The sequence below is a fragment of the Protomyctophum bolini genome (genome assembly GCF_963924005.1).
Source record: "Protomyctophum bolini genome assembly, chromosome: 9".
Lineage (NCBI taxonomy): Eukaryota > Metazoa > Chordata > Actinopteri > Myctophiformes > Myctophidae > Protomyctophum > Protomyctophum bolini.
In genome coordinates, this window is record NC_137870.1 from 44,779,431 (window position 1) to 44,851,519 (window position 72,089).

A 72,089-nucleotide genomic window follows, 5' to 3' on the forward strand; every position below is an offset into this window, starting at 1 on the left:
TACCATGTTGTCCTTACAGTCCTTCTTTATCATTGTAAAAAGGGGGTAAAGCACCGCATCACCCCTCTTCTCAGACCCGGTTAGACAGACAAGCGCTTTTTCCGCTTTTTCAACTTCAAGGTTGATGCTTTGCCACAATGCGTCTGTCAATGATAAAAATGACAAAAAATGTGAGAATTTGTTGAAATCATGTCCGGCAACAACACTAATAATAAAGTGGGACAACACTAGTCTGGTTGCAACCACACTAATAACTCCCTCCGTCATAAAATACCCGGTACAATCATTACTCACACAGTTCTTCTGGGCTGATTGCGTTCGGCTCCCTCCGATCGTGTTCGGCTTCTTTTTCTTCTTTTTCTGCCTTGGCTATGAAAGAGTTGAATGCGGTCGTCGCATTCGTCAAGAGCGCCAATACTTCATTTTTCGTCAAGTATATATTTTGAGGGTGAACATAATTGATGATCCCCTTTGCAGAATTGATGTGGTCGACAACACGCTGCATCTCTACCAATTGGGTCCTGACCCATGGGTCCATGTCTCCTGAACGAACAAATCAAAAGAACTAGTTATTTTTGGTAAATTTGATGACTTTAATATTTCCTGTGTTTTGTCCATTATTGTTAAATTTAGTGTTTTGTCAAGGAACGAATCATTTCATTCTCAAATAAGGGACTATTCTGTATTTTAAAGGGTGATGCATATCTATCAAAAAAACCCTAGGATGTCCAGTTAAAAAAAAACATTTAGAAAAAAAAAAGTATTTAGGCACAGTTGCAGTCCAAAGTATAGTTAGCCAGTAGATGGCGCCATTTCACCATGTCGATGACGTAAGAAATAGCGCCTTTGCTATGGACAAGATCAAGTCAAGATTGATTGACATTGTTATTCACAGAAACTATACTCTGAGCGGTAAAAAACAGTAAAAGCACTAAGACTACATCAGGGTTCTCCATTTTCATTTTTGTATTAATTATTCTGCTCGGAATTATCTAATTCTGAGCAAGGCCGTGTCGCCGCCGGGCACCTCCAGTCCGTCGATTGACTCCGAGCCAATAATCGAAATTATTCTTTTTTCCACCTCTGTGAGGTCTGGATTAAGGTCTGGATCAGTCTGGTCAGAGGATCACAATGGAAATAAATTAAGCTCTCGATGTTTAAGCAATTACATTTAATCAACACGTTAATTTTGTCTCAAGTAAACAATAAACAATGTCATATAACATACCTGACCACCACCAGTCAGCAGCTGAGTCTGACGGAGCTGGGATGCTTTCTTTTTAGTATGCATTTTCAGATCCGACCACTTCTTCTTGACCTAATGAACGGTATAAATTAGCGCTTTTCCAAAGCTAGGATATCACATGTATATTTATTATTCAAATCTATATAATATTCAAGTATATTCAAGTATATTCAAGCATGTCAAACAAACCTCGGCTCTTGTTCGCTCAACCTGGGAGACACTGTTCACCCGGGTGGTGATACGACTCCACACCTTGGTTTTAACATCGTTGCCGACACCACTGTTGGCCCCGGCAAATAGAATTTTCCGGTTTGTATCGACCTCAGTGGTGAGGACATCTATCTCTGCGTCTGAATAGTTCCTCTTCTTTGCCGTCTTCCGTTCGGCCATTGCTGCAAAACCGAGGGCGCGGCTTTATTTTATAGGGCGTGCCAGATTGATTTCAGCCGTCACTTTTATTAACCTCAGGACGAAATTAAGGAAGGATCAGCTGTTTGCGATCACTTTATAAATGCCGTGGCGACGTGGGTGTACTACGAAACCTGCACTCGAATCTGTGGCAGATTTTACACTCAATTGATAAATGAGGGCCATAGAGTCTACCAAATTAGAGGTGTGAATGCGACCTTAGTCTTAGGCGAAATAATTTTAAGATGAGCCCATGTTATTCTCCATAGAGAAATTACTTCCGTGAACCAGGGGAATCGAGGGGACGAGCGAGTGATGTCAGGATTTGGGCGCTCTATTAAACAAGCATATATATATATATATATATACACACACAAAACAGAACAATTAGTTAAGGCTTAATGGTACGTGATCTTACCATGTTGTCCTTACAGTCCTCCTTTATTATTGTAAAAAGGGGGTAAAGCACCACATCACCCCTCTCCTCAGACCCCTCTCCACAGACAAGCATGCTTTCCGCAGTTTCAACTTCAAGGTTGATGCGTTGCCACAATGCATGTCTGGAGTCTGTCAATGATAAAAATGACAAAAAATGTGAGAATTTGTTGAAATCATGTCCGGCAACAACACTAATAATAAAGTGGGACAACACTAGTCTGGTTGCAACCACACTAATAACTCCCTCCGTCATAAAATACCCGGTACAATCATTACTCACACAGTTCTTCTGGGCTGATTGCGTTCGGCTTGTCATCTCGTACTGCCTTGGCTATGGCAGAGTTGAGTGCGGTCGTCGCATTCTTCAAGAGCTCCAATACTTTCTCTTTCGTCAAGTATATATTTTGAGGTTCAGCAAAATAGATGATCCCCTTTGCAGAATTGATGTGGTCGACAACACGCTGCATGTCTACCAATTGGGTCATGTCTCCTGAACGAACAAATCAAAAGAACTAGTTATTTTTGGTAAATTTGATGACTTTAATATTTCCTGTGTTTTGTCCATTATTGTTAAATTTAGTGTTTTGTCAAGGAACGAATCATTTCATTCTCAAATAAGGGACTATTCTGTATTTTAAAGGGTGATGCATATCTATCAAAAAAACCCTAGGATGTCCAGTTAAAAAAAAACATTTAGAAAGAAATAAGTATTTAGGCACAGTTGCAGTCCAAAGTATAGTTAGCCAGTAGATGGCGCCATTTCACCATGTCGATGACGTAAGAAATAGCGCCTTTGCTATGGACAAGATCAAGTCAAGATTGATTGACATTGTTATTCACAGAAACTATACTCTGAGCGGTAAAAAACAGTAAAAGCACTAAGACTACATCAGGGTTCTCCATTTTCATTTTTGTATTAATTATTCTGCTCGGAATTATCTAATTCTGAGCCTACTATAATCATCCCTTAAGATAGCATTTCTGTAGACTTAGATAGCATTTGATACAGACTTATAGCATGTTACGTAGACAGCACTAGAATTGCATTGTATATAGTCATAGCACGCCATAGTACATATGTATAGCATAGTAGTATATATGTATAGTTTCATTGTATAGATATTCCACTGTTAATTTCTTAGCTTACGCATGTTTCATGATAAATGCTTTCATGTGATGTATTCCCTTCCCATGCTTTTGTTCTTGCTTAATGTAAATCGCTCTGGATTAAGAGAGTCTGCTAAATGCCAAAATTGTAAATTGTACAAACAGCTGCTTCTGCCTCGGAAGTGTATCAACTATCAAGCTTGTTTACGCATATAAATTGATGCGTAATAATAATAATAATAATAAACTTTATTTGTATAGCACCTTTCATACATAAATGTAGCGCAAAGTGCTTCACAGGGCAAAAATAGAATACAATAAAAATAAGTAGTTAAAATGATAAAACAATGGCAAAGAACAAAATTGAATATAAGAACATAAAATAAATAAAAACAAATAAAAACAAATAAAATAATAATAAAAATACCACATGCAGCAAATCAGTCAGGGCAGGGTGGGAACGTGCAAATTAAAACTCAATTAAAAGCAATGTTGTAGAAGTGGGTCTTGAGCTGAGCTTTAAAAATGTCTACAGAGGCTGCCTGACGAAGGTACAGTGGGAGTTTGTTCCATGCCGACGGCCCATAGAAGCAAAAAGCTGCTTCCCCGTATTTTTTAGTTGCCATTTTTTTCGGCAGCGCGAGCAGGCCAGCAGTGGAAGACCTTAGGGGGCGGTTTGGGACATATTTAGGCAGGCAGTCATTTAGGTAGGAAGGTGCGAGGCCATTGAGAGCTTTATAGACAAGTAAAAGAATTTTAAAATCAATCCTAAAAACAACCGGAAGCCAGTGCAGTGATGCCAAAACTGGAGTAATATGTTCTCTCATCTTAGTTCTAGTTAAAACTCTGGCTGCTGCATTTTGGACGAGTTGTAATCTGTCAGTTGTTTTCTTAGGCAGTCCTGAATAAAGTGCATTGCAGTAGTCAAGCCGAGAGAAAACGAAGGCGTGGATTAGCGTTTTTGCATCGTCCAAGGACAAATAGGCTCTGATTCGTGCAATATTTCTAAGGTGAAAAAAGGCAATCTTGGTAACATGATTAATGTGAGAATTAAAATTCAATTCAGAATCAATAATAACCCCCAGGTTATTTACTGTACTGTTACTTTCTACAGTCAGGTTGCCAAGTCTGCTTATTATTGATTGTTTCTGCTCACTAGAACCGATTATGAGAACTTCTGTCTTATCCTCATTTAGCTTGAGAAAGTTCTCACTCATCCAACATTTAATGCTAGACAAACAGGTCAACAGCGGGTCTAAAGCACAGGGATCATCTGGAGCAACAGAAAGATAAAGTTGGGTATCATCAGCATAGAAATGAAAATTGACTCCGTGATTGGTAATGAGTTCGCCCAATGGCAGTATGTACAAGGAAAAAAGCAAGGGGCCAAGAATCGAGCCCTGTGGAATACCAGAGCTGATGTCGTGGTTGTCTGAGTCAAACTCGGCTAGATTGACAAAGTAACTTCTGTTTGATAGGTAGGAGGAAAACCAGGACAGGGCCGTACCAGACAGGCCTATCCAGTGCTCCAGACGCTGTATTAAAATTGAATGATCAATCGTGTCAAATGCAGCCGTTAGATCTAGAAGTAAGAGAACAGATACATGTTTCTTGTCGGCAGACACCCTAAGATCGTTCATTACTTTTACAAGTGCTGTTTCTGTGCTATGGCCTTTCCTAAAGCCAGATTGGAATTTGTTGTGCACATTATTATTCTGTAGAAATACATCCAATTGATGAAAGATGCATTTTTCCAAAACCTTGCCCAGAAAGGGTAGATTTGAAATGGGTCGATAGTTACCCAAAACGGAGGGATCAAGATTGTGTTTCTTGAGTAGGGGCCTAACTACAGCAGTCTTCAGTGAGTCTGGGAAGACACCTGATTGTAGAGAGCTGTTTACAATTTTTAGTATATCTCCAATCACACTGTCCAAGACCTCTTTGAGAAAGGTGGTGGGAATTGTATCCAATGAACAGGAGGATGATGTCATCTGTGATATGGTTTTGCGGAGTTCGTCTTCATCAATTTCGCAGAACGTTAATAGGCTCCCCCTGGGGAGATCTACCCTGGGACCATTAGCTGCTGTTTGAAGGTTTGTGCTAGCAGCAGCACCATTCATAATATCGGCTCTAATGTTAAATATTTTGTTATCAAAAAAGCATGCAAACTCATTACACTTAGCTTTAGAGGCCGGGAATGACTGCTTGTAGGACTGGGGGGGGTTTATAAGTCGTTCAATGGTAGAGAAAAGGACTCTGGCATTTTTCTTGTTCTCATTTATAATGCCAGAGAAATATGCCTGCCTTGCTAGACGCAGGGCTTTGTTATAGGCGGCTGTTGATTTTTTAAGAATTTCTAGTTTGCTGGTGAGTTTGTTTTTTCTCCAGGCTCGCTCGGCTCTACGACACTCTTGCTTCAGTGAGCGGGTATGCTCATTTATCCAAGGTGTTATTCTGGTGTTATGTTTCTTTTTTGTTTTTAAAAGGAGCCACTATATCAAGAGCTGACTCTAGTTTAAGATTGAAAATTTGAACCATATCATTCACTGGGGGGGTATCGGGCAGGGGGGGGCCCAGATGACGAGAGAACTCGTCGGCTGCAGAAGGGCTAAAAAAACGCTTTTTTATAGTATATTCAGTGATGTTTTTCTCTAGTTCAGTGACAGTCATATTAAAACACAACAAATAGTGGTCTGATAGCTCAGGCCTTTCAATAGTCCTTTCCACAATGATGTTCAGCCCTTTAGAAATTACCAGGTCCAGAGTGTGCCCATGTTTATGAGTAGGCCCAACAACATGTTGGATAAACTCAAAGGAGTGCAATAACTCTAGGAAGCCCATAGCCACAGTATCTGTAACATCATCCAGATGAAGATTAAGATCGCCAGAGATAAGAGTTCTATCATAGTTAGTGGAGCAGATAGATAAAAGTTCTGATATTTCTGTTAGAAATATTGCTTTACTGCATTTTGGCGGGCGATAAATGCTAATCATTGGCATAGAGGATTGACCAAGTAGTATAGTGGCCTGGTATTCAAATGATGTATAGCTGCCAAGGGTCAGAGCCTTGAATTTTAGCGTGTCTGAAAAAAATATTGCCAGTCCACCTCCTTTCTTAGCCTTGCGAACAGAGTGAATGAAACTGTAATCTAAGGGGCAAGCTGCTGCTAATAGTATAGCTCCGTCGGAGCCAAGCCATGTCTCTGTTAGAAAGATGATATCAAGTTTTTCTTTTATAATGATATCATTAACTGAGGAGAGCTTGTTAGTTATTGATCTTATGTTAAATAGGGCAAGGTTTAGCTGGACTGGTGGTGACAGATTAACTGTGGTGGGGGCCATTGGGATGGATAATAAGTTTGAGTTTATAGATCTGGGGGGCCCATGGTTTGGGGGTGGGTGCAGCTGGTGGGATGAAATGAGTGGTGTGATATTGCTGAGGCTTGCTCCTACAGGCTTGCTGTTAACTGGTGATGCATCTATGACTGGTGTTAATCTATGGGAAATAATAACAGGAATGGAAAATGTGTGGGCTATGTGACTAGGTGCAGGGTTTAACTGATGTCATACAGAGAGGTGCTGCGTGATGTTTTTTGCCAGGATTTTAATACCTTTGTGATTCGGGTGTATTTGGTCACGATATAGTGATGGGGATTTCCAAAAGTCATCAAAGTTATTGATATAGCCAAGCCCGCAGGCATGGCAGAAATTACGCAGCCAATTGTCTGCGCCCATGATGCGGCTAAAGTTTTCGGGACCACGGAGGAGGGTGGGAATTAGTCCTTTGCAAATGTTTTGTTTCTAGGCTAAGGGTATATTTTTTCCCCATATGAACTCTGCTCGCAGGGGAGCCATCTTTGGGAGAGCTTTTGTTCCGTTTTGTCCTGTATTGTACAATGTATCTGTGTTGAGGAGTCCTCAACATTCATTCAAACATATTTATTTTAGAGGGGGTCCTCTAAAATGGACAAGGGGCTTATCCTTTCAATAAAGGTATATATAATAGCTGCGGCTGTGTATTACAGAGCACACAATGAACGATGAACTGACAGACCGTTGCGAATAAGGCTGCGTGCTGCACGGCGTAAAGTTTTTATTTCTATAACTCTCATTCCATTAAAAAGGAATATAATATATCTATATATATATATATATATATAGGCTAATAGTCTACGCCTCTACCACTATTAATCAGTGGTAATCAGAGTCACTCAGTGGGAAGAAAGGACTCAATTCAGCGGTGTAAAAGTATACAATCGAAAGTATACAATACATTACACTACAGATTACACGATATACATACATAGACATATCGGAAGGCTTTCCCATTTGTACAGTGGAAGAACATTTTTTTCAGAAAAGCACCCAATTTATAAATTACTTTTTGTTTTTCAGATTTTAGTAATGCAATGAATTTAAACATAGAAGTGTGGGTAAAATAATTAATTGGCATGTATTTTTGCCTGAAATTCATAATGCCAGTATTCTTACATTCCAACAAAACATGATATTCATCTCCAATTCTGGCTTCATTACATAGATTACAAATCCTCTGACTTCTTTCTAAACCTTTATATCTACCGATGAACTTTTGGATTCTTGTGTTGTTTAGCCTAATGTTGCAAATAGCCTGTCCTTTGCTGTCCTCAGTGTCAAACACATAATGTTTTCAGTCATTTCTGATCAAAAAGATTTTGTCCCCCAAACCAAAATCATATTGGGAAATTTCAACAGGCAATTGTTTGGACACCCATTGGGATAGAGAGGTACTTCTTCAGTTCTTCAATTCATAGACACAGTGACGTCGAGTCTGTGGCCACGGCCCCCATGAAGACTCTCAGGGCCCCTTTGGGCCCCCGTGAAGATTTTCGTGGACATTTTACATTTACATTACATAAAGTCACGTATGTTCTGAGGGGCGTGGCTACCGTTACAGTCTATGATCGGGATTCCCCACCCACTCGAGTCAAAATAAAAAACAACTAAGAAGAAGGGGGGGGGGGGAAGTCCCGCCTGGCCAGCCAATGGGCCAGCTGTACAATTCAAGGACTGACAGGCTTCATTTTACGTCCATGTTAGACCCGGGGAACGCTTCGTCCATATGTCTGTCTACGCAGGTGACACACACATTTCCAAGAAAGTTGTATCAGGGCACACTACTTGTCTAACAATTTGGATTATAGTTTGCTCACTTTTCTGCTGGTCAATGAGAAAAAAGGTAAGGACTGGACTGGAGGCGCTCTCTCCCTTTCTCTCCGTCTCCCTCCCGCGCTGGGGTGAAGACGTGCTCTCTCTCTATCTCTCTCTCTCTCTCTCGCTCCCCCCTCTCTCTCTGGGGTGTGTGCTATACTTCTCCATTAAGCGGTGCAGAACCGAGAAAGGGGAAACGGGCCCCCTTGAGGATTGATCAAAGAATTCGTCTCTGCATAGACATGACATGAATAATAACAACCCCAATGCAATATCATGATGCTGCATAGAGCCCTGCACTGTTGTTATTGCGGTGCTGTTTTTCTTTGCTGCGTCTATTGTACATGAACTCTCAGCAGACTGTAAGTAAGGGAAGAGAAATGACTCATTCCTCAAACACTTTTGACATCCAGGATCCATTGTGGAAAAACACCAGCAATTAAATTAGATTCCATGGAATTGCAATAGTTTAATTGTTGCAGCCCTGCACTTAAAAGTTCCTCCAACAATCCCCTCAATATAAAAATCTAAGAGTGCATTAATACACAACTGAATGACCAGACATAGACGTCTGCAATGATAAGTTCAGGACATGTAGTCAGTGTTCTGCGCTGGCTTTTCAGACGCCTATGTAAACATTACATTTATCTGCGTTACAAAATAAACAGTCAAACTATAAAGACTGACAAACTATAAACTGACACAATAACTGATACAAAACGACCAATCCACACAATTAGCGACCACTGACCACTGTGACAGTGTGCATTTCAACAGATCTTACGTTAGTTTTAGGCTACTATAAACAAAACAAAAATAGTATAACTTACTTTATCAGAGAAACAGCAACGAGGGACTTAGCTTAGCTACTATAGCACAACTGTTGTTGTTGTTGTGACTGGAGCAGTGTGAGAGAAATAAGACGTTTGAGTGAATTAAGCCCTGGTTGCTCAAAGCTCTGGGTTGTCCTCTGTGTGTCTTCAGGTTGAAAAGGACAGACAGTCCCTCAAAACGACCAACTGGTTCAAGTTTGTTCAAGTTTAGCTACAAAACGTCTGTTCACTTGGACACTTGGACACAAATCCAGAATCTCCAAGAAAGGGGTTATTGTATGTGGGCTCAGTGATAATTTTATGATTTTCTGTACCCGCAAAATACAGAAACTAAAATTTGACTGTCACAAAACAGTCATATCTAGGGACCTCAAAACCTACTCTAGTGAGGCCTTTAACCTAGAACTGGAGAGACTGGATTGGTCCGATGTGCTCAGGAGCTCACTAGTCGAAGAAGCATGGCTTGGCTTTAAAACCAAATTTACAACAGTACTAAACAACATGGCTCCTCTGAGAACCATCAGGGTCAAAACCCGCTCGGAGCCATGGATGAATTCGGACATACTGACTGCAATGAAAGCCAGAGACAACAAATGCTCTGAACTTCTTAAATGCAAGTCCAAGCTAGCCAAGCGCTTCGACAGTGATCTCCAAACCAAACTGTGCATCCTTAAAACCCAATGTAACAAGCTAAGAAACGGTGTAATTGCCATGACCAAATCAGCCAAAAGTAACTTTATCAATGATAAAGCCGAGGAAATCAAAAACAATCCTCGGGAGCTCTGGAAGCTACTAAACAACCAACTAGGCTGTGGTCAGAAACTTAAAACCAGGTTTACTAACATAAACATCAAATCAAATAACACCCTCATCACTGACAAGGTTGATGTAGCCAATCACTTGAACATCTTCTTTACAAACATTGCAACAATGCTGGTTAACAAACTGCCCTCCCACTCTGGGCGTTTTGGTGTAGAGCTTCTACAAAAACCTAGGTGTTTGTAAAGATGATTTTAAAATGACAATGGTAACAACTGAGGAGGTACTTAAGAAGCTGAGTGCCCTCCAACCCCACAAGGCCACTGGCCATGACAATATTCCCTCCAAATTTCTCAGAGACTCAGCCATTTCCATAGCTCCAGTCATCACCCACATAGTTAACCTCTCCATCAAACAAGGACAGGTCCCCAGAGATTTTAAACTGGCCAAAGTAACCCCCCTGTACAAAAAAGGGAGTAAATTAGAACCCGGCAACTACCGCCCTATTTCTATTCTAAGCTCCATCTCGAAAGTGATGGAAAAAATAGTCTATGAACAGGTTGAAAAGTATCTTGCCACTAATAAATTGTTGTACGAGTTCCAATCTGGTTTCAGAACATCCCACTCCACTGACACATGCCTTCTCTATTTGAGCGACCACATCAAACACGAGGTGGATGCTGGAAAATACTGCGGCATGGTCATGCTGGACCTCCAAAAGGCTTTTGACACCGTGAACCACTCCATACTGGTTAACAAGCTTAAAGCTATTGGTTTTGATAGCACATCAGTGAGCTGGATGCAATCCTACCTGGAGGGGAGAGAACAGATGGTGGAAGTGAACGGAACACTGTCCCCCCCCCTCCCAGTGAGCTGTGGCGTCCCACAAGGAAGCATACTAGGGCCTTTACTGTTCCTAATATATGTAAACGACATGACTTCAGCTTGTGACTGCAACTTGTTCCTGTTCGCAGACGACTCAGCACTGCTGGTCTCGGACAGGAACAAACTGCAGGTTGAAAAGACCCTCAGCTCTGAACTCGGTAGAATCTGCACCTGGCTCGCTGATAACAAACTATCCTTACACCTGGGAAAAACTGAATCCATTCTCTTCGGATCAAATAGTAATCTCAAAAAGGCAGATGGCTTCTTGGTTAGAGTTGGTGATGATATTATCACACGGAAGGATCAAATTACCTACCTAGGTTCCATCCTGGAGGCCAATCTTTCCGGTGATAAGATGGCCACCAACGTAATCAAAAAAGTCAATCAAAGAACAAGATTCCTCTACAGGATCTCCTCACTGGTCGACAAAAACACCTTGAAGACCTTAACAGGAGCCCTCGTACAAGGTTTCTTTGACTATGCATCCACCTCCTGGTACCACAGCACCTCAAAGGCCCTTAAAACAAGGCTCCAGACCTCCCAAAACAAACTGGTCAGGCTCCTACTTGGCCTCACCCCCCGAACCCACCTCACCCCTGCCCACTTTGACAGGCTTAGTGTCGACGACAGAGTACAGCATCTTGCAATGGGTCTGGTCCACAAGATTAGATACACCACCAAGATACCCATGTACCTGTCTAAATACTTCCTTAATGTAAACGAAGTCCACACCCACAACACCAGAGGGAGTGCAACAAACCATGTACAACCCAGATTCGGCACAAACAAGGGGCTAAATTATTTTCGCTCCTATGCGACCAAAATGTGGAACGCCCTACCAACAGTCATTAAGACATGTGAATCCCTTGGCTCCTTCAAAACTGCTCTCTGCGGATGGCTGCAATTCGAAACTGGCCTCTGTAAAAGCTGAATTTTTATCTGGATTGTACTATGTTTTTGTATGGACGTGGTGTTGGGTGCCTGCACATATGCACACATGGCATAAACGCATGGTGTTGTGTGCAGGCGCCCTACACTCTGTCTTTGTACTATGGATTGTACTATGTTTTTGTATGGACTTGGTGTTGGGTGCCTGCACATATGCACACATGGCGTCAACGCATGGTGTTGTGTGCAGGCGCCCTACACTCTGTCTTTCGTTTTCTTTTATCCCCCTGTTCCCCTCACTGTATATATATTTTTTTCCCTTTTCGCTTCCTATATGATGAATTCCTGTTCTGTTCTTAACTACATAGAAGTGTCTATTTGTTTGTCTCTAAATGTTTTGATGAATTGAACAATGTGGACCCTGTTGGAAACAAGTGTAAGGCTTAGGGTCGATTCATACTCCTATTTTAGAGCCGAATAAAAGTCGGTTCGGCGCTGTAGAGCCTACAATTTGACGTCATTTGAGGTTCGGGGGGGCGGGTACCGTCCTAAAGTCGGCTCTTCGGTGCTACTGAAATTTTCTGACGAGCCGAAATCATTTCGGCACTACAGCGCCGAAACAGGAGTATGAATCGGCCCTTAATTGGGTCGTCCACTCACAGTTAACAGTCTTTGTATTGAGTTTGTGCTTGAAATGTACTGTAATTCTGCAAACTGTTAATAAAGATTTCAATCAAAATTCAATCAATCAAAACATTGGAATGGACGGACCCGGCGAACACACATAGTTTTTGTGCACATGCGCATTAGCACTGGAGCCAGTGTTGCCAACTCTCGTGAGAGAAATAAGCCAGCCCACCTCCAAAAACAAGCCAAAACAAACCCAATAACATCCCCATATAAATATAATCCTAATAAAAAATGATTTGATGCATTTCTCATTATACATATTATGTATGTCTATGGTAATTAATGTTTTAGTAATTTATTATACTAATAATTAAACCATAAAAAAAAGAAAAGGATCTCTGGGAAAAAAAATATGCCAAAAGTCGCGGGAAATAAGCAGACTTGGCAACCCTGGCTGGAGCGTGCACGTAGCATAAACGGTCGCTAGGGGGAGCCATGGTACAGCGTAATACTATGCAGCATAGGAATTATACTATAGCAAATACATATCCGTTACACCAGTGGTTTTCAACCAGTGGTCTTAAGGGGTTTCTACTGTAGGTGGTCCCCATGCATCAACATGATGGAGAGTTGGTAACTGGAGAGTGTAAAATGAAACCAAATGGACCCTTGGTTTCATTCTACACTCTCAACTATAACACTATAGAAACACTATAACACTATAGAATGATGACCAATGCTATAGCATTATGACAATGCTATAAAATGATGACCAATGCTATAGCATTATGACAATGCTATAGAATGATGACCAATGCTATAGAATGATGACCAATGTGTTGGCAGAGCTGCCATTACAGCAGTACCTATAAGGTAGATATGCCTGGAGCTAGTCGGGCTAAACACTCATAATGGAGGAACGTAAATAAGTACTCAGGAGGCAGCAATACAGATTCAGCTCGTAACCATGATAATACGAGTGTTTTTATTAGTCATTATATACTCGTGAGTTGATAGGCATCCGGTATAGTCCTTCAGTATAAAAGTATTGCATAAATATACACATACAATAAAGATCATCTCAACACCCCCACTTCATCGTGAATTGGTAAACAAAAAACAAAACAAAACAAAAACAAACAAACAAAAACCTTTGGACTGTGTGTTACTTTCCAAACATAAATTTTTCAAACTTCTTCAGTTGAAACTGTTTAGCTGTCATAACATCGGCAACCATTTGTTCAGTTGGACAATACTCGAGAATAATTTTACCATCATTAACAGTTGATCTTACAAAATGGTATTTGATGTCAATATGTTTTGACCTATATAATGACTAATAAAGACACTCGTATTATAATGGTTACGAGCTGAATGTATTGCTGGAGGTGAACGGAACACTGTCCCCCCCCCTCCCAGTGAGCTGTGGTGTCCCACAAGGAAGCATACTAGGGCCTTTACTGTTCCTAATATATGTAAACGACATGACATCAGGCAGCTTGTGACTGCAACTTGTTCCTGTTCGCAGATGACTCAGCACTGCTGGTCTCGGACAGGAACAAACTGCAGGTTGAAAAGACCCTCAGCTCTGAACTCGGTAGAATCTGCACCTGGCTCGCTGATAACAAACTATATCCTTACACCTGGGAAAAACTGAATCCATTCTCTTCGGATAAAATAGTAATCTCAGTGTAACCCCTAGAGGGTAGTAGAGTCCTAAGTGAGACGTATATTTAAGGATGTTCTGGACAGGCAGATGACAGGACGTCAGTTGTGGGTCTCACAAACGCCGTAACGTGCATGCGTTGTGAGAGGTACACTCGGCTGCAGACTTGTCATTTGGTAAGCCTATATGCTCCTTTTGTAAGCCTATATGCTCGTTAAATATGTTTTGTATGATCTATTCTAAAAATGAGAGTATTGTCATTGTCAGGTCTACACCACACTTCTGCAGTGCGCTGTAGTGTAGCCTGGGAGGTTCACAGACAAATGTTTGGGGTGTGGCTTCTCCATTCGGTGTAGGACATTAACGTGAGGAATGTGATAGCCTACTGCCGTATGTGTGTTTGTGCAGGGCAGAGCGATGGAATAATGTGCGGCATTCTGTTGACTGGTCTAACGCATGTGTATCATTGTAACAGCTACAGCTGGAGATGTTGGCCTGTATGACGCCAGTGAAAGACAGTGCATGTGTTTAGAGTTACGAGACCTGGTAAGGCGATACTTTTGGTTGTGTTGCCTAGTATTATGATTTCTGTTCTGTATTATTATTGTTATTATCATATATTATGCTGCATGAAATGGTGACTGTTGGGCATTATATGGGATATATTGTAATCAGTAGAGTTCAGCTGTTTGGTCAATGCATAATGGATGTAGCTATTCTGTGCACATTACTGACTCTGGTTTGTCCATAGGTTCAAGTTGAAACGGCCCTGTAAAGGACTGTTGTCCCTTTTCCTTGTTTGTTATTTTATTAATGATGTATTATGTGAAACAACCATTCTTCCACATTTTATAAGTCCACTCAAGCACTACTTTTTAATACTTTTTGATATACAAATAAAATCCTTTTGTACCATATTTATAAATAAAACTATTATGCTTGTACCATACTGTATCCTGTCCGATCTATTTATTTAGCGGGGTTACATCAGCAAGGCAGATGGCTTCTTGGTTAGAGTGGGTGACAATATTATCACACGAAAAGATGAAATTACCTACCTAGGTTCCATCCTGGAGGCCAATCTTTCCGGTGATAAAATGGCCACCAACGTAATCAAAAAAGTCAATCAAAGAACAAGATTCCTTTACAGGATCTCCTCACTGGTCAACAAAAACACTTTGAAGACCTTAACAGGAGCCCTCTTACAAGGTTTCGACTATGCATCCACCTCTTGGTACCACAGCACCTCAAAGGCCCTTAAAACAAGGCTCCAGGACCTCCCAAAACAAACTGGTCAGGCACCTACTTGGCCTCACCCCCCGAACCCACCTTACCCCTGCCGGTAGCAAGACCACTCGCCCTTGGCGAGCAGTCTGGGCGATTGGTCTTGGCGACTCGCCAAAAGGGGAAGTCCATTCGCCCCGAGGGGAAGACCACTGGGCCCGGGGCGAAATGTCTTCACCTTTTGGCGACTGGTCTTCACTTTTTGGCTAGTGTTTTCTTCACTTTCAGCAACTGCAGCCTTTGCTAGCTACTGTGCTAAATCCGTCTTTTATATAATTTGATCAATCCATGACATCCATGCGCGTCGCGGTGAAATCCGTCGTTTCTATAATTTGATCAATCCATGACATTGTTGTTAGAAGAACAGCTCAAATATTTGACATTGTTGTTAGAAGAACAGCTCAAATATTGAATGTGAAGACATAGTGTAGTACAAATCCTGGTGTGATCTTCTTAAAAGTGGAAGGATCATAACACAGGTCTAAGGTATTTTTTCCCCTGACTTTCTGTTGGTAAGGTTTTGACTCTTTCACATCAGTGCACGGCTGATTCAAGCCATGCATTTAGGGGTAAAAAGGTACCTAAGGTAATGTAAACATACAGCATTTTTTTATTTAGCAATTAAAAGCATGGGTCTAAAACTACAAGTAACTTCATGGAATAAATTATAGCCTACTTGCAGTGTTAGCTGCAAGCAGTTTTACGCCACATGTATTTATTTGAAAACACAATTAGCCTATAGTTACTTTTTAGATTGTATCATTGCCAAAGATAAAAACTAACATTTTACATCTGTAGCCTAGCTGTGAGATGGTCTGCGTTAGCTGCTGATACTTCAGCACTTTGGTTAGAAAGGCTTCTTCACACACACACACACACACACACACACACACTAGGGCTGTCAGAACGAATTTCATAATATGAAAGAAATTCGAATATTAAAAAATATATATATATTCGAAAGCTAAAATTGCCATTCGAATGGAGCTTTTATAATTTATTAATTCTATTTAATATTTTTATTTTGTTTTATGTTATTTTATCCGCTCACTAAATGTATTGAGTAACGCATCTACCGCTGTGAAATCTCCCCGGCCGCTTCCACTGCATGTGAAAAGGTGCACGCCGGTCACGTCGCAGAAGAGGTCATTGATTGGCTAAAGTAGGGCCAGATTTCAGGGTAAGCCAATCAGAGACAGTCTACAGGGTGGGCGGGCTTACTGGCTGTAGCACATTTAATCACAGACACACAAACCCTTGTAACACATACATAGATACTAGTATACTACGCAGACAGAAATCGCCGGTAGAACGAAAATCATAATACAGTCTCACGACGCAACTTTATTGCACATCTGTGCTTGCCTTTCATCCACGCTTCTATAGCCTTTTAAATCTCATTTCCCATCCACGGGCACAAGCAAAGTGATATCAGCATCTTCCACCCGATCTGTGATGTTGTTTCTGACGAGGGTAGCAACTAGTTAGCATGGGAGCTAACATTAGTTTAACTCTGGTCCATATAGTTAGAAGCCAAGGAGTCCTCCTTAATAACACACTCGATGCTGCGTTTACACGGGCAGACACAGACGAATGCTAATATCATTTGGAGCAGGCCGAGCAGCTACTGTACACGTCTGTTTGCATCAACATGTTGCTGGCTTCACAATGAATGATAGATTTTATCGTTGCCTCTGCCCGTGTTTAATGGTCAGGATTTCACTGTCCACAGAAGGCAGACCTGTCAAAACTATGCACTTCCCAAAACTCACAAGACATGCCAGCCACGTGTATTATTATAGGCTAAATATGAGCTAAAATAAACAATGTAAATATTCGAATATTTTCGAAAATTACAAATAATTAAGCAATGAAATTCGAATTGGATTATAGAGGTGAACTGACAGCCCTAACACACACACACACACACACACACACACACACACGAAGCAGTAAAACATCGCATTTATCAACTTTTCGCTGCGCGCCTCACAAGGCTATTGGATTTATTTGTGCTTCGTCTTTGCACAATGCACGTATAGGCATACATTGTGACATTCCACCGCCCAGGACATGTCCTGACATGCACAGTCAATCCAGGACATGTCCTGACATGCACAGTCAATCCAGGACTACTGAGGACAATGGCATTGACATTCCACCGCCCCTCCCCACTCACACCTCAGCCACGGAAATTCCACCGCCCATCCACATTCACACCTCAGACTATTTCAACACCGACGAAATTAACACAATCGTCGAAACCAACGGCCTTCATCTGTTTCATTTGAATGTGAATAGCCTCAGTCGCAAACTGGCAGAGATCAGACATCTATTTCAAAACGGTAAGGCAAACATCCTGTGTTTTTCTGAAACTAAGCTTGACGAGTCCACTAAGGACCCAGAGATAGAAATAGAAAACTATACTGTCATTAGGAACGACAGAAACAGGCATGGTGGTGGCGTGTGCATGTATATTCACAAAGACACTGAATATGTTACTCGTACTGAATTACAGCATGATGAAATTGAAACTGTGTGGGTTGAATTAATTTTCAAAAATGCTAAATCAGTACTAGTTGGCACCGTCTATAGACCGCCTGATCAGCACGGGTTCTATGATATTCTTGAGGGGTGCTTAGCTGGGGAGGAATCTGTAGAGAAAATCCTGATTGGCGACTGGAATACGGACATGCATCGTAAGGAAGTGCCTGTGTTTAAATCGTTTAGTCGGCTCTGTGATCTGCATGGTTTCAGCCAGCTAATTACCCAACCCACAAGAGTGTGTGATTCTACTCAAACTGTCATTGATCTCATTCTGACCTCGGACAAATCCAGAATCTCCAAGAAAGGGGTTATTGTATGTGGGCTCAGTGATCATTTTATGATTTTCTGTACCCGCAAAATACAGAAACTAAAATTTGACTGTCACAAAACAGTCATATCTAGGGACCTCAAAACCTACTCTAGTGAGGCCTTTAACCTAGAACTGGAGAGACTGGATTGGTCCGATGTGCTCAGGAGCTCACTAGTCGAAGAAGCATGGCTTGGCTTTAAAACCAAATTTACAACAGTACTAAACAACATGGCTCCTCTGAGAACCATCAGGGTCAAAACCCGCTCGGAGCCATGGATGAATTCGGACATACTGACTGCAATGAAAGCCAGAGACAACAAATGCTCTGAACTTCTTAAATGCAAGTCCAAACTAGCTAAGCGCTTCGACAGTGATCTCCAAACCAAACTGTGCATCCTTAAAACCCAATGTAACAAGCTAAGAAACGGTGTAATTGCCATGACCAAATCAGCCAAAAGTAACTTTATCAATGATAAAGCCGAGGAAATCAAAAACAATCCTCGGGAGCTCTGGAAGCTACTAAACAACCAACTAGGCTGTGGTCAGAAACTTAAAACCAGGTTTACTAACATAAACATCAAATCAAATAACACCCTCATCACTGACAAGGTTGATGTAGCCAATCACTTGAACATCTTCTTTACAAACATTGCAACAATGCTGGTTAACAAACTGCCCTCCCACTCTGGGCGTTTTGGTGTAGAGCACATCAAAGGCTTCTACAAAAACCTAGGTGTTTGTAAAGATGATTTTAAAATGACAATGGTAACAACTGAGGAGGTACTTAAGAAACTGAGTGCCCTCCAACCCCACAAGGCCACTGGCCATGACAATATTCCCTCCAAATTTCTCAGAGACTCAGCCATTTCCATAGCTCCAGTCATCACCCACATAGTTAACCTCTCCATCAAACAAGGACAGGTCCCCAGAGATTTTAAACTGGCCAAAGTAACCCCCCTGTACAAAAAAGGGAGCAAATTAGAACCCGGCAACTACCGCCCTATTTCTATTCTAAGCTCCATCTCGAAAGTGATGGAAAAAATAGTCTATGAACAGGTTGAAAAGTATCTTGCCACTAATAAATTGTTGTACGAGTTCCAATCTGGTTTCAGAACATCCCACTCCACTGACTCATGCCTTCTCTATTTGAGCGACCACATCAAACACGAGGTGGATGCTGGAAAATACTGCGGCATGGTCATGCTGGACCTCCAAAAGGCTTTTGACACCGTGAACCACTCCATACTGGTTAACAAGCTTAAAGCTATTGGTTTTGATAGCACATCAGTGAGCTGGATGCAATCCTACCTGGAGGGGAGAGAACAGATGGTGGAAGTGAACGGAACACTGTCCCCCCCCCTCCCAGTGAGCTGTGGCGTCCCACAAGGAAGCATACTAGGGCCTTTACTGTTCCTAATATATGTAAACGACATGACTTCAGCTTGTGACTGCAACTTGTTCCTGTTCGCAGACGACTCAGCACTGCTGGTCTCGGACAGGAACAAACTGCAGGTTGAAAAGACCCTCAGCTCTGAACTCAGTAGAATCTGCACCTGGCTCGCTGATAACAAACTATCCTTACACCTGGGAAAAACTGAATCCATTCTCTTCGGATCAAATAGTAATCTCAAAAAGGCAGATGGCTTCTTGGTTAGAGTTGGTGATGATATTATCACACGGAAGGATCAAATTACCTACCTAGGTTCCATCCTGGAGGCCAATCTTTCCGGTGATAAGATGGCCACCAACGTAATCAAAAAAGTCAATCAAAGAACAAGATTCCTCTACAGGATCTCCTCACTGGTCGACAAAAACACCTTGAAGACCTTAACAGGAGCCCTTGTACAAGGTTTCTTTGACTATGCATCCACCTCCTGGTACCACAGCACCTCAAAGGCCCTTAAAACAAGGCTCCAGACCTCCCAAAACAAACTGGTCAGGCTCCTACTTGGCCTCACCCCCCGAACCCACCTCACCCCTGCCCACTTTGACAGGCTGGGATGGCTTAGGGTCGACGACAGAGTACAGCATCTTGCAATGGGTCTGGTCCACAAGATTAGATACACCACCAAGATACCCATGTACCTGTCTAAATACTTCCTTAATGTAAACGAAGTCCACACCCACAACACCAGAGGGAGTGCAACAAACCATGTACAACCCAGATTCGGCACAAACAAGGGACTAAATTCTTTTCGCTCCTATGCGACCAAAATGTGGAACGCCCTACCAACAGTCATTAAGACATGTGAATCCCTTGGCTCCTTCAAAACTGCTCTCAAAGGGCACCTACGGATGGCTGCAATTCGAAACTGGCCTCTGTAAAAGCTGATTTTGTATCTGGATTGTACTATGTTTTTGTATGGACGTGGTGTTGGGTGCCTGCACATATGCACACATGGCATCAACGCATGGTGTTGTGTGCAGGCGCCCTACACTCTGTCTTTGTACTATGGATTGTACTATGTTTTTGTATGGACGTGGTGTTGGGTGCCTGCACATATGCACACATGGCATCAACGCATGGTGTTGTGTGCAGGCGCCCTACACTCTGTCTTTCGTTTTCTTTTCTTTTATCCCCCTGTTCCCCTCACTGTATATATACTTTTTTTTTTCCCTTTTCGCTTCCTATATGATGAATTCCTGTTCTGTTCTTTAACTACATAGAAGTGTCTATTTGTTTGTCTCTAAATGTTTTGATGAATTGAACAATGTGGACCCTGTTGTAAACAAGTGTAAGGCTTAATTGGGTCGTCCACTCACAGTTAACAGTCTTTGTATTGAGTTTGTGCTTGAAATGTACTGTAATTCTGCAAACTGTTAATAAAGATTTCAATCAATCAATCAATCAGCTGTGTGTGTGTGTGTGTGTGTGTGTGTGTGTGTGTGTGTGTGTGTGTGTGCGCGTGCGTGCGCTGACGGCATTGCGTCCTCTCTCCACTGTCTTTCTGTGAGTCCCCGATTTCGGAGCTGCAAAATGCAAGAAATGTGCAAACTCCTCGGTGCGCCTTGGAATTGGAGCGCAATGGAAATGACTAAATGAGCATGCTCAGGGTCGAGTGGTCTTCCCCTTTTGCCGAGAAGGCTTCACTTTCTGGGGCGATTGGTCTTGGCGACTCGCCTCGGAAAGTAAAGTCTTCTCGGCAAAAGGGGATGGTCACTCGCCAAAGGTGAAGTCCACTCGCCGAGGCGAGAAGTCCGGTATTCCCCCTGCCCACTTTGACAGGCTGGCATGGCTTAGGGTCGACGACAGAGTACAGCATCTTGCAATGGGTCTGGTCCACAAGATTCGATACACCACCAAGATACCCATGTACCTGTCTAAATACTTCCTTAATGTAAACGAAGTCCACACCCACAACACCAGAGGGAGTGCAACAAACCATGTAGGCTACAACCCAGATTTGGCACAAACAAGGGACTAAATTATTTTCGCTCCTATGCCACCAAAATGTGGAACGCCCTACCAACAGTCATTAAGACATGTGAATCCCTTGACTCCTTTAAAACCACTCTCAAAGGGCACCTATACGGATGGCTGCAATTCGAAACTGGCCTCTGTAAAATCTGATAGATAGATAGATAGATAGATAGATAGATAGAAAATACAACTTCATGATTTTTAGCAATATAAACAAAACATTTCCCAAATAAAATCCTAGAATTGTAATCATTGGCTCTGAAATTTGCCAGGTTCCACATACTAAATTCTTGGGTGTCATTATAGACGAACATTTAAATTGGAAACAGCATATTGATACTGTATGTATGAAGTCTATGAAGATGCTTGGTATTGAGAAAAAATCTGCCCTTTTGTACTTCCTTCATGTAATTTAACACTCTATTATAGCTTAATTTTCCCTCATATTAATTACTGTAATATTGTCTGGGCTGCTACATATTCAACACATCTCACTAAATTACTGGTCATTCAAAAAAGGTTTCTGAGAATGATTTCACATTAAAATTGGTCTGCCCTGCTCTTTATTAAATATTCACTATTACCCATTGACAAAGTAAACGTTTTTCAGACCCGTTTATGTTTAAATTAAAAAAATGCATACAAGACATTCCGTCTTCTTTTCACAATTTCTCCTGTGTTACTTCTGACATTCACTCCTACCCCACAAGGCAAAGAGATCATTTTGAATTACCCTATTGTCGCACTTCCAAACATCAATCTTTCATCAAATTTAGAGGCCCTCATCTATGGAATTTCCTAGATGCTTCACTTAAATCCTCATTATCCTTGCCAATATTAAAAAAACATCTAAAGAAATATCTTATTTATTCCTCTCTGTAGATTACATGTTTTACTTTGATGCGTTATATTTTCTTTTGTGTGTTTGTTTATTTCCGTTCCGTTCATAGACCGTTCCGTCCCGTTCATAGACTGTAACGGTAGCCACGCCCCTCAGAACATGCGCGACTTTATGGTAATTCTTTTTATAAATGGGACCATAATTTTTCCAAAAAGAATATTATGACATTAGAAATGAGACTTTAAACTAGTGACTGGAAGCAAAAAGTATTCATGACCATGTTTATTAAGGTAATACAGTCTAGGTGAAGTTGGGCCCAAATACAAGGACTTCTATGGGGCTATGGGTTTTTTTGAGCCCAATGACAGCGCCACAACAGGCCATTATATGAACTTTCATTTCCTTAGTGGCTTCACAAAATATCTGTCTGACTGCCCCCCTGGTTTAAACCAATGACCTCTTCCATACAGGAAATTATTCCAAATAAGCCTTCTTCCCTTCCTTGCATTGTATTTGTGTTCTTTGATATGTTATTGTCTATTTGGTGTAGGCCTACTACGTGCTAACTAAATAAACCTAAACCATAGATAGATAGATAGATAGATAGATAGATAGATAGTAATTAAGGCCTATATTTTATTTTATTTGACATAAATTCTTGTTAATGCTTGTTTAGAGCCTAATTATAATCATTATATCGAGTAAAAGATGTGGGAGGGAAGTAGCTGGGATGAGGGTGTGGCAGAGAAAATAATTTGCATACACAGCGCCTCCACCACATCAGGACGGTAACAAGATGACTCACCCCTTTTACCCTTTTTGGTGAGTTGTCCGAAAGTGCAGACAACTCACCCCGGGGTGAGATCTCTGGACTTTCTGGTGAGTTGTCTGCATTTTCCGGGGTGAGTTGTCTTCACTTTCGGGGTGAGTTGTCTTACTAAATATGTACTTTTGGAGCTCTTTTATACTTTACTGAATATTTCACCAGAATACTTTACTGAATATTTCACAAGAATATAACACAAGAGTCAAATGTACGGTCAAATGTAATGTATTTTATTTAAATATAGAAACAACAGTTTTTACAAAAAATATGGAAAAAAGGTAAAACTTGTGTTACCTTTTTTCTATATTTTTTAATATTGCCTGATTGCCTAATTTGTTTACTTAGATGGCTGAATTGTCATTTCTCACATGCTAATATGTAATTAGCAGTAGCCATCATCATCATCATCGTTGTTGGGGGGGGGGGGTGTCAATAGCTTTGCTATTCAGATGTAATTCAGTCAGTAAGTAGGTCTATTAGAACTGTGATTGATTGATCATGTTATTTCACACTAGGGAAATCATTTGCATTTTCAGAACTTTACAACAACAATGTCTACAATAAGTTATAATTAAGTCTAGGCATGATAGCACAATCACAATATAGGCTACAGATGTAAATATATTTATGACACAATAAAATGTCGAAAATTAGTGCTATTCCCCACACACACACACACACACACACACACACACAAGACAAGGCTGTTGACAAGACAAGGCTGTTGTTTGCATCGTTAGCAGGCAGCAGCTAGCTTGGCTAACGTAGTTCTACCACTGCTCTCTGTGACTGTAGTTGTTTCACCATGTTTGCGCATTTATGAGTTAAAAAACACTAATCTGGGAATTATTTCGCGTACCCCCTGGCTATGCGTCGCGTACCCCTAGGGGTCTGCGGACCCCACTTTGGGAACCGCGAGTGAGAGAGAGACGCTCTTCTCCTTACAACAGTGTTTCACCGGATTTTACTGTTAAATAAATAAATGATCTCAGCGAAAAGTTCAGACAACCCACTTCGCTGTCTCAGAAAGTGAAGACAACTCACCCCTGGTGAGATGTCTTCACTTTTGGTGAGTTTTCTGGACTTTCGGGGTGAGATGTCTTCACTTTCCGGGGTGAGTTCTCCGAGGGAAGACAACTCACCAAAAGTGAAGACAACTCACCGGGGTGAGTCATCCGGTATTCACCAGGACATAGTGGTACTGAAGCTAAAACTGCTTTAGAAGCCAGACAGAAATGACATGGACTGGTTATTATCAAGACTCAAGTGATGATTTACACTCAGACAAATATTTTTGAGTGACATAAAATGCATGTTGTAGTTCCTTTTGTTTAGGGCAGTTATGATGATTTCTTTGAGGGGGCGCTAGCCCCTCCTATATAGAGCTTTTTGTCCCGTCACGTCTCACATTTGCCATTGACAAAGGAGAATTTACGTCATATGTGCCTGAAATATGATGTAAATTTGTGGCAACACACACATTAAATGCCATTGACAATGAAAGGAGAATGTAGACGAGCAAATCGGCGAACCATTTAGTGCCCCCATTTAGTCATAGGTTTTACTCTAGGGAGTATGCATACAAGCTTTTACACAGATGGGTGTCTGAGGCTGTCTCACAGGAGAGGCTAGAGAGGACAGCAGGGAACTCACAAGGACACTGGATGCTTTGAGGAAAGAGCATAATTATACTGTATGCATATGTTCACTGCATTTTACTGGATTTTGATACTTGACATTCTCTTTACAATATGATAATTTTGTTGCACACTAAGTGCACTGAATGTTTGTATGTAGATCCTTTTAACATGAATTTAAAAAAAGTTTTTTTTTTTTTTTTTTTTTTACATTATTCAAGAATGAGTCTCCTCAGTTCAAAATAGCAAGATTTATTGGACATAATAACGTAGGGCAATATCAATATCAACTGTTTTCAGGAACTCAACCGACAACAAATAATACACTTCCGGAAAATTCACCTGGCTGTCGCCCGCTGTTAAAATGTACTGTTATGCTCTCTGTTGTAAACATTGAACACTTTACAGACCTTTACAAATGTAATTTCCAACAGTGATCAAAGACCGGGTCAAAGTTTAGGCTGTATTTTAATTTGTATTTGTTATTTTTATTCTAATTCACGTTTCTATAGGCGACACTGATGTTGCTTTGCTGTAATCCAGTGGTCCTTGAGGGGGTTCCAGGTGGTCCCCAGATAAATAGATGAGTTGGTAACCATCTGGACCCCTTAAAATGAAACCAACCAAACTATCAATAATGCAATAATAATGCAGCTTCCGCCTATATCTTTTCGATCATGTCAAATGAGTTGACTACATGATTCTTCTTGTAATGGTCCAATGACATAAGATCGAAATAAACCATTCAAACAAATATAGAAATACTCAACCTTGGTCACATTTTTTTCAGTGGCAGCAAAAACAAGTCAATGTAGTGCAAGTCTAGCCCCTCTCGGAAACCCCTGGGTCAGCCCTAGCTGTTCCATAGCTCTAATGTGTTGCATTAGAGCTATGTTCCTATCAACTTCCGCCGCTCGCATGAATGCAGACCAGAATCTACTCTTTAGTGTAAATAAAAAGAACGTTTTTGCTACTCACCAAAACAAAGGCTTCCTTAGTGGAAGCACTCTGAGCCCCCCACCACACGTATAAACTGTACTTTTTGGCCAAAAAGGGATTTTGTTTCTACCGGAAAAAAAACATTTTTAGTTACTCCGCTGCGCCCTCTACTGATATTGCCCAGAGAACTGCCTCATAGAGAATATTTTTCCCTTTTTGGCCAAAAAGTACCGTTTATACGTGTGGTGCTCAGAGTGCTTCCACTAAGAAAGTAGTCTTTCTATTGACACAACCCGCCTTTGTTTTGGTGAGTAGCAAAAACGTTTTTTATTTACGCCAAAGAGGAGAGGCTGGTCTGATTTTGATTTGAGATTTAAAATTGTAAGTCCCATAGCCTTGTACTGCGCAGGGCAGAATCGTAGAAGCAGTAGAAGGCTATGGATCAGTTTTCGTATGGAAATGATAGAACGCAGACATAAATACCGTCGGATACGTCGTTTCTGTGCCGTTTGAGGGCTTCTGTTCGTTTGAGTGATTCTGATTTTAGGAACTATAGTTTACAACGGATATCGCTGCGAATTGTCCTGTGCCGCAGAAGCGGTTAAGTATTTTTGTACTTTGTTTGACCGATTTGGTCGCTTTGATTCATCTCTTCCTTCCTTGTTTATTGACCGTTTATTGTACCGCCTCCCGCTGCGGGGTTGGCTTGTGCGTGGCTACGTTCCTGCCTCTGATCTGCTCTGTCATAGCTATAGCCACTAGCTAGCCGGATAGGCGGTACAATGAGGTGTCAATAAACAAGGAAGGAAGAGAAGTATCAAAGCGACCAAATCGGTCAAACAAAGTACAAAAATACTTAACCGCTTCTGCGGCACAGGACAAAAATACTTAACGACACAGGAGAATTCGCAGCGGTATCCGTTGTAAACTATAGTTCTCAAAATCAGAATCACTCAAACAAACAGAAGCCCTTAAACTATCTAGTCTTAGCCAACTAAATATGAAACATAATTGCTCAGACACTTTAACAACTGATGGCAAAAACAAACTTTTTTATTCTATATTTATACATACAATTGTATAGTACAAAACACTGAAGTCCTTAAACCAGAAACCTAACACTAACCCTAAACCCTAAGTTAAGTGGGGAACATAGAACCTGGGGAACATAGGGATGACCCCGATGGGGTCTGTTCAGATTACTTGAATGCCAGAAACTCTTGTCACAATGTTTACACTGAAAAGGTTTTTCTCCGGTGTGGACTAGGGATGGAGCTCGTTCATTTTGTATTGATAACGAGCAGTTTATCGATTAGCCTTATCGAGCCCACTATCAAGCATATTCTAGCAGCTATAGATCAGTTAATTCGTTATTTTCAGAGTGTTTGTGCCAGGCGTGGATGATTACATGTATTTATTGATTACCTCCTGTCTTGATTGTTTAATGTTGCTTAATGTAAATCCCTCTGGATAAATGCTAAATGCCTAAATTGTAAACATTATGTCATGGGCCGCTATGCTCCATAACAGGCTTGATAAGCCCAAAGCTTATTGATAACGGGTAATCAATAAGCTTGTTATCAGATTTTGTCGGGTATCGGTTATCAAGCTCAATCCCTAGTGTGGACATGCTGGTGTGTCTTGAGATAATTTGACCGCCTGAAACTCTTGTCACAATGTTTACACTGAAAAGGTTTTTCTCCAGTGTGGACACGCTGGTGTGTCTTCAGATTACATGACTGTCTGAAACTCTTGTCACAATGTTTACAATGAAAAGGTTTTTGTCTAGTGTGGATACGCTGGTGTGTCTTCAGATTACATGACTCACTGAAACTCTTGTCACAATGTTTACAATGAAAAGGTTTTTCTCCAGTGTGGATACGCTGGTGTGTCTTCAGATCACCTGACAGAGTGAAACTCTTGTCACAGTGTTTACACTGAAAAGGCTTTTCTCCAGTGTGGATATGCTGGTGTCTTTCCAGATTACCTGACTGACTGAAACTCTTGTCACAATATTTACACTGAAAACGTTTTTCTCCAGTGTGGATATGCTGGTGTGTCTTCAGACTACTTGACTGAGTGAAACTCTTGTCACAGTGTTTACAATGGAAAGGCTTTTCTCCAGTGTGGATACGCTGGTGTATTTTCAGAGTACTTGACTGAGTGAAACTCTTGTCACAATATTTACACTGAAAAGTTTTGTCTCCAGTGTGGATACGCTGGTGTCTGTTCAGATTACTTGACTCAGTGAAACTCTTGTCACAGTGTTTACAATGGAAAGGCTTTTCTCCAGTGTGGAGACGCTGGTGTATTTTCAGAGTACTTGGAACATTGAAACTCTTGTCACAGTGTTTACACTGAAAAGGCTTTTCTCCAGTGTGGATATGCTGGTGTCTTTCCAGATTACCTGACTGACTGAAACTCTTGTCACAATATTTACACTGAAAACGTTTTTCTCCAGTGTGGATATGCTGGTGTGTCTTCAGACTACTTGACTGAGTGAAACTCTTGTCACAGTGTTTACAATGGAAAGGCTTTTCTCCAGTGTGGATACGCTGGTGTATTTTCAGAGTACTTGACTGAGTGAAACTCTTGTCACAATATTTACACTGAAAAGTTTTGTCTCCAGTGTGGATACGCTGGTGTCTGTTCAGATTACTTGACTCAATGAAACTCTTGTCACAGTGTTTACAATGGAAAGGCTTTTCTCCAGTGTGGAGACGCTGGTGTATTTTCAGAGTACTTGGAACATTGAAACTCTTGTCACAATATTTACACTGAAAAGGCTTTTCTTGAGTGTGGATACGCTGGTGTCTTTTCAGGTGATGTGATAGAATGAAACTCTTGTCACAATGGTGACAGTGGAAAGGTTTTTCTCCAGTGTGGCCATGTCCACTTGTCTTCCCCCAATCATCACTGGCTTCAGTAAGTTCAGTGTCAGATTCAAGTTTAACTTCAACTTCAGGGCAGCGTGAAGAGATGTCTTCATCAACTTCACTTTTCACTGCTAGTAATGCCAACATTGACTTAACAGGTTCCTCTGGTCTTTGAAGTAGTTCCTCCTGTTCCTCTTTAACGTGTGGAGGCTCTGGTTCCTCCTGGAGCAGACTGGAGCTCCTCTCCTGTTCAGGAGAAACTTCCTCTTTACACACAACCATGTGTTCAGTTGAGGTGCTGGCCAGAGGCGTTATTCTGTTTTCATCATCTTCATTTTTTACAGCTACTAATGTGAGCATTGACCCATCACCCTCCTTTGGTCTTTGAAATAGCATCTCCTGTTCCTCTTTAATCAGTGGAGCTTCTAGTTTCACCTGGACCAGACTGCGGCTCCTCTCCTGCTGTTCTTCTTTAATCTGTGGATGTTCTAGTTTCACTTGAACCAGACATGGGCTCCTCTCCTGCTGTTCAGGGGAAACCTCCTCGGAATCTGGAAGGAGGAGAGGGGAGGTAACATCAGCAGAGAGAAACACATTGTGTTTTCTGTCACTCTCTTTGATCAGCGTCTCGGTTGCTAGTAGATGAGATACAGCAGCATAATGTGACACATAAATACAACTGAAGCTACTGGACAAATAGAAACAAAAGAAACGGACACAGGTGGACAAAACCACATAGGACAGTATGCATTAGGGGAGACTGTTGTTATGCATTTGCATTATAATCGGATGGCAGTTGACATAAAATAGTCTGTAGCGCTCCATATGCATCCTCGGGGGGAATGTGAGCATTCGGCTGAATGTGCTGCACCTCTGAGGCCAACAACAGAGGTGGCCTTCTTAACACTGTTAATGCCGGGGAATTTTTCAGAATAAAGGGTGCCAGAGTGCCAAACAGATGAGATTTTACTCTGAACCCCCTCCCCCAAGAAATACCCCAGCATATCACTGCATGAAATAGAATGCTACAGAGTACAATAGACAACACACACAAAACACTACTAGTACACAAAACAAGCCCCGCCAAGAGAGCTAGCTCCCTTGGAGGAGCAAGATACGGCGAGGTCTTTTGCAGGGTCCTTACAATATGTTTTAAACTCACAATGTTCAATGATGTTTTTTTCATGATTACATTTACTATTTTCTGGTTATCATATGCATTCTACTCATTACCTTTTTCTATAGCCACATGGTCGGCACCAAACATTTTGAATGCTACGTCCTATGCTAGCTACGTATGTATTCAGCTCTACAGTTCCCTCATCAAAAGGTACTGCTTGCCTTAGACTACGTTTACTGTTTTCCTTTTTCTTGAACCGTATATGTTTGGACAGTGGACACCTTCCTTTCATGAACAAAAACAAATCTAAATGTTTCGTTGTCCATTTCTGTACACTTATCCCTCATCCAAACAAACTCATTTGAAATGACCTACCAACAGTGATGAAGAAGTGTGTGAAAACATGCAAGGTAGGTGATGATACCAATTTGTTCAGTGGCATAGCAGGCACTACCCCCATATGGCCGCCCCTACCCTCTGGAATGCCCTCCCCAAACAGATCCGGGATGTCCCCTCACTCCCCACCTTCAAAACCGCACTGAAAACCCACCTGTTCCGAATAGCATTCCTGAGCTGATGTGTTTTTAACCTGCTACATGTACAGTTCTTATTGGTTTTACTCTTATTTTAATTGTTTTCTAATAAAGTTTTCTTTTCTCATTTCTCTTTCGAATCCAAGGTACAACAGGACAGTCAGAGAGGAACACAAAACGGTACCTACCCATCCTGTACAACTTTACTACGGGTTGCAGCGTTGCATCAAACGGTCCATGTCCCTGGCGGTCCATATCCGGCTGTTCCGCTGACCGTGCTGAATGACTTTTGGAGGCCATCTCTCTCCTGATGGCGTGAGACCTCCTCCTGTGGTGCTCTGTGGAAATCACCAACAGAAAAGAATGTTTAGTTATCATTCAGCAACCTGAATGATCACAGCATCCTGACATGCTGTCTCCATCATGGACATCGGACATAGATGCCACACACACACACACACACACACACACACACACACACACACACACACAGAGAGAGAGTTTATGAATGAATAGTATGGCTGCTTAGGGACAATTTGATGTTTAAACAACGTGTCCACTGGAGCTAAAGTGAAAACATTCACCAACAATAGCAGATCCACAAGCTCACAACGCATCAAGTTGTGACGTGTTGTGGGCTTGTACATCAGCTATTTTAGGTGTGGTAGTCCATATTTTAGGTTTGGTGGTCCAAGTATAAAGGGTTTAAGTGGTTAAACTGAAGAGACATTGATACATTTCAAATATGAAAGTATTCTGCAGCACCACTGGACCAGCTGGGCTAGTCACTGTAGGCTCATCATTATCCCTAACCCACCCACTGGGCTAGTCACTGTAGGCAGTGTTGTACCCGAACGCCTTCAAAGAACCATCGTTCACATTCCTGGTGAACGTGAACGGAACGTATTGTATTACTACTTGATGAACGTCATTGTGAACACGTTCATTTCTGGTGTGTGTGAACGTCACTTTCTCACGTTCAACTTCGCTCAAGAGTGAGTGTTTCCATAGAGCCTTCCAGGCATTACAGCCGTACACACGTACAGGCGGACACACGGTGCATTTATAGATAGATTTCAGACCTCCTTTTCTTTACAATGTTGAGGGTAAAATGCTCTTAGACTTGAGATGTGATTGATTGAATGGCTTATTATATAAATGTCATCATCATCATCATCATCATCATCATTATTTATTTAACTCACGACCATGATCACATGGTTTGGAGCACAGATTCACATATTCATAAAAGTATACAATCGAAAGTATACAATACATTACAGATTACACGATATACATAGACATATCGGAAGGCTTTCCCTATTTGTACAGTGGAAGAACATTTTTTCAGAAAAGCACCCAATTTATAAATTACTTTTTGTTTTTCAGATTTTAGTAATGCAATGAATTTAAACATAGAAGCGTAGGTAAAATAATTAATTGGCATGTATTTTTGACACAGCATTAATGAATGGTCTTGATTGCCTTGCCTATGCGTTCAAGTTATACAGGGTGAAAAACCGTGAAATGCACAGGCTCATCTTACTGGCTGGCTGCCACTGCAGGCAACCAGGGGGGCAGTCAGACAGATATTTTGTGAAGCCACAGAGGAAATGGTGATTTCCTGAAAGTTCATATAATGGCCTGTTTTGGCGCTGTCATTGGGCCCAAAAAAACCCATGTATTTGGGCCCAACTTCACCTAGACTGTATTACCTTAATAAACATGGTCATGAATACTTTCTGCTTCCAGTCACTAATTTCTAATGTCATAATATTCTTTTTGCGTATGTTCTGAGGGGCGTGGCTACCGTTACAGTCTATGATCGGGATTCCCCACCCACTCGAGTCAAAATAAAAAACAACTAAGACCTTCGAAGGGGGGAATTCCCGCCTCGTTGTCTGGGCCAGCCAATGGGCCAGCTGGGCCCAAACGGATCTAGAAAGATGGCGATTTACAATTCAAGGACTGACAGGCTTCATTTTACGTCCATGTTAGACCCGGGGAACGCTTTGTCCATATGTCTGTCTACGCAGGCAACACACACATTTCCAAGAAAGTTGTATCAGGGCACACTACTTGTCTAACAATTTGGATTATAGTTTGCTCACTTTTCTGCTGGTCAATGAGAAAAAAGGTAACTGGAGGCGCTCTCTCCCTTTCTCTCCGTCTCCCTCCCTCGCTGGGGTGAAGGCGTGCGTGCTCTCTCTCTCTATCTCTCTTTTCTCTCTCGCTCCCCCCTCCCTCACTGGGGTGTGTGCTTAGCTCTGATCCATAGCCTTCTACTGCTTCTACGATTCTGCCCTGCGCATTACAAGGCTATGGGACTTACAATTTTAAATCTCAAATCGAAATCAGACCAGCCTCTCCTCTTTGGCGTAAATAAAAAGAACGTTTTTGCTACTCACCAAAACAAAGGCGGGTTGTGTCAATAGAAAGACTACTTTCCTTAGTGGAAGTACTCTGAGCCCCCCCACCACACGTATAAACGGTACTTTTTGGCCAAAAAGGGATTTTGTTTCAGCTGAAGAAAAATATTCTCTGTGAGGCAGTTCTCTGGGCAATATCAGTAGAGGGCGCAGCAAAATCCCTTTTTGGCCAAAAAGTACAGTTTATACGTGTGGTGGGGGGCTCAGAGTGCTTCCACTAAGGAAAGTAGTCTTTCTATTGACACAACCCACCTTTGCTTTGGTGAGTAGCAAAAACGTTATTTTTATTTACACTAAAGAGTAGAGGCTGGTCTGCATTCATGCGAGCGGCATTCATGCGAGAGTTGATAGTAACATAGCTCTAATGCAACGCATTAGAGCTATGGAACAGAGCTAGTGTGTGCTATACTTCTCCATTAAGCGGTGCAGAACCGAGAAAGGGGAAACGGGCCCCCTTGAGGATTGATCAAAGAATTGACATGAATAATAACAACCCCAATGAAATATCATGATGCTGCATAGAGCCCTGCACCTGCTGTTATTGCGGTGCTGTTTTTCTTTGCGGTGTCTATTGTACATGAACTCTCAGCAGACTGCAAGTAAGAGAAGAGAAATGACTCATTCCTCAAACCCTTTTGACATCCAGGATCCATTGTGAAAAACACCAGCAATTAAATTAGATTCCATGGAATTGCAATAGTTTAATTGTTGCAGCCCTACACTTAAAAGTTCCTCCAACAATCCCCTCAATATAAAAATCTAAGAGTGCATTAATGCACAACTGAATGACCAGACATAGACGTCTGCAATGATAAGTTCAGGACATGTAGTCAGTGTTCTGCGCTGGCTTTTCAGACGCCTATGTAAACATTACATTTATCTGCGTTACAAAATAAACAGCCAACCTATAAAGACTGACACAATAACTGATACAAAACGACTAATCCACACAATTAGCGACCACTGTCACGTGATAGTGTGCATTTCAACAGATCTTACGTTAGTTTTAGGCTACTATAAACAAAACAAAAATAGTATAACTTACTTTATCAGAGAAACAGCAACGAGGGACTTAGCTTAGCTACTAGTACAACTGTTGTTGTTGTGACTGGAGCAGTGTGAGAGAAATAAGACGTTTGAGTGAATTAAGCCCTGGTTGCTCAAAGCTCTGGGTTGTCCTCTGTGTGTCTTCAGGTTGAAAAGGACAGACAGTGCCTCAAAACGACCAACTGGTTCAAGTTTGTTCAACAGAACTTTAGCTGCAAAACGTCTGTTCACTTGGAATGGACGGACCCGGCGAACACTTGTTGGTTGTTGTGGCCATGCGCATTAGCGCTGGAGCCAGTGTTGCCAACTATCGTTAGAGAAATAAGCCAACCCACCTCCAAAAACAAGCCAAAACAAACCCAATAACATCCCCATATATAATCCTAATAAAAATGATTTGATGCATTTATCATTATACATACTATGTATGTCTATGGTAATTAATGTTTTAGTAATTTATTATACTAATAATTAACCCATAAATAAAAGAAAAGGATCTCTGGGAAAAAAAGATGCCAAAAGTCGCGGGAAATAAGCAGACTTGGCAACCCTGGCTGGAGCGTGCACGTAGCATAAACGGTCGCTAGGTGGAGCCATGGTTCAGCGTAATACTATGCAGCATAGGAATTATACTATAGCAAATACATATCCGTTACACCAGACCAGTGGTTTTCAACCAGTGGTCTTAAGGGGTTTCTACTGTAGGTGGTCCCCATGCATCAACATGATGGAGAGTTGGTAACCAAATGGACCCCTTTTTTAACCCTTGAGAGTGTAAAATGAAACCAAATGGACCCTTGGTTTCATTCTACACTCTCAAGTATAACACTATAGAAACACTATAACACTATAGAATGATGACCAATGCTATAGCATTATGACAATGCTATAAAATGATGACCAATGCTATAGCATTATGACAATGCTGTAGAATGATGACCAATGCTATAGAATGATGACCAATGTGTTGGCAGAGCTGCCATTACAGCAGTAAGGTAGATATGCCTGGAGCTAGTCGGGCTAAACACTCATAATGGAGGAACGTAAATAAGTACTCAGGAGGCAGCAATACATTCAGCTCGTAACCATGATAATACGAGTGTTTTTATTAGTCCTTATATACTATATAGTTGATAGGCATATCCGGTACTTCCCGTATAGTCCTTCGGTATAAAAGTATTGCATAAATATACACATACAATAAAGATCATCTCAACACCCCCACTTGATCGTGAATTGGTAAACAAAAACAAACAAACAAAAACCTTTGGACTGTATGTTACTATCCAAACATGAATTTCTTCAGTTGAAACTGTTTAGCTGTCATAACATCGGCAACCATTTGTTCAGTTGGACAATACTCGAGAATCATTTTACCATCATTAAAAGTTGATCTTACAAAATGGTATTTGATGTCAATATGTTTTGACCTATATAATGACTAATAAAGACACTCGTATTATCATGGTTACGAGCTGAATGTATTGCTGGAGGTGAACGGAACACTGTCCCCCCCTCCCAGTGAGCTGTGGTGTCCCACAAGGAAGCATACTAGGGACTTTAATGTTCCTAATATATGTTAACGACATGACATCAGCTTGTGACTGCAACTTGTTCCTGTTCGCAGATGACTCAGCACTGCTGGTCTCGGACAGGAACAAACTGCAGGTTGAAAAGACCCTCAGCTCTGAACTAGGTAGAATCTGCACCTGGCTCGCTGATAACAAACTATATCCTTACACCTGGGAAAAACTGAATCCATTCTCTTCGGATCAAATAGTAATCTCAGCAAGGCAGATGGCTTCTTGGTTAGAGTGGGTGACAATATTATCACACGAAAAGATGAAATTACCTACCTACAGGTTCCATCCTGGAGGCCAATCTTTCCGGTGATAAAATGGCCACCAACGTAATCAAAAAAGTCAATCAAAGAACAAGATTCCTTTACAGGATCTCCTCACTGGTCAACAAAAACACCTTGAAGACCTTAAGAGGAGCCCTCGTACAAGGTTTCGACTATGCATCCACCTCTTGGTACCACAGCGCCTCAAAGGCCCTTAAAACAAGGCTCCAGACCTCCCAAAACAAACTGGTCAGACAGGCACCTACTTGGCCTCACCCCCCGAACCCACCTCACCCCTGCCCACTTTGACAGGCTGGCATGGCTTAGGGTCGACGACAGAGTACAGCATCTTGCAATGGGTCTGGTCCACAAGATTCGATACACCACCAAGATACCCATGTACCTGTCTAAATACTTCCTTAATGTAAACGAAGTCCACACCCACAACACCAGAGGGAGTGCAACAAACCATGTACAACCCAGATTTGGCACAAACAAAGGGACTAAATTATTTTCGCTCCTATGCCACAAAAATGTGGAACGCCCTACCAACAGTCATTAAGACATGTGAATCCCTTGACTCCTTTAAAACCGCTCTCAGAGGGCACCTACGGATGGCTGCAATTCGAAACTGGCCTCTGTAAAATCTGATAGATAGATAGATAGATAGATAGATAGATAGATAGATAGATAGATAGATAGATAGATAGATAGATAGATAGATAGATAGATAGAAAATGCAACTTCATGATTTTTAGCAATATAATATATAATTAATTAATTAATATAATTAATTAATATAATACAATATAATATATTTCCCAAAGAAAATCCTAGAATTGTAATCAATGGCTCTGAAATTTGCCAGGTTCCACATACTAAATTCTTGGGTGTCATTATAGACGAACATTTAAATTGGAAACAGCATATTGATACTGTGTATGAAGTCTATGAAGATGCTTGGTATTGAGAAAAATCTGCCCTTTTGTACTTCCTTCATGTAATTTAACACTCTATTATAGCTTAATTTTCCCATTTTTCATATTAATTACTGTAATATTGTCTGGGCTGCTACATATTCAACACATCTCACTAAATTACTGATCATTCAAAAAAGGTTTCTGAGAATGATTTCACATTCAAATCGGTCTGCCCCGCTCTTTATTAAATATTCACTATTACCCATTGACAAAGTAAACGTTTTTCAGACCTGTTTATGTTTAAATTTAAAAAAAATGCATACAAGACATTCCGTCTTCTTTTCACAATTTCTCCTGTGTTTTTTTTTTTTTTTAAACATATGTTTATTGATTTTCTTTACAGTACAAAGAAGTATTTTCAAAACAATTGACATATATTTCCCCCCCCCCCCCCCCACATCCCCATGGCAGCACAAATACAAACAAAATCTTATCACAAAATGTTTTGACAACAATACATACAGAACAAAAATTAATAAATAATAATGACAAAACGAAAAATAAAACGAAAATAAAACACATTACATACATCACAGTTCCCTACCCCCACCCCACAGCTGACTACCCCAGTTAACCACTATACATCCAAAGCCTCTTCAATATCACCTCGCTTAATGAAGTCCAAGAACTTCTCCCATATCTTATAGAATACTGCAGGTTTCTTCCTAATTACATATGTTAGTTTCTCATGTGCCAAACTGGTTGTTAAGTTCCTCAGCCAAAAGCCGATCGTAGGGGCATTGACATTCTTCCAACATAGCGCAATTGAGCGTCTGGCCTGTAACAGGCAGAGGTCGGTCATTCTTTTTTCATTACTATTTAGTGTACAATTTAATGGATAAATACTGAGTATACATAATTTAGGACACAGAGGAACTGGACCTGACGTAATCTGAGAGACATAATGGACCACGGACCTCCAAAATGTTTTAATCTCCTCACATTCCCATAAGCAGTGGAACAGTGTACCTTTATGTTCCCCACATTTATAACATAAATCAGGAATGTTTGGATCAAATTTATTTACTTTCTCCGGGGTTATGTAAGTTCTCATTATCCAATTATACTGAATTAGTCTTAATCTAGTATTGATAGTTTGCGTTTGTGCCTTGGAACATATCAAACCCCAATCAATTTCTGAGATTTCAATTTCTCCTGTGTTACTTCTGACATTCACTCCTACCCCACAAGGCAAAGAGATCATTTTGAATTACCCTATTGTCGCACGTCCAAACATCAATCTTTCATCAAATTTAGAGGCCCTCATCTATGGAATTCCCCAGATGCTTCACTTAAATCCTCATTATCCTTGCCAATATTCAAAAAACATCTAAAGAAATATCTTATTTATTCCTCTCTGTAGATTACATGTTTTACTTTGATGCGTTATATTTTCTTTTTTGTGTTTGTTGTTGTATTGTTTATTTCCGTTTTTTGTGCAGTCTGTGTTTTTATTTCTTTATTGCACAGCAATACATTTGTATGCAATAATTTGCATACACAGCGCCTCCACCACATCAGGACGGTAACAAGATGACTCACCCCTTTTACTCTTTTTGGTGAGTTGTCCGGACAACTCACCAAAAAGTGCAGACAACTCACCCCGGGGTGAGATCTCTGGACTTTCTGGTGAGTTGTCTGCATTTTCCGGGATGAGTTGTCTTCACTTTCAGGGTGAGATGTCTGACTGAATATGTACTTTTGCATCTCTTTTATATACTTTACTGAATATTTCACCAGAATAGTTTACTGAATATTTCACAAGAATATAACACAAGAGTCAAATGTATGGTCAAATGTAATGTATTTTATTTAAATATAGAAACAGTTTTTACAAAAAATATAGAAAAAAGGTAAAACTTATGTTTACCTTTTTTCTATATTTTTTAATATTGCCTGATTGCTTAATTTGTTTACTTAGATGGCTGAATTGTAATTTCTCACATGCTAATATGTAATTAGCAGTCGCCATCATCGTTGTTGGGGGGGGGGGTGTCAATAGCTTTGCTATTCAGATGTAATTCAGTCAGTAAGTAGATCTATTAGAACTGTGATTGATTGATCATGTTATTTCACACTAGGGAAATCATTTGCATTTTCAGAACTTTACAACAACAATGTCTACAATAAGTTATAATTAAGTCTAGGCATGATAGCACAATCACAATATAGGCTACAGATGTAAATTATTTATGACACAGTAAAATGTCAAAAACTAGTGCTTTTCCCCACACACACAAGACAGGCAAGGCTGTTGTTTGCATCGTTAGCAGGCAGCAGCTAGCTTGGCTAACGTAGTTCTACCACTGCTCTCTGTGACTGTAGTTGTTTCACCATGTTTGCGCATTTATGAGAAATAAAAAACACTAATCTGGGAAGTATTTCGGGTACCCCCTGGCTATGCGTCACGTACCCCTAGGGGTCTGCGGACCCCACGTTGGGAACCGCGAGTGAGAGAGAGACGCTCTTCTCCTTACAACAGTGTTTCACCGGATTTTACTGTTAAATAAATAATGTCAGCGAAAAGTTCAGACAACTCACTTCGCCGTCTCATAAAGTGAAGACAACTCACCCCGGGGTGAGATGTCTTCACTTTCCGGGGTGAGTTCTCTCGGAGAACTCACCCCATACATAGGAACATAGGGTCCCTCCTAATCCAGGGCGCTCTCCGTGGTGATGAATGGATCGATATGCTGGCGCTTCATTTCTGCTCCTCATCCGTCTCTCCCGCAAAATATGAACGCTTTTTGGATCATATATCGTATAAATTAAAATGATCGGGGATGTGAGGTCACTTTGTAAAGTCAACCTTTTTAAGAAAGTGTTTCCGGCAGTGGCGGCCGGTGACATTTGTCCTAGGGAGGGCGCTATAACAAAATCAAGAAAACATGCACTAGGTATCATAGATTAAATATCTACTTAGGGAGCCTGTCTAAAGTTTATTAAATATATCTACTAAGGGAGCCTGTCTAAGGTTTATTAAATACATCAAAATGTAACAAAAGGTTCATATAGGGTTAAAGAAACAAACCAGAGACAGAAGGACCAGTGCCATAAAAAAGTGCAATGGCTCAAAGCCACATGACCTTGCTACAGTGGCTTTAACATTAACAAAAAAATAAACAAAACGTCCTTATAAAAGAACCCTCAAAGCCATGACTCTGCCACCTTATGGCTTAATTTTTACTTTTTGTACATACATTTGTGATGATTACATCAGGTTTGTCTGGACACAGCTCTTTAATTCTTATTTTTTCTTGCAGTGTCCTTCTCTCAAATGGTGTTTTCTGCAGTGATTTCACAGAGTTTTATTTTTCCTCTTATTTTTCCATTATGCAAGTGAATTAAACTATTATTATATTGACTTTACCTGGCTCCATTCATCTGTCTCATCCCTCGTTTTTCTAGCGTATGTTGTTGTGGCTGTAAACCCTATGTCAAACTGTGCTGTAATGTGTATGCTGCCCCCAAGTGTTTTGTGGTGTGAATAACGTCATGGATCGCACATATTTCGCGACCCAGTGGCTTCCTATAGTTTGTATTGAAGACATGTGTACCGCAATGCATTACTCTTCAGTGCTGAGAACCAAGGGCTACATATGGACGCACCAACACGTGACACACACTAACCAATCAGAAACGTCATACAACGTAAATAACATTTGACATTTCATGGAGGCATAATACTAACGTGGCAGCATATTACAACTTTTAAACACTGCCTTTGGTTAGTGGCTACTTATATTATATAATATTAACGTTTCTGGATTGCTAATTTTAAATAAATTACAGGCTGTAGATTTCGTTTCTCAGTCATTCTTATTCACGTTTTATTCAGGGGGTGGGCATGGTGGTGCGGCGCACCAGCGCCCCCTATGGACGCACCGCCACTGGTTTCCGGTTCATGGCTTTCAGAGTAAAAGCGATCAGACAACTCTGGCACCCCGGAGCTTCTATTTTGATGCACTTCCGGCACTGATTGTGTTTTAACATGACGTTTTTTTAGTTTTTTACATGATTCAAGAATGAGTCTCCTCAGTTCAAAATAGCAAGATTTATTGGCCATAATAACATAGGGCAATATAAATATCAACTGTCCATTTTCAGGAACTCAACAGACAACAAATAATGCACTTCCGGAAAATTCACCTGGCTGTCGCCCGCTGTTAAAATGTACTGTTATGCTCTCTGTTGTAAACATTGAACACTTTACAAACCTTTACAAATGTAATTTCCAACAGTGATCAAAGACCGGGTCAAAGTTTAGGCTGTATTTTAATTTGTATTTGTTATTTTTATTCTAACTCACGTTTCTATGTTGCTTTGCTGTAATCCAGTGGTCCTTGAGGGGGTTCCAGGTGGTCCCCAGATAAATAGATGAGTTGGTAACCATCTGGACCCCTTAAAATGAAACCAACCAAACTATCAATAATGCAATAATAATGCAGCTTCCGCCTATACCTTTTCGATCATGTCAAATGAGTTGAATACATGATTCTTCTTGTAATGGTCCAATGACATAAGATCAAAATAAACCATTCAAACAAATATAGAAATACTCAACCTTGGTCACATTTTTTTCAGTGGCAGCAAAAACAAGTCAATGTAGTGCAAGTCTAGCCCCTCTCGGAACCCCCTGGGTCAGCCCTAGCTCTGTTCCATAGCTCTAATGCGTTGCACTGTTGGCCAAAAAGGGATTTTGTTTCCACCGGAAAAAAAACATTTTTAGTTACTCCGCTGCGCCCACTACTGATATTGCCCAGAGAACTGCCTCATAGAGAATATTTTTCCTCTTGTGAAAAAAAATCCCTTTTTGGCCAAAAAGTACCGTTTATACGTGTGGTGGGGGGCTCAGAGTGCTTCCACTAAGGAAAGTAGTCTTTCTATTGACACAACCCGCCTTTGTTTTGGTGAGTAGCAAAAACGTACGTTCTTTTTAATTACGCCAAAGAGGAGAGGCTGGTCTGATTTTGATTTGAGATTTAAAATTGTAAGTCCCATAGCCTTGTACTGCGCAGGGTAGAATCGTAGAAGCAGTAGAAGGCTATGGATCAGAGCTAGGTCAGCCCAATCTATCGTGCCGAACCGGGCTGACCCATGGGGTCCCTGTGCGTCGATGAGTTTTCGTATGGAAATGATAGAACGCAGACATAAATACCGTCGGATACGTCGTTTCTGCGCAGTTTGAGGGCTTCTGTTCGTTTGAGTGTTTCTGATTTTGGGAACTATAGCTTACAACGGATATCGCTGCGAATTCTCCTGTGCCGCAGAAGCCGTTAAGTATTTTTGTCCTTTGTTTGACCGATTTGGGCGCTTTGATTCTTCTCTTCCTTCCTTGTTTATTGACCGTTTATTGTACCGCCTACCGCTGCGGGGTTGGCTTGTGCGTGGCTACGTTCCTGCCTCTGATCTGCTCTGTCATAGCTATAGCCACTAGCTAGCCGGATAGGCGGTACAATGAGGTGTCAATAAACAAGGAAGGAAGAGAAGTATCAAAGCGACCAAATCGGTCAAACAAAAAAATACTTAACGGCACAGGAGAATTCGCAGCGGTATCCGTTGTAAACTATAGTTCTCAAAATCAGAATCACTCAAACAAACAGAAGCCCTTAAACTATCTAGTCTTAGCCAACTAAATATGAAACATAATTGCTCAGACACTTTAACAACTGATGGCAAAAACAAACATTTTTTTATTCTGTATTTATACATACAATTGTATAGTACAAAACACTGAAGTCCTTAAACCAGAAACCTAACACTAACCCTAAACCCTAAGTTAAGGAACATAGAACCTGGGGAACATAGGGATGACCCCGCTGGGGTCTGTTCAGATTACTTGAATGCCAGAAACTCTTGTCACAATGTTTACACTAAAAAGGTTTTTCTCATGTGTGGACTAGGGATGGCGCTCGTTCATTTTGTATTGATAACGAGCAGTTTATCGATCAGCCTTATCGAGCCCACTATCAAGCATATTCTAGCAGCTATAGATCAGTTAATTCGTTATTTTCAGAGTGTTTGTGCCAGGCGTGGATGATTACATGTATTTATTGATTACCTCCTGTCTTGATTGTTTAATGTTGCTTAATGTAAATCCCTCTGGATAAATGCTAAATGCTTAAATTGTAAACATGATGCCGCTATGCTCCATAACAGGCTTGATAAGCCCAAAGCTTATTGATAACGGGTAATCAATAAGCTTGTTATCAGATTTTGTCGGGTATCGGTTATCAAGCTCAATCCCTAGTGTGGACATGCTGGTGTGTCTTGAGATAATTTGACTAAGTGAAACTCTTGTCACAATGTTTACAGTTGAAAAGTTTTGTCTCCAGTGTGGATACACTGGTGTGTCTTCAGAATACTTGACCGACTGAAACTCTTGTCACAATGTTTACACTGAAATGGTTTTTCTCCAGTGTGGATATGCTGGTGTCTTTTCAGATCATATGACTTACTGAAACTCTTGTCACAATGTTTACAATGAAAAGGTTTTTCTCCAGTGTGGATACGCTGGTGTATCTTCAGGTGATGTGATAGAATGAAACTCTTGTCACAGTGTTTACAATGGAAAGGTTTTAACCCAGTGTGGACATGTTGGTGTGTCTTCAGCTCACCTGACCGACTGAAACTCTTGTCACAATATTTACACTGAAAAGGTTTTTCTCCAGTGTGGATACGCTCATGTGTCTTCAGATGACATGACTTACTGAAACTCTTGTCACAATGTTTACAATGAAAAGGTTTTTCTCCAGTGTGGATATGCTGGTGTCTTTTCAGATCACATGACTTACTGAAACTCTTGTCACAATGTTTACAATGAAAAGGTTTTTCTCCAGTGTGGATACGCTGGTGTATCTTCAGGTGATGTGATAGAATGAAACTCTTGTCACAGTGTTTACAATGGAAAGGTTTTAACCCAGTGTGGACATGTTGGTGTGTCTTCAGCTCACCTGACCGACTGAAACTCTTGTCACAATATTTACACTGAAAAGGTTTTTCTCCAGTGTGGATACGCTCATGTGTCTTCAGATGACATGAGTGACTGAAACTCTTGTCACAATGTTTACACTGAAAAGGTTTTTCTCCAGTGTGGACACGCTGGTGTGTCTTCAGATTACCTGACCGACTGAAACTCTTGTCACAATGTTTACAATGAAAAGGTTTTTCTCCAGTGTGGACACGCTGGTGTGTCGTGTGTCTTCAAATGACATGACTGACTGAAACTCTTGTCACAATGTTTACAATGGAAAGGTTTTTCTCCAGTGTGGCCATGTCCACTTGTCTTCCCCCAATCGTCACTGGCTTCAGTGAGTTCAGTGTCAGATTCAAGTTTAACTTCAACTTCAGGGCAGTGTGAAGAGATGTCTTCATCAACTTCACTTTTCACTGCTAGTAATGCCAACATTGACTTAACAGGTTCCTCTGGTCTTTGAAGTAGTTCCTCCTGTTCCTCTTTAACGTGTGGAGGCTCTGGTTCCTCCTGGAGCAGACTGGAGCTCCTCTCCTGTTCAGGAGAAACTTCCTCTTTACACACAACCATTTGTTCAGTTGAGGAGCTGGCCAGAGGCGTTATTCTGTTTTCATCATCTTCATTTTTTACAGCTACTAATGCGAACATTGACCCATCACCCTCCTTTGGTCTTTGAAATAGCATATCCTGTTCCTCTTTAATCAGTGGAGCTTCTAGTTTCACTTGGACCAGACTGCGGCTCCTCTCCTGCTGTTCTTCTTTAATCTGTGGATGTTCTAGTTTCACTTGAACCAGACATGGGCTCCTCTCCTGCTGTTCAGGGGAAACCTCCTCGGAATCTGGAAGGAGGAGAGGGGAGGTAACATCAGCAGAGAGAAACACATTGTGTTTTCTGTCACTCTCTGTGATCAGCGTCTCGGTTGCTAGTAGATAAGATACAGCAGCATGATGTTACACATAAATACAACTGAAGCTACTGGACAAACAGAAACAAAAGAAACGGATACAGGTGGACAAAACCACATAGGACAGTATGCATTAGGGGAGACTGTTGTTATGCATTTGCATTAGTCGGATGGCAGCATACCACTGCATGAAATAGAATGCTACCGAGTACAATAGACAACAAACACAAAACACTACTAGTACATACTACACACAATACCTACTACACACATTAAAGGACCTGAGCCTCCTCAGGAGGTAGTCTGCTCTAGGGGTGTAACAATATAGTAACGAAAACAGCAACATTGATTATGTATCGTATCGTTTAGCTATGCAAACAATCGATTGTATCAATACTATATTTTTGTGCACGGTGTTTCGATTTTTTTAAGAAGATGAAAGGGGATTAATTACTTAGTTTAAAATAATGTAAATGTATTTTAAATAGTTACAGTATCGATTTCAAATAATGTAATCGTATCGGATCACCATAATGAACCAATATCGTCCATGTATCGTATCATCAACCGTGTATCGTATCGCTGTTGAAATGTATCGTTACAACACCCCTAGTTTGCCCTGTCCCTTTTTGTAGACGGCCTCTGTGTTGTTTTAAAAACAAGCCCCGCCAAGAGAGCTAGCTCCCTTGGAGGAGCAAGATACGGCCAGGTCTTTTGCAGGGTCCTTACAATATGTTTTAAACTCACATGTTCAATGATGTTTTTTTCATGATTACATTTACTATTTTTTGGTTATCATATGCATTCTACTCATTACCTTTTTCTATAGCCACATGGTCGGCACCAAACATTTTGAACGTTACGTCCTATGCTAGCTACGTATGTATTCAGCTCTACAGTTCCCTCATCAAAAGGTACTGCTTGCTTTAGACTTGTGCTTGAATTAGGCATTTACTGTTTTCCTTTTTCTTGAACCGTATATGTTTGGACAGTGGACACCTTCCTTTCATGAACAAAAACAAATCTAAATGTTTTTTTGTCCATTTCTGTACACCTATCCCTCATCCAAACAAACTCATTTGCAATGACCTACCAACAGTGATGAAGAAGTGTGTGAAAACATGTAAGGTAGGTGATGATACCAATTTGTTCAGTGGCATAGCAGGCACTACCCCCATATGGCCGCCCCTACCCTCTGGAATGCCCTCCCCAAACAGATCCGGGATGTCCCCTCACTCCCCAGATCCGGGATGTCCCCTCACTCCCCACCTTCAAAACCGCACTGAAAACCCACCTGTTCCGAATAGCATTCCTGAGCTGATGTGTTTTTAACCTGCTACATGTACGGTTCTTATTGGTTTTACTCTTATTTTAATTGTTTTCTAATATAGTTGTCTTTACACATGTAAAGCGTCTTTGGGTATTAGAAAAGCGCTAAATAAGTCCCAGGTATTATTATTATTATATGTTTTACAAATCTTTGTTGTATAAACACGTTTGTCATGTCGTCTCTGTTCATTTCATGACAGTCACGCAGTCACAGTAAGTAACCTAAAACTGGCACGTGTGTTACAGCGGAATGTATGGGCCGCTTGTCGAAAATAGCAGATCTACAAGCAGGGGTGTGCTGAAGGCGGCGCGCTAGTTCTGGGAACCCATTGGCTTGAGAGATGAAAGAGTTCTGAAGCTTTTTTTATTTCCACAACAGCTATCATATCACACGCCATGCGCCCCTTAATGCTGACGTCACGTTGCCAGGCTCAGTGGCAAAGATTTCAGCACTTTTTGAATCCAAGGTACAACAGGACAGTCAGAGAGGAGCACATGTTTAACTAGCTGTAAATAAAACGGTACCTACCCATCCTGTACAACTTTACTACGGGTTGCAGCGTTGCATCAAACGGTCCATGTCCCTGGCGGTCCATATCCCGCTGTTCCTCCGACCGTGCTGAATGACTTTTGGAGGCCATCTCTCTCCTGATGGCGTGAGATCTCCTCCTGTGGTGCTCTGTGGAAATCACCAACAGAGAAGAATGTTTAGTTATCATTCAGCAACCTGAATGATCACAGCATCCTGACATGCTGTCTCCATCATGGACATCGGACATAGTTGCCACACACACACACACACACACACACGGAGAGTTTATGAATGAATAGTACGGCTGCTTAGGGACAATTTGATGTTTAAACAACGTGTCCACTGGAGCTAAAGTGAAAACATTCACCAAAAATAGCAGATCCACAAGCTCACAACGCATCAAGTTGTGACGTATTGTGGGCTTGTAGATCAGCTATTTTAGGTGTGGTAGTCCATATTTTACGTTTGGTGGTCCAAGTGTAAAGGGTTTAAGTGGTTAAACTGAAGAGACATTGATACATTCCAAATATGAAAGTATTCTGCAGCACCACTGGACCAGCTGGGCTAGTCACTGTAGGCTCATCATCAACCCTAACCCACCCACTGGGCTAGTCACTGTAGGCAGTGTTGTACCCGAACGCCTTCAAAGAACCATCGTTCACATTCCTGGTGAACGTGAACGGAACGTATTGTATTACTACTTGATGAACGTCATTGTGAACACGTTCATTTCTGGTGTGTGTGAACGTCACTTTCTCACGTTCAACTTCGCTCAAGAGTGAGTGTTTCCATAGAGCCTTCCAGGCATTACAGCCGTACACACGTACAGGCGGACACACGGTGCATTTATAGATAGATTTCAGACCTCCTTTTCTTTACAATGTTGAGGGTAAAATGCTCTTAGACTTGAGATGTGATTGATTGAATGGCTTATTATATAAATGTCATCATCATCATTAGGGCTGACCCAAAAAAATCGATTAATCGACGTTCAATCGATACGCACGGGAATCGATTTTTTAAATTTTGAATCGAATAGTAATTAAAAAAAAAACGCCCCCTTTTGGTCCGCAAGCCATGCTCGCGCCTCGCAGAGCCTCCTCCGTCCTCACGTGTTAACAAGGAAGTCAAGCAGCTATAGTCATGCTGTCGAGCTTCTATCCATCCGATTCCCTGCCACTACAACCCCTTCGGAGCGCATCTTCTCCAAAGCGGGATTTATTGTCTCTTTGCTGCACTAATATAAGTAGCCTATACTGTAACACTATAATATTGCACTCTCAGAGACAGAGCCGCTTTTTTGGTTGTGCGAACGCGCCTGCGAGACGGTGATGTCTTTGAAATGGAACGGCTTTTACGTGTCTCTCTCTCTCTCTGGTATTTAATTACATATTTCCATTTTGCACCAATATTATAGGCCTACTGCCATGTCTTAATACAGTGTTCCTTTTTACAAATAAAATATGCACATTAAGAAGGTTGATCACAAAGTTAGTGTGCTATAGGCTACTTTGATGGGAATGAGATTAAGAACACCTGCCTGCATGGGAGCTGTGCGGACAGTGATTAATTATATAGGCTAGTTTCTTACCTCGTGGCTCGTGCTGGTTTGAAGAAAGAAGAATGAAATAAATCCAATAAATATAATCCAAGGTTTGTTTATCTGGAGAATGGAGATCCAACACTGTCATATTATTAAAGTAAGTAAAGAGCTGGTCTTTGCTGCAGAGTGAGAAGCTGCTCCGCTCTGCCAATTGATCTGACCTGATATATATTTGCGCAACTGACTGGCATGAGGTAGCCTAATTATACTTATTTGGCAGCACGTGCAATTCAGTAACCTATACACATTTCAAACGGCTTTCATATGTTATTAATATTTTTTCTAATAAGGTTTGTCCATATAGATAGACATGTGATGATTTTTGTAGTTTTGGATATTAACAAATCAATTATTAAAGCACAGGGCCTCGCATTTCTCCCAGGCAGCTATATGATTGCGAGCCATGCGTGCGCCTCGCATGCAAGCACTCGTCTTGCTGCTGTCATAAAGCCTCGATTAAATGACGCTTTATTTCAGTTAATGTTTGGCTGGAGGAGAAGAAAAAAAATCAGTTCGTTTACACTTGACAGCGTATGTTGTTTTGAATGGTAGCCAAACTTTTATTACGTTTTCTTTGTTCCATAGAGAGCTAGAGGGGTTGATTGATTTAAGAGTTCATTCATGTTACGGTCGGGTGGTGCTTTTTTTTGGTGTTTTCACATCTGAGTTTCAATCGGAAGAGAAGCTAAATCCCTACTTTTTCTGGATTATATATATTTTTTATTTGAGAGGTAATGCCTGTGTCAGGCAGTTGACTTGTTACGGTAGGATGTTTTATTAAGCCTAATTATTTGTGCGTCACTGCTTTCATGAAGGCTGCAACAGTTGTTGCTTATCCAAGCATGCCTTTCTCTCCGCTATATCGTTGTTGAAGCCAAAGAGTCACTGCTCGCATCGCGCGCCTCGCAAAGAGTCACTGCTCGCATTGCGCATCGCACCCCCCCCCCCCCCCCCCCCCCCCCGTTGGGTTTTGAAGCGTCGACGATCGAGAAAAGCGGGAATCGATCTTGAATCGATCATCAAATACGTAATCGAAGGTCAGCCCTAATCATCATACAGAGTGTGATATATACTTCTCCATTAAGCGGTGCAGAACCGAGAAAGGGGAAACGGGCCCCCTTGAGGATTGATCAAAGAATTCGTCTCTGCATAGACATGACATGAATAATAACAACCCCAATGCAATATCATGATGCTGCATAGAGCCCTGCACTGTTGTTATTGCGGTGCTGTTTTTCTTTGCCGTGTCTATTGTACATGAACTCTCAGCAGACTGTAAGTAAGGGAAGAGAAATGACTCATTCCTCAAACCCTTTTGACATCCAGGATCCATTGTGAAAAACACCAGCAATTAAATTAGATTCCATGGAATTGCAATAGTTTAATTGTTGCAGCCCTACACTTAAAAGTTCCTTCAACAATCCCATCAATATAAAAACCTAAGAGTGCATTAATACACAACTGAATGACCAGACATAGACGTCTGCAATGATAAGTTCAGGACATGTAGGCAGTGACGCCTATGTATACATTGCATTTATCTGCGTTACAAAATAAACAGTCAAACTATAAAGACTGACAAACTATAAAGACTGACACAATAACTGATACAAAACGACCAATCCACACAATTAGCGACCACTGACCACTGTGACAGTGTGCATTTCAACAGATCTTACGTTAGTTTTAGGCTACTATAAACAAAACAAAAGTAGTATAACTTACTTTATCAGAGAAACAGCAACGAGGGACTTAGCTTAGCTACTATAGCACAACTGTTGTTGTTGTGACTGGAGCAGTGTGAGAGAAATAAGACGTTTGAGTAAGCCCTGGTTGCTCAAAGCTCTGGGTTGTCCTCTGTGTGTCTTCAGGTTGAAAAGGACAGACGGTCCCTCAAAACGACCAACTGGTTCAAGTTTGTTCAACTTTAGCTACTACAAAACGTCTGTTCACGTCTGTGGAATGGACGGACCCGGCGAACACACATGGTTGTTGTGCCCATGCGCATTAGCGCTGGAGCCAGTGTTGCCAACTCTCGTTAGAGAAATAAGCCAACCCACCTCCAAAAACAAGCCAAAACAAACCCAATAACATCCCCATATAACCCTAATAAAAAATTATTTGATGCATTTATCATTATACATACTATGTATGTCTATGGTAATTCATGTTTTAGTGATTTATTATACTAATAATTAACCCATAAAGAAAAGAAAATAATCTCTGGAAAAAAGAGATGCCAAAAGTCGCGGGAAATAAGCAGACTTGGCAACCCTGGCTGGAGCGTGCAGTAGCATAAACGGTCGCTAGGGGGAGCCATGGTACAGCGTAATACTATGCAGCGTTACACCAGTGGTTTTCAACCAGTGGTCTTAAGGGGTTTCTACAATTTCTCCTGTGTTACTTCTGACATTCACTCCTACCCCACAAGGCAAAGAGACCTATCATTTTGAATTACCCTATTGTCGCACGTCTAAACATCAATCTTTCATCAAATTTAGAGGCCCTCATCTATCATTATCCTTGCCAATATTAAAAAAAACATCTAAAGAAATATATTATTTATTCCTCTCTGTAGATTACATGTTTTACTTTGATGCGTTATATTTTATTTTGTGTGTTTGTTGTTGTATTGTTTATTTCCGTTATTTGTGCAGTCTGTGTTTTTATTTCTTTATTGTACAGCTGCCCCCCTTTGTCAACTTGTAGACTTTTGTACCGTTCTTTATGAACTTTTAATCTGTTTAAACCAATGACCTCTTCCATACAGGAAAGGATTCCAAATAAGCCAGCTGGCTTCTTCCCTTCCTTGCATTGTATTTGTTCTTTGATATGTTATTGTCTATTTTTTGTAGGCCTACTACGTGACTAACTAACTAAATAAACCTAAACCTAAACCATAGATAGATAGATAGATAGATGTGTGCACACAAGGCAATTAAGGCCTATATTTTATTTTATTTTATTTGACATAAATTCTTGTTAATGCTTGTTTAGAGCCTAATTATAATCATTATATCGAGTAAAATATGTGGGAGGGAAGTAGCTGGGATGAGGGTGTGGCAGAGAAAATAATTTGCATACATAGCGCCTCCACCACATCAGGACAGTAACAAGATGACTCACCCCTTTTGGTGAGTTGTCCGGACAACTCACCAAAAAGTGCAGACAACTCACCCCGGGGTGAGATCTCTGGACTTTCTGGTGAGTTGTCTGCATTTTCCGGGGTGAGTTGTCTTCACTTTCGGGGTGAGTTGTCTGACTGAATATGTACTTTTTGAGCTCTTTTATATACTTTACTGAATATTTCACAAGAATATAACACAAGAGTCAAATGTACGGTCAAATGTAATTTTACGTTTTTTCTATATTTTTTAATATTGCCTGATTGCCTAATTTGTTTACTTAGATGGCTGAATTGTAATTTCTCACATGCTAATATGTAATTAGCAGTCGCCATCATCATCATCGTTGTTGGGGGGGGGGGGTGTCAATAGCTTTGCTATTCAGATGTAATTCAGTCAGTAAGTAGGTCTATTAGAACTGTGATTGATTGATCATGTTATTTCACACTAGGGAAATCATTTGCATTTTCAGAACTTAACAACAATGTCTACAATAAGTTATAAGTCTAGGCATGATAGCACAATCACAATATAGGCTAAAGATGTACACACACACAAGACAGGCAAGGCTGTTGTTTGCATCGTTAGAAGGCAGCAGCTAGCTTGGCTAACGTAGTTCTACCACTGCTCTCTGTGACTGTAGTTGTTTCACCATGTTTGAGCATTTATGAGAAATAAAAAACACTAATCTGGGAATTATTTCGGGTACCCCCTGGCTATGCGTCGCGTACCCCTAGGGGTCTGCGGACCCCACTTTGGGAACCGTGAGTGAGAGAGAGAGAGAGACGCTCTTCTCCTTACAACAGTGTTTCACCGGATTTTACTGTTAAATAAATCATCTCAGCGAAAAGTTCAGACAACTCACTTCGCTGTCTCAGAAAGTGAAGACAACTCACCCCTGGTGAGATGTCTTCACTTTTTTGGTGAGTTTTCTGGACTTTCGGGGTGAGATGTCTTCACTTTCCGGGGGGAGTTCTCCAAGACATCTCACCGGGGTGAGTCACCCGGTATTCATCAGGACATTGTGGTACTGAAGCTAAAACTGCTTTAGAAGCCAGACAGAAATGACATGGACTGGTTATTATCAAGACTCAAGAGTGATGATTTACACTCAGACAAATATTTTTGAGTGACATAAAATGCATGTTGTAGTTCCTTTTGTTTAGGGCAGTTATGATGATTCTTTTTGAGGGGCGCTAGCCCCACCTATATAGAGCTTTTTGTCAAGTCACGTCTCACATTTGCTATTGACAAAGGAGAATTTACGTCATATGTGCCTGAAATATGATGTAAATTTGTGGCAACACACACATTAAATGCCATTGACAATGAAAGGAGAATGTACGTCTTATGTAGACGAGCAAATCGGCTAACCATTTAGTGCCCTCATTTAGTCATAGGTTTTACTCTAGGGAGTATGCATACAAGGTTTTACACAGATGGGTGTCTGAGGCTGTCTCACAGGAGAGGCTAGAGAGGACAGCAGGGAACTCACTAGGACACTGAGGCCCTCATTTATCAATCGAGTGTAAAATCTGCCACAGATTCGAGTGCAGGTTTCGTAGTACACCCACGTCGCCACGGCATTTATAAAGTGATCGCAAACAGCTGATCCTTCCTTAATTTCGTTCTGACGTTAATAAATGTGACGGCTGAAATCTATCTGGCACGCCCTATGAAATCAAGCCTCGCCCTCGTTTTTGCGACTGAACACATGTTTACGACCTGTGGGAACCATGGAAACCATGGAAAAAAGGTTTCTCCCGTGCCTTGCCCGCCTCACGCACCTCTCTCACACACACACACACACACACACGCAGAAGCACACGCAACTTGCAAGCCCACTGGTGTCTTGTTAAATAAAGAACGAACACCTGCATGAATTAAATAAAGTTGTAGGCCTACCCTGTCTGTTTTCCTCTCACCTCGCTTGCTTTGCTGTCATGTCCACGCATGCACGCATATACATGACACATCGACATCGCATCGCCATGAATGGAATTAGTTTGTAGGCTGGCCTATATTTATTTTACCCATTCGTGCGTAGTGCACGGCGAAGGCGTGATACTGCGCACTGCTGTGATATTAAAGTCCTGTGGGTGACATGCCTGCATGAGAGATAGGCTATCATGTCGTCAAGGCAGCTCACAATCAACGTTTATGTAGTGATTTGATCATTGATGAACGAATCATAAACATATGGATGAAGGCTTGCCGCTTGCGCTGGTATGTGTTGGCGACGCACGCCGCGGTCCCGTCCTCCCGACCCCCGAAAATGATCTCGCTTTTATCTGAACTGTCAAAACTGTCTAAGCACTTATAAATGGTGAATGATTAAGCCCCTTACGCCTATAGCCTGCTAGTACTTACTACAAATAGGCAAGCTGTATTGTATGCTTGTCATTGTCACTTGGAAATAAAGGCGTGCAGTCCATTCATGCCTTTAAAAAAATAATAATATCATAATCGCATATGCCGCATCACCGCGTCCGCATGCGCTCCAAAATCATCTCACAAGTGCGCTCGCATAACAAGTGTTTGATTAAGCACAAACTAATACATTGTAAACATGTTATATTGTTTTTAATTGCGCGATTTTAATTACTTGTAAAGTTGGAAATCTCTCTTTTGTTTTTTACATACACATACCGTTTTATATTAACATTTTAGGAGTGAAAACATATGTTTAGATGCCTGTGACAGTGTCAGCAGTTCAGACAATGCTGCTCCGCTTGTGTATAGACAGAAAAAAATGCGTACGCCAGCTGAGGAGCAAACGTGGATTTTGCACGTTGTCACGTTCAATTTCAAGCTTTGGCGGAAATGGTAAATGTCAAAAATGTCGGCAATTTCGGCGTGCACCCATATTTTGGCGTACGCACGGTTGATAAATGAGGGCCTGAATGCTTTGAGGAAAGAGCATAATTATACTATAGGCCACATGCATATGTTCACTGCATTTTACTGGATTTTGATACTTGACATTCTCTTTAAAATATGATGATAATTTTGTTGCACACTAAGTGCACTGAATGATGTTTGTATGTAGATCCTTTTAACATGAAGTTTTTTTTGTTTTTTACATGATTCAAGAATGAGTCTCCTCAGTTCAAAATAGCAAGATTTATTGGCCATAATAACGTAGGGCAATATCAATATCAACTGTCCATTTTCGGGAACTCAACAGACAAATAATGCACTTCCGGAAAATTCACCTGGCTGTCGCCCGCTGTTAAAATGTACTGTTATGCTCTCTGTTGTAAACATTGAACACTTTACAGACCTTTACAAATGTAATTTCCAACAGTGATCAAAGACCGGATCAAAGTTTAGGCTGTATTTTAATTTGTATTTGTTATTTTTATTCTAACTCACGTTTCTATAGGCGTCACTGATGTTGCTTTGCTGTAATCCAGTGGTCCTTGAGGGGGTTCCAGGTGGTCCCCAGATAAATAGATATGATGAAACCAACCAAACTATCAATAATGCTGCTGCAATAATAATGCAGCTACATTCCCAACCATGCAAAAAAGGTTATAATAAAGATAATTCTAGTAAGACTAAAAGTATTTTAGCAACTTAGTTTTAGTGTTACTCTTTGAACAATCCATTGAACTTTAGGCCTGCCTAGGCTACTTAAACTATCTAGTCTTAGCCAACTAAATATGAAACATAATTGCTCAGACACTTCAACAACTGATGGCAAAAACAAACATTCTTTATTCTGTATTTATACATACAATTGTATAGTACAAAAGACTGAAGTCCTTAAACCAGAAACCTAACGCTAACCCTAAACCCTAAGGTAAGTGGGGAACATAGGGATGACCCCGCTGGGGTCTGTTCAGATTACTTGAATGCCAGAAACCCTTGGCACAATGTTTACACTGAAAAGGTTTTTCTCCGGTGTGGACTAGGGATGGAGCTCGTTCATTTTGTATTGATAACGAGCAGTTTATCGATCAGCCTTATCGAGCCCACTATCAAGCATGTTCTAGCAGCTATAGATCAGTTAATTCGTTATTTTCAGAGTGTTTGTGCCAGGCGTGGATGATTACATGTATTTATTGATTACCTCCTGTCTTGATTGTTTAATGTTGCTTAATGTAAATCCCTCTGGATAAATGCTAAATTCCTAAATTGTAAACATTATGTCATGGGCCGCTATGCTCCATAACAGGCTTGATAAGCCCAAAGCTTATTGATAACGGGTACTCAATAAGCTTGTTATCAGATATGGTCGGGTATCGGTTATCAAGCTCAATCCCTAGTGTGGACATGCTGGTGTGTCTTGAGATAATTTGACTGAGTGAAACTCTTGTCACAATGTTTACAGTTGAAAAGTTTTGTCTCCAGTGTGGATACACTGGTGTGTCTTCAGAATACTTGACCGACTGAAACTCTTGTCACAATGTTTACACTGAAAAGGTTTTTCTCCAGTGTGGACACGCTGGTGTGTCTTCAGATTACCTGATTTACTGAAACTCTTGTCACAATGTTTACACTGAAAAAGTTTTTCTCCAGTGTGGATACGCTGGTGTCTGTTCAGATTACTTGACTGAGTGAAACTCTTGTCACAGTGTTTACAATGGAAAGGTTTTACCCCAGTGTGGATATGCTGGTGTTTCTTCAGATGACATGACTGTCTGAAACTCTTGTCACAGTGTTTACAATGGAAAGGTTTTACCCCAGTGTGGACATGTTGGTGTGTCTTCAGCTCACCTGACTGACTGAAACTCTTGTCACAATGTATACAATGAAAATGTTTTTCTCCAGTGTGGATATGCTGGTGTATTTTCAGATAACCTGAAAGACTGAAACTCTTGTCACAATATTTACACTGAAAAGGTTTTTCTCCAGTGTGGATATGCTGGTGTCTTTTCCGATCACCTGACTGCCTGAAACTCTTGTCACAATATTTACACTGAAAAGGTTTTTCTCCAGTGTGGATATGCTGGTGTCTTTTCAGATCACATGACTGAATGAAACTCTTGTCACAATGTTCACAATGAAAAGGTTTTTCTCCAGTGTGGATACGCTGGTGTGTCTTCAGAATACTTGACCTACTGAAACTCTTGTCACAATATTTACACTGAAAAGGTTTTTCTCCAGTGTGGATACACTGGTGTGTCTTCAGAATACTTGACCGACTGAAACTCTTGTCACAATATTTACACTGAAAAGGTTTTTCTCCAGTGTGGATATGCTGGTGTGTCTTCAGAATACTTGACTGAGTGAAACTCTTGTCACAGTGTTTACACTGAAAAGGCTTTTCTCCAGTGTGGATACGCTGGTGTCTTTTCAGGTGATGTGATAGAATGAAACTCTTGTCACAATGGTGACAGTGGAAAGGTTTTTCTCCAGTGTGGCCATGTCCACTTGTCTTCCCCCAATCATCACTGGCTTCAGTGAGTTCAGTGTCAGATTCAAGTTTAACTTCAACTTCAGGGCAGTGTGAAGAGATGTCTTCATCAACTTCACTTTTCACTGCTAGTAATGCCAACATTGACTTAACAGGTTCCTCCTGTTCCTCTTTAACGTGTGGAGGCTCTGGTTCCTCCTGGAGCAGACTGGAGCTCCTCTCCTGTTCAGGAGAAACTTCCTCTTTACACACAACCATGTGTTCAGTTGAGGTGCTGGCCAGAGGCGTTATCCTGTTTTCATCATCTTCATTTTTTACAGCTACTAATGTGAACATTGACCCATCACCCTCTTTTGGTCTTTGAAATAGCATCTCCTGTTCCTCTTTAATCAGTGGAGCTTCTAGTTTCACCTGGACCAGACTGCGGCTCCTCTCCTGCTGTTTTTCTTTAAACTGTGGATGTTCTAGTTTCACTTGAACCAGACATGGGCTCCTCTCCTGCTGTTCAGGGGAAACCTCCTCGAAATCTGGAAGGAGGAGAGGGGAGGTAACATCAGCAGAGAGAAACACATTGTGTTTTCTGTCACTCTCTGTGATCAGTGTCTCGGTTGCTAGTAGATGAGATACAGCAGCATAATGTGACACATAAATACAACTGAAGCTACTGGACAAACAGAAACCAAAGAAACGGACACAGGTGGACAAAACCACATAGGACAGTATGCATTAGGGGAGACTGTTGTTATGAATTTGCATTATAGTCGGATGGCAGTTGACATAAAATAGTCTGTAGCACTCCATATGCATCCTCGGGGGGAATGTGAGCATTCGGCTGAATGTGCTGCACCTCTGAGGCGAACAACAGAGGTGGCCTTCTTAACACTGTTAATGCCGGGGAATTTTTCAGAATAAAGGGTGCTAGAGTGCCAAACAGATGAGATTTTACTCTGAACCCCCTCCCCCAAAAAATACCCCAGCATATCACTGCATGAAATAGAATGCTAAAGAGTACAATAGAGTCTATTGTACTCTGTTTTGTGTGTGTTGTCTATTGAATAGACAACACACACAAAACACTACTAGTACATACTACACACAATACCTACTACACACATTAAAGGACCTGAGCCTCCTCAGGAGGTACAGTCTGCTCTAGGGGTGTAACGATATAGTACCGAAAACAGCAACATTTAATATGTATCGTATCGTTTTGCTATGCAAATAATCGATTGTATCAATACTATATTTTTGTGCACGGTATTTAGAATTTTTTAGAAGATGAAAGGGGATTAATTACTTATTACCTCTGTGTTGTCTCGCCAGTCCAGGTCTTTATTCAAATGGACAACGCGTTGCTTTTTTGGGGGGCTTGTTTTAAAAACAAGCCCTGCCAAGAGAGCTAGCTCCCTTGGAGGAGCAAGATACGGCCAGGTCTTTTGCAGGGTCCTTACAATATGTTTTAAACTCACATGTTCAATGATGTTTTTTTCCATGATTGCATTAGTTTTTTCATGATTACATTTACTATTTTCTGGTTATCATATGCATTCTACTCATTTCCTTTTTCTATAGCCACATGGTCGGCACCAAACATTTTGAATGCTACGTCCTATGCTAGCTACGTATGTATTCAGCTCTACAGTTCCCTCATCAAAAGGTACTGCTTGCTTTAGACTTGTGCTTGAATTAGACATGTACGTTTACTGTTTTCCTTTTTCTTGAACCGTATATGTTTGGACAGTGGACACCTTCCTTTCATGAACGAAAACAAATCTAAATGTTTCGTTGTCCATTTCTGTACACCTATCCCTCATCCAAACAAACTCATTTGCAATGACCTACCAACAGTGATGAAGAAGTGTGTGAAAACATGTAAGGTAGGTGATGATACCAATTTGTTCAGTGGCATAGCAGGCACTACCCCCATATGCCCTCCCCAAACAGATCCGGGATGTCCCCTCACTCCCCACCTTCAAAACCGCACTGAAAACCCACCTGTTCCGAATAGCATTCCTGAGCTGATGTGTTTTTAACCTGCTACACGTACAGTTCTTATTGGTTTTACTCTTATTTTAATTGTTTTCTAATAAAGTTGTCTTTTCTCATGCCCCCCCCCCCGGCCACCACACATGTAAAGCGTCTTTGGGTATTAGAAAAGCGCTAAATAAGTCCCAGGTATTATTATTATATGTTTTACAAATCTTTGTTGTATAAACACGTTTGTCATCTCGTCTCTGTTCATGTCATGACAGTCACGCAGTCACAGTAAGTAACCTGAAACTGGCACGTGTGTTACAGCGGAATGCCCACGTGTCGAAAATAGCAGATCTACAAGCAGGGGTGTGCTGAAGGCGGCGCGCTAGTTCTGGGAACCCATTGGCTTTAGAGATGAAAGCGTTCTGAAGCTTTTTTTATTTCCACAACAGCTACCATATCACACGCCATGCGCCCCATAATGCTGACGTCACGTTGCCAGGCTCAGTGGCAAAGATTTCAGCACTTTTTGAATCCAAGGTACAACAGGACAGTCAGAGAGGAGCACATGTTTAACTAGCTGTAAATAAAACGGTACCTACCCATCCTGTACAACTTTACTACGGGTTGCAGCGTTGCATCAAACGGTCCATGTCCCTGGCGGTCCATATCCCGCTGTTCCTCTGACCGTGCTGAATGACTTTTGGAGGCCATCTCTCTCCTGATGGCGTGAGATCTCCTCCTGTGGTGCTCTGTGGAAATCACCAACAGAGAAGAATGTTTAGTTATCATTCAGCAACCTGAATGATCACAGCATCCTGACATGCTGTCTCCATCACGGACATCGGATATAGATGCCACACACACACACACACACACACACACGCACACACACACACACGGAGAGTTTATGAATGAATAGTACGGCTGCTTAGGGACAATTTGATGTTTAAACAACGTGTCCACTGGAGCTAAAGTGAAAACATTCACCAAAAATAGCAGATCCACAAGCTCACAACGCATCAAGTTGTGACGTATTGTGGGCTTGTAGATCAGCTATTTTAGGTGTGGTAGTCCATATTTTAGGTTTGGTGGTCCAAGTATAAAGGGTTTAAGTGGTTAAACTGAAGAGACATTGACACATTCCAAATATGAAAGTATTGTGCAGCACCACTGGACCAGCTGGGCTAGTCACTGTAGGCTCATCATTAACCCTAACCCACCCACTGGGCTATAGTCACTGTAGGCAGTGTTGTACCCGAACGCGGTCAAAGAACAATCGTTCACATTCCTGGTGAACGTGAACGGAACGTATTGTATTACTACTTGATGAACGTCATTGTGAACACGTTCATTTCTGGCGTGTGTGAACGTCACTTTCTCACGTTCAACTTTGTTCAAGAGTGAGTGTTTCCATAGAGCCTTCCAGGCATTACAGCCGTACACACGTACAGGCGGACACACGGTGCATTTATAGATAGATTTCAGACCTCCTTTTCTTTACAATGTTGAGGGTAAAATGCTCTTAGACTTGAGATGTGATTGATTGAATGGCTTATTATATAAATGTCATCATACAGAGTGTGATATATACTTCTCCATTAAGCGGTGCAGAACCGAGAAAGGGGAAACGGGCCCCCTTGAGGATTGATCAAAGAATTTGTCTCTGCATAGACATGACATGAATAATAACAACCCCAATGCAATATAATGATGCTGCATAGAGCCCTGCACTGTTGTTATTGCGGTGCTGCTTTTCTTTGCTGCGTCTATTGTACATGAACTCTCAGCAGACTGTAAGTAAGGGAAGAGAAATGACTCATTCCTCAAACACTTTTGACATCCAGGATCCATTGTTAAAAACACCAGCAATTAAATTAGATTCCATGGAATTGCAATAGTTTAATTGTTGCAGCCCTGCACTTAAAAGTTCCTCCAACAATCCCCTCAATATAAAAATCTAAGAGTGCATTAATGCACAACTGAATGACCAGACATAGACGTCTGCAATGATAAGTTCAGGACATGTAGTCAGTGTTCTGCGCTGGCTTTTCAGACGCCTATGTAAACATTACATTTATCTGCGTTACAAAATAAACAGTCAAACTATAAAGACTGACAAACTATAAAGACTGACACAATAACTGATACAAAACGACCAATCCACACAATTAGCGACCACTGTGACAGTGTGCATTTCAACAGATCTTACGTTAGTTTTAGGCTACTATAAACAAAACAAAAATAGTATAACTTACTTTATCAGAGAAACAGCAACGAGGGACTTAGCTTAGCTACTATAGCACAACTGTTGTTGTTGTGACTGGAGCAGTGTGAGAGAAATAAGACGTTTGAGTAAGCCCTGGTTGCTCAAAGCTCTGGGTTGTCCTCTGTGTGTCTTCAGGTTGAAAAGGACCGACAGTCCCTCAAAACGACCAACTGGTTCAAGTTTGTTCAACAGAACTTTAGCTGCAAAACGTCTGTTCACTTGGAATGGACGGACCCGGCGAGCGAGATTGCTTTCCCTAGGATTATTCGGGGAAGGAGCGCTTGTTTTACCACACCGGCTAGTAGTAGTCGCCCCGCCCTACTACTAGTAGTCAAGGAAAGCGCCACCCGCGCGGGCGGAACTTCACCTTCTAATATAAACACAAACCCCATTCTGCCAGCTGCCTCGCTAGCCTAGTGGACTACTACGCCGACTTGTAATATATGCTTCGCTCGTTCGCGCCCCACTGCCGCCAATGTTTTACAACCGCAGACTTTTTAATAGTTTTTGGATTAGGGTTAGGGTTAGAGTTTATTATTAGGGTTAGGGTTAGAGTTAGGTTAGGGTTAGGGTTAGGGTTAGGGTTAGAGTTAGGTTAGGGTTAGGGTTAGGGTTAGGTTAAGGCCATGCGCATTAGCGCTGGAGCCAGTGTTGCCAACTATCGTTAGAGAAATAAGCCAACCCACCTCCAAAAACAAGCCAAAACAAACCCAATAACATCCCCATATAATCCTAATAAAAAAATATTTGATGCATTTATCATTATACATACTATGTATGTCTATGGTAATTCATGTTTTAGTAATTTATTATACTAATAATTAACCCGAAAAGAAAAGAATCTCTGGAAAAAAAGATGCCAAAAGTCGCGGGAAATAAGCAGACTTGGCAACCCTGGCTGGAGCGTGCACGTAGCATAAACGGTCGCTAGGGAGAGCCATGGTACAGCGTAATACTATGCAGCATAGGAATTATACTATAGCAATACATATCCGTTACACCAGTGGTTTTCAACCAGTGGTCTTAAGGGGTTTCTACAATTTCTCCTGTGTTACTTCTGACATTCACTCCTACTCCACAAGGCAAAGAGATCATTTTGAATTACCCTATTGTCGCACGTCCAAACATCAATCTTTCATCAAATTTAGAGGCCCTCATCTATCATTATCCTTGCCAATATTAAAAAAACATCTAAAGAAATATCTTGTTTATTCCTCTCTGTAGATTACATGTTTTACCTAGATGCGTTATATTTTCTTTTGTGTGTTTGTTGTTGTATTGTTTATTTCCGTTTTTTGTGCAGTCTGTGTTATTATTTCTTTATTGCACAGCTGCCCCCTTTGCCAACTTGTAGACTTTTGTACTGTTCTTCATAAACTTTTAATCTGTTTAAACCAATGACCTCTTCCATACAGGAAAGGATTCCAAATAAGCCAGCAGGCTTCTTCCCTTCCTTGCATTGTATTTGTGTTCTTTGATATGTTATTGTCTATTTTTTGTAGGCCTACTACGTGCTAACTAAATAAACCTAAAGCTAAACCATAGATAGATAGATAGATAGATGTGTGCACACAAGGCAATTAAGGCCTATATTTTATTTGACATAGATTCTTGTTAATGCTTGTTTAGAGCCTAATTATAATCATTATATTGAGTAAAATATGTGGGAGGGAAGTAGCTGGGATGAGGGTGTGGCAGAGAAAATAATTTGCATACACAGCGCCTCCACCACATCAGGACGGTAACAAGATGACTCACCCCTTTTCCCCTTTTTGGTGACAACTCACCCCGGGGTGAGATCTCTGGACTTTCTGGTGAGTTGTCTGCATTTTCCGGGGTGAGTTGTCTTCACTTTCGGGGTGAGTAGTCTGACTGAATGTGTACTTTTTGAGCTCTTTTATATACTTTACTGAATATTTCACCAGAATACTTTACTGAATATTTCACAAGAATATAACACAAGAGTCAAATGTACGGTCAAATGTAATGTATTTTATTTAAATATAGAAACAGTTTTTACAAAAAATATAGAAAAAAGGTACCTTTTTTCTATATTTTTTAATATTGCCTAATTTGTTTACTTAGATGGCTGAATTGTAATTTCTCACATGGTAATATGTAATTAGCAGTCGCCATCATCATCGTTGTTGGGGGGGGTGTCAATAGCTTTGCTATTCAGATGTAATTCAGTCAGTAAGTAGGTCTTTTTTTTTTACTACATTTTTATCCCACGATTTTGTAACCCAGTTTTCTTTTCACCCAGTGCCAATTATCTAATGTAATCCTGGGCGCTACACTTCCTCTGCCAACCTGGGGGGGCAGCGGACTGACCTCATGCCTCCTTCTATGCATGAGGAGTCCAAGCTGCTTCTTTTCACCTGACAGAGGGGAATTTCCCCGGCCGGACCAAAGAGATTCTATATAAAGAGGCGACACTCTCATTAAACCCCATAGTAACAACCAGCGCCCAGTGCCTCCGCCATATTGGTGTGATGACGCAACTTCCGGTTGCTCTAAAAAACATGGGTGCGTTCGCAAATGCTCACCGGGAGCTCACTCTCGTATTAGTTTGCATCATAGACTGTAGGTTTGCATTGCACAGTGCGCTCTTTCCGAACGCTTCCAAAAAGAGTCTTTGAAGTCATTCTATTCCACTTCTAAAATGATCCTTCTAGAGAACTGGTCTGTGTTGAACAGCGAAAAGGTATGAATAATATGCATGCATAGCCTACTACTTTAATTATTTACTATATCATATTTACGAATGGATCAAAGCTGAAATTACTTTAGTAATACCGGTATTCATTCAGAATCAGAAGTATGTGCGCGTGAACGTGCGTGGCCTATGTGCGTGTGAACGTGCGTCCACAATTGAATTCAGATTTTAGTTCAATGGAAAGGAAAATATATATACTACAATTACAAATAATGTTACCAAAGAGAAATTAACGTCCACATTGATGATGGGTTTGGCATATATTTATAGCCTACTGATACTGCCCTGTATAGCCTACATGCTTTTTAATTACATTTGACTTGACAATGACAAACGACTCGCCTCGACTGCATCAATGTAGGCTTCCTAGGCTACATAATGTTTAAAATAAATGATCCAACAACTTATTGAAAACATAACAGATTTATTTTCAAGTGTAATTCTTCAGAATTTGCAGTTTACAAAATGCATGGTTCAAGAAACAGGAATACCAAATGAATATCCATAGCCCTAAGGCTAAAAGCAAAAGAAAAAAATATATACATACATTGTGGTCCTAATTAGGCTACATTGTGATAGTATGCGGTAAATCCCAATCACCAGCTAGACAAAATGTACAAATAAAATAAGCCATCAGGCTAACTAATACTGACATGTTACTGATGGGTGATCTTCAGTAACTTGCGATTGCGCTTTTGATTTGGCTGTGAGAGCCTTTGATTTTGCATGCGCAAGATGTGGTGAATGCGGAGACGAATATATAGTTTAATCATGTACACAAGAGATGTTTTGCACATTTCTTTGTCACATGCCACTCCATAGCCACTGCACTCACCAACAATTGCCATAGAACTAGTGAATAGCCTTTTCATCAGATCCGTAGTGTGGATAACCTGTCTAATTTTTGTCCTAAAGTGCAATTCTATGGCTGTGATCAGATTCACCAGTTGGATGGTAGGCACTTTTAGACCCTTCTCTCCCAAATTTAAATCAGTGTACTGTTTGGCTTTGAGGAAATCATACTGTGAATCAGCGGGAACAACTAGGGGTTACGTATGTAACCAAAGTTATATAACAGCGAGCAAGGCTGCTCACTTATGGGAGTTTGCGCCCCCTAGCGTAAACACAGAAGCATTATATAAACTCACAGACAATTTTGGCTGGGACTTTGAGACGTGATGACGTTGAGAACCGCCCACCGGTGCGCTAGTATAAAGCGCGTCAACGTCCCTTAGTCTCCATTCGATAACAATTGTTCTCTTCTCAAGCAACAAGAAGGGAATCCTAGTGAGCAGCCTTGCTCGCTGTTATATAACTTTGGTTACATACGTAACCCCTAGTTATATTAATCAGCTTAGCAAGGCTGCTCACTTATGGGAGACTTTATTAACTCCCTTATTGTCATCGCGAAGTCTGGACCCTTAGGGCCCGTACCATCTGTGAGCAAGGACCACAGTACGTCCCCAAAAGGACTACTGCCCCTCCTTGGGAAAGCCAACCTGGCCCAGGTCTGTCATAAGCGCCTAAGAGGAGCCGACAGAACAACCAGCTCAGCACCCTGGAGAAGACCAATGTCCCCCCAGGGAGCCAAGTCACTCCACTAACTGGAGGCCACGCTCAGGACCGCATGCGCCATCGGCGCTGCCGTCACATCCAGCCTATAGAAGGTGGCAAAAGTGGAAGACGATGCCCAACTTGCAGCGGAACAAACATCCTGAACAGAGACCCCCCTACAGAGGGCCCAGGATGACGCCATACCCCTCGTGGAATGCGCCTTCAACCCTATGGGAGGCACCATATTCCTACCAGAGTAAGCCCGCTCTATAGCCTCCACGATCCACTGGGAAAGCCTAATCTTCGAGATAGGCAGACCCACAGTCTTGGGATCCCAGGAGACAAACAGCTGTGTAGTCTTCCTTGTCGCCTTAGTTTTGTCCAATACAACCTCAATGCCCTCACCGGACAGAGGTTATGCCTCCTCTTCTCCTCCTCAGAGGCAAAGGGGGGCGGACAGAACGCCACCAGGTCCATCGGTACCGGGGTAGCCAGGCGGTTCTTAGGTAAAAACGCCGGATTGGTCTTCATGACCACCCTAGCATCCCCATTAAACCTCATGCATTCCGCACTCGTGGACAACGCATGGATATCACCGACCCTCTTAGCGGTCACCAAAGCTATTAACAACGCTGTCTTCAGCGACAATAGCTTCATACTCAACCCCTCCAAGGGCTCAAACGGTGGTCGGGACAGAGAGTCCAGAACCAAAGCAAGGTCCCATGAAGGGACCAGAGACTTAGTCACCGGAAGGAGACGACTAGCTCCCTTCATGAACTGGCGTACCAGCGGGAGCTGGCCCACCGTCCTGTCCTCAAAACCGATGTGGCAGGCAGAGACAGCAGCCAGATACACCTTGACAGTACTAAAGGCTCTGCCTTTATCCAAGAGGTCCTGGAGGAACGACAGAACGACCCTCACTGGCGCTTGAAAAGGCACCACTTGAGCTGGTGAACACCAGTCCTCAAACAACCGCCACCTCAAATCATAGGCATCCCTGGTCGACTGCGTCCTCGCACACTGAATAGTGTTGATGACGCTCTGGGGAAGACCCTCCGCGCCAAGGTTCAGCCTTTCACGGGCCAGGCCCAGAGGTCTAGATCTTCCGGCCGCGGGTGGAATATCTCGCCCCCCGCCTGAGTCAATAGGTCCCTGCGTACTGGAAGCTGCCAGGGCCGATCGTACAGGAGAGGGACAATGTCCGACCTCCAAGAGCCCCATCCTGGGGCCACTAAGATCACCGACAGGCACTGCGTCCTCACCCTCTCCAGTGTGGGAAGGATGAGAGACAGCGGGGGGAAAGCGTAAAGAAGGCCCCGGGGCCAACGGTGCGCCAAGGCATCCAAACCTAGCGGAACCGTCCCTGCTATGAAGAAGAACAGAGGACACTTGCTGTTCTCTTCCGACGCAAACAGATCCACTCGTGGCTCGCCGAACCTCCCCCACATCTGCCTGGCCACTGTCTTGTGCAGTGACCAAGCCGCGTAGAGGTATCGGCCCCTGGATAACGGATCCGCCCCCGTGTTCTGGAGTCCCGGAACGTGGGAGGCTCTGACCGAAAGAAGGTGCTCGTCGCACCATAGCGTCAGCCTGTGTGCTATCGCATGCAGTTTGGTGGACCGTAGGACCCCTTGCTTGTTGATATAGCACATCGTCTGTGTACACTTCACAAAAGTCCTTGGACTTAGTGACAGTTCGAACGGAAGGACCAGATATTTGTATATCTGTCCCTTGAAGCCGAACCGCAGGAATTTTCTGTGTGGTGGGTAGATGGGAATGTGGAAATACGCGTCTCTGAGATCGAGAGTTGTATACCAGTCCCCTCGACGCATCATGAGCAGCAGAGCCTTGCTCGTGAGCATTTTGAAGCGAAACACTTTCAAATAGCCGTTCAGAGCACGTAGGTCTAGAATGGGCCGCATGCCCCCCCCTTTCTTCTTCACGAGAAAGTAGCGGGAGTAAACCCCGGCGTTGCTCTGTTCCATAGACACCACACGTATAGCCTTCTTCTCCAGCAGAGACGTTATCTCGTCCTGGAGAACCTCGGCTGACTGACCACTCGCTTGCGAAAACAGAACGCTCCCACAAGTGGGAGGTCTCCTGGCAAACTGTAGTTTGTTACCCTTCGAGGTGGTGTTCAACCCCCAAGGATGAACACCACAACGATTCCAGTCCTGTAGACACAGCGCCAGAGGGGTTGAAGCCAGCTCCGAACCTTTTCGTGGTAGAGCGGCGTCCCTTCCGGTCAGGCGCGTGGAAGCTGAGAGTAGGGCCATCTATAGCCATCATCACAGACCGTCACACAGCGCGGAAACCAAACTGTTTCCTGAGGTCGCCCATTTGTGGGGGACCGAGTCGGCATCGTCTAGGTGGAAGCCGGGGCAAAGCCGTCAGGCTGGGGGTAGCCACTTTTCCCTGTAGACCAGGAAACACGTGACTGGAACCGTAGACCAAGCTCGCCGGTGTCATAGGCATGTGGAAGCTGAGAATAGGGCCATTTATGGCCGTTATCACAGACCGTCACACAGCATGGAAACAGGCTGTTTCCTAAGGTCGCCCACTTGTGGGAAACCGAGGCGGCATTGTCTAAGTGGAAGCCAGGGCAAAGCCGTCAAGCCGGAGGTCGCCACTCATTCCTGTAGCCAGGAAACACGTGACGGAAGCCGTAGACAAGCACCCGCTGGTCCACAAAACCCCGGTTACGCTAGTAACCTCATGTCCTCGCAGGCCGTTTCACGAAGCTGCACGTAGCACGCCCGTGAAGAGCCGAGTTGGCAGGTAGTCACGTTAGAGAGAGGTCTCGTCACAGGAGAACGTCACTCAGGTGGGACTTAAGCCGGGCTATTGCCAGCAACCTATTATCTTGCAAGGTCAAGAAAAGCGTGGACAAGCGAGCTGCAGGCAGGGCTTGCCGACTATAGAGCTCGGTTACGCACGTAACTTCCAACTCTAATAGCAATTTACCGGGCCAAGCGCCAACAATGGCAGCCGGCAGGCAGTCACGTTAGAGTGAGGGTCCGGGCAGGAAGTGGCATGCTGCTGCGAAACCGCCACCTCACCTTGTAAAGTCAAGAGAAGCGTGGGCAGACAGGTTGCAGGCAGGGCTCGCTGATTATGGAGCCCTATGTAATCAGTGGGACTGAACCAATAGGTGTCATAGCACCACCCCCCTCAGCTCAGCATATAAGGTAGCTGGACAGGCATAGGGAATAGGTGGTGTTTTACCCAGGATCTTTCCTGTTCCAGTCAGGCTGTGTGGCGTTTGTTTGTGCTCGTAGCATCGAGGTAAGCTCTTGGTTTTACTACTATAGGGTTACCTGTCCCTAGGTTGATATGTCAACAACCTTTATTTATTTATTTATTTATGTTTCTTTTTCTTCGTCAGAAACTGTGGAGCTCGCAGTTAGTGACAGCCCTGTCAGCCTGGGTGTATAATTCAGAGAAACCAAGGTAGGCTTGCTTCATATCGCAACAGCACAAACAAGCCTTTAATTCATGTTGAACTGCCTTCCCGTTTATTTATGCAAACCCTTGTCTCGTTGTTAGACGCAGAGGCAAGCGGCGAACGAGAGCCTGGCTAATGTGTGTGTGTCCGTGTGTTTACACAACAGTCTTGAGGTAGGCTTGCGTCCGTATTGCAACAGTATAGCAGTTTCGCTGTTATGGTGCGAGTCCTCATGATGTTTGTGATGTGTTTGTTGCACAGACGGTGATCCGAAAGAAATACACTGACAGGAGCCTGCCTAACGTATGTGCGTGTGTAAGCCTGCACACTGAGTCTAGAGGTAGGCTTGCGCCCATATTGCGACAGTATAGCAGTCTTTGTCTTATGAATGAAACTGAGTCCTCATTATATGTTTATATTACACAGACGGTGTCCCGACCGAGCCAAACACACTGTTGTATCGACCACCTGGAGTCCCTGACCATCTTAACAGGGTATGGGCTAGTTTGCATAAGCAGCAGTGCAAAGTACATTTAATGCACTTTATTAATTACTGTATAACTGTTTGGCTACATCAGTGTTGTAGTCAGAATCTGATTCTGAGTACAACCAGGAAAGCACTTTAGCTATATGGTCAATTGGAGGCTAATCAAAGTTTATGTTCCATTACAGATTGGGCCTCATACTGTGAACCGCTGTTCTTTTTATCTTTTTTTTATACTTTGAATTCAAGTCTATGCTGCTATAGTTTTTATACTTTTGAATTCAAGTCTATGCTGCTATAGTTTTTATACTTTATTGGGATTGGATGATATCATATAGCCCAAGTGGCGTCTTAATCACTTTTACTACTTTAACCAAAGAGTTAACTAGTTAATCGCCAACGACGGATATATTGGTTTCAGGATTATATTGCATAGTTTCACTCATGGACTACTGTCCCTTTTACAGTGCAGTGTTCTTTTGGGCTTTTAGCCTTTCTTATTGATTTGCAGTGTTTTTAATGCCAACCATATTTGGCTCAGAGTGATAGTGTGCTTATGTTGCAGTGCTCAATCTTGTGTTTATGGACCTAGGAAATTAGTGTAAATTAGTGCAATCGATCCAATTCCTTATCTGTGTAGTGAACGACTTGATAACCCCCTATTGGTATCTCTGTAGATAGTGAATATACGTTTTTAAAGGAGATGAATACATGTATGTTTTAAAGGAAATGTCAATACTTTGTACGTTCTAAGAATAAAGTTATACTCTATGAAGCAACCGACAGTTATTGTTCACTCAAACTGAACACTTACCTTGGTATTCCGGGTCTCCCACCCTGTAATTGGGAGTGGCGTAGTATTACTGTGACATTAGGAGTACTTAGCGACTCCACTTGGTTACACCTAGTTACGTCAGTAACCTCCAATCCAATGGCCGCCCTTACAAGGCTAAGTGCCAACAATAGCCGAGTCGCAGGCCGCCACGTTAGAGTGAGGGTACGGGCAGAGCTAGTACGTGCCGTCGCGAAACCGTCACTTTATCTTGTAAGGTCAAGAAATACGTGGACAAGCAAGCCGCAGGCCGGGCTCGCTGATTATGGAGCTCTAGTTACGCAAGTAACCTCCAATCCTCATAGCGGCTTTCGAGGCTGGGTGCCTACAGTAGCCGAGTCGGCAGGCAGCCACGTTAGCGTGAGGGTCCGGGCCGAGCTATTGCACGTTGCCGAGGGACAGTCACTCTCAACTTACGGGCTGCCAGGCCACCGAGGAAGACGCCACACGCGTGTGGGAGCTGAGAATAGAGGCTATTGTTAGCCGCCATCAGAGACCATCACACAACGCGGGGTCGGGCAGCATTATCATTAACGCTGCCCAGAACAACACGCCATCGCGCGCTTAGGAAGGTTGCGGGACGCGTATGTGGAGGCTGCAAAAAGGGCTATGGGTGCGAAGCAGCAGCCGAGCCATCAGCCACGTAGGCGGAGGCTCCGTGGGCGAACACGCTACCTGCATGGTTCGCTGATTCATGCCACCCGGGTTACTAACAGTACCCTCGAGTTTTATCAATCAGTTTCACAGGGCTGTAAGTTTCAGACCAACACGCTGCCGTGGGCTCGAAGGGCCGCGGGACGTCGTGTGTGGAAGCTGGGGAAAGAGCTATCACTAGCTGTTCACCCAGACCGTCAACACAGCGTGAGAGCTAAACAGGCATATCACTATATGCTGTTTGAATCATCGGGGCGTCGGAGAGCGGCGCCTCCATGTCAGGGGACCAGTGCCTGGCTCCTTGTTTCAGAGCGGCAGTGTAGGCCTTCCCTGCAATAGAGGTTGCCATAGCCCAGGCAGTAGAGACACTCGTCATGCAAGTCGTCATGGGCGAGCAGGCCCTTGCAGGTCTTGCACGCCCCTTGTATGCACTGGCTGTGAGCGTCCGCCCGGGCGCGGCGGCGTTGGCGACGGGTTGTGGTCGGGGACTCTGCCATCACACGAGGCTTAGAAGCACGTGGAAACGAAGAGCAGAGTTACAAGCAGCCACGTAGGTGGAGGCTTCGTGGGCGAACACGTTACAGGCAAGGCTCGCTGGTTCATATAACCCTGGTTACAACAGTAACTGCGAGTTTAATCAATCAGTTTCACAAGGCTGCGCGTTTCAGATCACCACGCTGCCGCGGGCTCGAAAGGCCGCGGGACGTTGTATGTGGAGGCCGAGAAAAGAGCTATTACTAGCTGTTAACGCAGGCCGTCAACACAAACGTGAGAGCTAAACAGAAATATTACTATATGCAGTTTAGAATACACAGCGCCACGGGCTAGAAGGCCGCGGGGCGTTGTATGTGGAGGCCGAGAAAAGAGCTATTATTAGCTGTTAATGCAGGCCGTCAACACAAACGTGAGAGCTAAACAGAAATATTACTATACTAGAATTTCGTGCGCGCTTCGCGCGCACTCATCCCAGAGCTACTTCGCCACGCACTATGGGAAGAAATAAATGGCGGGAGTTGACTCCACATGTAGTAACGGATGGGTTATTGGAAATGTACCATTGTTTTGTCCTGAATATTTCCACAGCCTAATTACTAAAGGATTGTGACTGTGGGACAGACATACAGTCTGACATACAATAGGCTACACGTGTGCACAGTGAATAAACAATTACCTATATGCCCAGAGTTCTTAAATTAACATAGTTGGATTTTAACAGAAAGACAATGCCATAAATCAGTCAAAGTAAGTGACAGACTCAACAGTAGCACACAGCATGCAAGGCAGCGATGCATGCATGCAAACATGTTTGTCCAGCTGAGATTTAGTGTCTCCATCTCTCTGTGGAAGAGGTTGCACATGACCTGTACGGCCACACTGAGGCGCTGCAACACAAACACAGACACAAAACAACACCACGCTGTTTGTCCAGTTGACCCAAATCAACACCAATACCTAGCCTGTTTGTCCAAAACACAGTATCTGCTGGCCACGTTTCTACTTCGCCACAACCTAATGTTAGTAACAAATGTAGGGGAGAGCCGCCAAGGTTGTAACGCTTCACGGTTGTAACATGGACGTTATATCTTGATTGGTCAACGCCACCATGACGCCATCGCGTCAGTATGTGTACAGCAACGTACTCTACGTGG